Source organism: Bos mutus, chromosome 1 (genome assembly GCF_027580195.1).
Source record: "Bos mutus isolate GX-2022 chromosome 1, NWIPB_WYAK_1.1, whole genome shotgun sequence".
NCBI classification, from domain to species: Eukaryota; Metazoa; Chordata; class Mammalia; order Artiodactyla; family Bovidae; genus Bos; species Bos mutus.
This window is the reverse complement of record NC_091617.1, coordinates 1,422,620-1,480,889: the sequence shown is the minus strand read 5'-3', so window position 1 is coordinate 1,480,889 and position 58,270 is coordinate 1,422,620. Positions and strand designations below refer to the sequence as shown.

The 58,270-nt window shown below is 43.3% G+C and overlaps 1 protein-coding gene across 1 annotated transcript; it reads left to right on the top strand.

Annotated features, from left to right (window-relative positions):
- The first annotated feature begins 14,367 nt into the window (after positions 1-14,367).
- Positions 14,368-44,851, top strand: IFNAR1 (interferon alpha and beta receptor subunit 1). Its single transcript, XM_005893347.3, has 11 exons — positions 14,368-14,667; positions 20,548-20,668; positions 27,697-27,878; positions 30,166-30,323; positions 30,430-30,571; positions 32,109-32,223; positions 35,010-35,209; positions 35,318-35,475; positions 39,087-39,237; positions 39,733-39,878; positions 41,106-44,851. The coding sequence occupies exons 1-11, from the start codon at positions 14,598-14,600 to the stop codon at positions 41,343-41,345; spliced, it is 1,683 nt and encodes a 560-aa protein (XP_005893409.2). The 5' UTR covers positions 14,368-14,597; the 3' UTR covers positions 41,346-44,851.
- The last annotated feature ends 13,419 nt before the right edge of the window (positions 44,852-58,270 follow it).

Genomic DNA, 58,270 nt, shown 5'->3' with positions numbered 1-58,270 from the left:
ATATAAGGCGGATGACTATGAAATCTATTTTTCCAACTCAGACTTCTATATACAGCCATTACCTGCTCTAACAGGTCTCAACATAAACTCATGTTTTCCACCTTTTTCTTTATTCCTTTTCTATTTTATGTCTTGGTTATGGGCTCAACCATCAAGTCATTCCTCAAGGTGGAAACTTAGGAGTCATCCTTATTGACAGAAATAAACAGTCTATAATTGGAATAGAAAATAGTTCTATTTGAGCCAAACTGAGAACTGGAAATGGAACAACAGACTGGTTCCAAATAGAAAAATGAGTACATCAAGGCTGTATACGATCACCCTGCTTATTTAACTTATATGCAAAGTACATCGTGAGAAACACTGGGCTGTAGGAAGCACAAGCCGGAATCAAGATTTCCAGGAGAAATATCAATAACCTCAGATATGCAGATGACACCACCCTTATGGCAGAAAGTGAAGAAGAACCAAAGAGCCTCTTGATGAAAGTGAAAGAGCAGAGTGAAAAAGTTGGCTTAAAGCTCAACATTCAGAAAACTAAGATCATGGCATCCGGTCCCATCACTTCATGGCAAATAGATGGGGAAACAGTGGAAACAGTGGCTGACTTTATTTTGGGGGGCTCCAAAATCACTGCAGATGGTGATTTCAGCCATGAAATTAAAAGATGCTTACTCCTTGGAAAGAAAGTTATGACCAACCTAGATGGCATATTCAAAAGCAGAGACATTACTTTACCAACAAAGGTCCATCTAGTCAAGGCTATGGTTTTTCCAGTGGTCATGTATGGATGTGAGAGTTGGACTGTGAAGAAAGCTGAGCGCCAAAGAATTGATGCTTTTGAACTGTGGTGTTGGATAAGACTCTTGAGAGTCCCTTGGACTGCAAGGAGATCAAACCAGTCCATCCTAAAGGAAATCAGTCCTGGGTGTTCATTGGAAAGACTGATGTTGAAGCTGAAACTCCAGTACCTTGGCCACCTGATGTGAAGAGCTGACTCATTTGAAGAGACCCTGATGCTATGAAAGATTGCGGGCAGGAGGAGAAGGGGAAAACAGAGGATGAGATGGTTGGATGGCATCACCGACTCAATGGACATGGGTTTGGGTAGACTCCAGGAATTGGTGATGGACAGGGAGACCAGGTGTGCTGCGGTTCATGGGATCACAAAGAGTCGGACACGACTGAGCGACTGAACTGAACTGACTGAGGACTATAGCCTGGAAGATGCAGATTCAAGAAGTACTTGAACTGTGCTCTGCTGGATGACAAGATAGGGGAGGCTTATAGAGGCAAAACCCACAAAATTATATAAGTTTGTCAAGAATTATAATTGGAACTGACAAGAAATATGGGTGCTTGTCAAGCAAGGATTGGTTGGGTCTGAAACAGTTGCCTGGTTACAGAGAAGAAGTTGAGACCAGAAGGCTCCAGCTGGCAGCTGCTGGCAGATAATTGTTTTGAGAATGGTCTGATGGTGTCTTCAAGTTAAGAAAATTCAAGTTCCCAGTAATGCTGGAACATGTCTGAAACCACATCCACAGGGACTAACCAGTTCCATTTTCAATGCTTGAAGTATAGCTACTCCATATTGAGTTTTAAATGCATTCTTTCCTTTAATGGTTAAAGCAGATGTACAATGCATGTTTAATAGGCCACAAAACAAGCTGTTCTGGTTAGCATAAATTTAAATCATGTGTAAGCTAGAATGACTTCCGCATTCCTCAATATGTGAACATTTCTTCCATCATCCTCAACTACAACCTCTTCTACAACTAATTAGCAAAAGAAGATGCTACTCCATGATATTCACTAGCTCCTTCCCTTATCCGTGACTCCAGTTCTGCCTTTAAAGGCCAACCCTTTCATCCAAGCCTTATTGTAACTGTATTTTTTTGAACTCTTTATTTTATATTGGAACAAAGCTGACTCACAATGTTGTGATAGCTACAGGCTCTGGTTTCTCTTCAGATCCTCTAAATCTTTCAGCTTTTTAAACATGTTGTGATAGTTTCAGGTGTACAGCAAAGTGATTCAGTTATACATATACACGTATCCATTCTTTTTCAAATTGTATTCCCGTTTAGGTTGTTACATATGGAGAGCAGTATGGAGGTCCCCTAAGAACCTACAAATAGAGCTACCATATGATCCTGCAATCCCACTCCTGGGCATATATCTGAAGAAGAACGTGATCCAAAAGGATGCATGCAATCATACTTTAAGAAACCTTTCCTTCTCCCACTGTTCTCTCTAACTCATTCTCCACCCTGCTGCCAGAATGTTTCTGCATGGAAAGTTGGAGCAAGTTATTTCTCCTTTTGAAGAACGCCTTTCGGATAATCTCCATAGCCTTCAGTCTAAAAATCAAACCTCTCAACTTAATAAAGGGCTAAAAAGAGAGAGAGAGAGAAGGGCTGCAGTTTCAGGTGTGTGTGAGATTTTGGTGGTGAGAAACTGCAGTCTGATCTGTTGGCTGCTTGAATTTTCGAAGAAGGTAGGAGTTGGGTGGGACATCTGTTGGAAGTGGGAAGCAGGGGGGCAGAGATGTGCAGTGAGGGCAGAAGGTTTAAATTTCAGCCCAGCTGAGGTTAGACAAAGAAGTTTCGATCTCTGGGGCTGTGTGATCCTTCAGAATAGCAGACTTGGGTGCACCCCCTGAGCCAAAAGAGAGGTAGCCAATGCAAGAAAAAACTGACCCTCCTCTGTCCCCTTGAAAAGCAGGAAATAAGTCTCCCATGTGAAAAATAGAAGTAGGACACCTTTATCAGGAGAGATGGGGAATTCAGAAGACAGGGAATCCAACCTTGTTATTTCTTTAATTTACTACCCAAGCCCAAATTCTGTTTAGATTAGTCACTAACTAAGCACCTAAAACCAAGTTTCTTTGTCCTGTTATTCCTCAGAGATTTATTTCTTTATTGAAAAAGTACAGAAGCTGCCTGCTTTGGCCACTTCTTAGAGTACATTTCTATGAGAACTCCGTGTGCATGAATTTATGTTTGTTTCTCTTCTCCTGTTAACCTGTCTGTGTCTATTTCATTAGTAATCCACCTGCAAGAACTCAAGAGGAGGATGTTTCCTCCTCCCTGACAGTTGGTAAGCCAGCCAGGAGACTGGCCAGACTGCCACCCTAAGACTGCTACAGCTGAGAAATCCTGGGACACATAACAAAGACCAGCTTGTGGCTCAGAGGCTAAAGAATCTGCCCGAAAGGCAGGAGACCTGGGTTCAATTCCTGCGTTGGGAAGATATCCTGGGGGAGGAAATGGCAACCCGCTCCAGTATTCTTGCCTGGAGAATTCCATGGACAGAGGAGCCTGGCTACAGTCTATGGGATCACAAAGAGTCAGACATACTGAGCAACTAACACACACGCACCCAGGTCTCTGCCTACAAGGTCTGGTTGAGGGGAAAGTCGTGGGAGTTCCCTTTCTCTCTTCTGTTTAGATTTGCAGGAGGTTTTTGAGCCAGTTCCTTATGACATAGAGCCTCCACCATTTGGTAAATGAGTATTCTTGCTTTATATTGATTCCTTGCTCCCAGATGGTCACTGTTTTCCCTTGTCTCTCTCTGTTGTGTCATTTGTCAGAAGGAAGAAGAAATACCGGCCAGAACATATGCATAGGACCCGTAAGTCTGCTGTTTAAGCAATACTAGAGGTCTTTCCCCCAGAATTACTTGGTCTGAGGTGGAATTATACACTCAGAAGAATGGAAAGCATCCAAAGTGTTTGTTAAATGTTTTATACAAACTTTTCAAGGGCACACAGCACTGAAGCTGAAAGCCTTAGGACACAGGGATCTCCTCATGTCTGCTTTAGTGGGAAATGTTTTCCCTATTATTAAAAGCAAATTAAAAATAGTGTGGTCAGGGACTTCCCTGGTGGTCCTTTGGCTAAGACGCCACCTTCTTCCTGCAGGGGGCCCAGGTTCCATTCCTGGTCAGGGAATGAGAACTCTGCAACTAAGGGTTCACGTGCCACCACTAAAGATCTCACAAGCCTCCAAGGAAGATAGCAGATCCTGCATGCCACAGCCAAACAAATAAATAAATAAAATGTATTAAAAAAAAAAAAAAAAACATGGCACTAAAAAAAGATGGTGTGATTGGTTTGTCTGGGCAACCACTAAGCTAATGGAAGCTGCAGCCAATTCTTTGAAAATAGTCTGCAGGAATAAATGCTGCAGGGGGAAAGAGTTATTAATAAAAGAAACACTTCTTGCTTTGCAACTGGAATCTTCAGAAAAACAAAAGCAAGACCCTAAGAGCAACTCCAAGACTACTCAGAGATCTTCCTATTTGCCTCCAGACAATTGCAGATATTGTAAGAAACCCAGACATTGGAAGAGAAATTGTCCTGCACTTAAGAGGAAGGAAGGTTTAAGACCCCTCTAGGCCCCAGTACTCCCACGTTCATTTTTCTCCTCCTGAGGGACAAAAATTCCCTCAAATGACAGTGTCAGCTGATCCTCAATTCAACCCCGAAAGCCTACCATTAAGCTTAGAATAGAGGCTCCTAATTGGATTTCTTAATTGGCACTGGTGAGACTTTCTCCCATCCACTCAAAAGCCTTCTCTCTACCTGTCACTTCTGAATCTATTCAGCAGCTGGAGTCTGCGGGCATTGCCTCATCGCCCATGTCTCAGCCCACCCTAATATCTTCAGGGCCTCACCAGCAAGCCTTTTGCTACTTTTCTGGCAGCCTCCAGATAGACTGTGGCTACACCTCCAGCTGTTGGCTTACCTCCTTTTGACAGACCTTTTCATCATGCTGCCATGAAAGCAATAGAGTGGCTACAGGCATTACAGGACAGCCTTTTGCCTCTTGGATGAGTCTGTAGCTTATCTCTCATGCCAAAAAGACCCTGTAGCATTAGGTAAGGCCCCACGCTGACCTGCGTGGGCACAGCTGCCACCTGGATTGACAAAGCTAGTACTCTAACCCTGCCAGGCTCCTCTGTCCATGGGAGTCTCCAGGCAAGAATAGTGGAGTGGCTTGCCATGCCCTCCTCCAAGAGATCTTCCCAACCCAGGGAAGATCAGACACAGACACACAGGTTCAATGCGTCTCTTACATCTCTTATGTTGGCAGGCAGGTTCTTTACGACTAGCGCCCCCTGGGAAGCCCCAGTACTCTAAGAAGAGGCTCCCAAATGCAGGTTTCTGTTGCCCACTCTGTGTCCTCTACCTTACAGATCATAGTGCGCAGCATCTCCCTACAGAGGGAACAAACCACCCATGAGCAGGCTGTTTTAACTCCCCCTTCCTTCATCTTCCATCTTCATAATACTCTAAATTCAGCTATTTCATGCCCCTCCCTGGTGACGGAGAGCCCAGTTCATTCCACATGATTGCCTTGCAGCCACTAAACAGTCTCAAAGCCACAAGAAGACCTCTCAGACATCCCTCCAGACAACCCAGACTTCTCTTTTGTGATGCCTCGTACAAGTGAAATTTTCACAGAAACATAATAGCTAGTTATGCCATAGTCTCTCCACAAGAAACACATGAAGCCACTGTAAAGCCAGTCCAGGCTGCTGAACTCATAGCCTTTACTAGAGTGTGTGCATTAGCGAAAGGGAAAACCGTCACTTTCATCAGAGTCTGCCCTGCTGTTGGCTCAACTTGGAAATCCCCCGGATTCTTAATCTGTGCAGGCACTCCTACTGCTAAAGGGCATGTAATTGCTGCCCTATGACAAACCACCCACTTCCCTTCTAAAACTGCTACCAGTCACTGTTCAGCCCATACTAAGAAAACAGATTCTACATCTTTAGGGAACAGTTGAAGAAGGAAATGACAATCCACTCCAGTGTTCTTGCCTGGAGAATCCCAGGGATGGGGGAGCCTGGTGGGCTGCTGTCTATGGGGTCGCACAGAGTCGGACACGACTGAAGCGACTTAGCAGCAGCAGCAGCAGAGTCCACCTGCAATGCGGGAGACCACCTGCAATGCAGGAGACCTGGGTTTGATCCCTGGGTCGGGATGGTCCCCTGAAGAAATATGGCAACCCACTCCAGTATTCTTGCCTGGGAAATTCCATGGACAGAGGAGCCTCATGGGCTACAGTCCACGGGGTCTCAAGACTCAGACATGACTTAGCGACTAAACTAGCACAGAGTTGACAGAGTAAAATGGACTTCCTTATCCTTTATCCACCCAATTTTTAAGCCTACCTTTATCCTTGACTGATATTATTATCAGTCAAATGTTCCACAGTCTGGAAAAAAAAAAAAAAGAAACAAAATGGTGCTAAATGGTTATCTGCTGGATTAGACACTAGGCCAAACAGACTTCCTTAGCTCATTTCCTTTTGACTTTGTGATTTGCATTTCTGTAATTAAAACCAAAGTTTCAGTGCCCTGATCTTGGTTTCTAAATACTATAACCCACTAAAAGAAGCCTGGGTCCCTTGGAGAGATGGCTAATTTCAGGGCTGGGGCAGGAAAAGTATAAGATGAGCCTAGAACATCTTATCCCTGAAAGTAAAGAAATGATAAAAAAAAAAAGAGGTAGAAAAAAGGTAGATTGTATCAAAAGAAACAGGAGCCAGCTTGAAATGGCTCTCACTGGTCAAAACTGGGACAATCTGAGCACTAATCATGAAGAGGGTGAAGGGATTTCCCTGGTGGTCCGGTGGTTAACCGTCTGTCTTCCAATGCAGGGTATGTGGGTTCGATCCCTGGTCAAGGGAACTAGATGCCACATGCTGCAACAGAAGAGCCCATGTGCCACAACTAAGACCCGATGCAGCCAAAAAAAAGAAAAACAAAAAGTTTTCTTCATGTAAAAAATAAATAAATAAATAGGGTGAATAGCTGGAGTACAGGGGATTTTTGGAGCAGTAAAACTATTCTGTATATTACTGCAGTAGTGGATAAATGACATTAACCATTTGGCAAAGCCCATACAACTATACAATACAGAGAGAGAATCCAAATATAAATGATGCACTTTATTATTTTTTTTTAATTTTATTTTTAAACTTTACAATATTGTATTGGTTCTGCCATATATCGAAATGAATCCGCCACAGGCATACATGTGTTCCCCATCCTGAACTCTCCTTCCTCCTCCCTCCCCATACCATCCCCCTGGGTCGTCCCAGTGCACCAGCCCCAAGCATCCAGTATCGTGCATCAAACCTGGACTGGCGACTCGTTTCATATATGATATTATACATGTTTCAATGCCATTCTCCCAAATCATCTCACCCTCTCCCTCTCCCACAGAGTCCAAAAGACTGTTCTATACATCTGTGTCTCTTTTGCTGTCTCGTATACAGGGTTATTGTTACCATCTTTCTAAATTCCATATATGTGCGTTAGTATACTGTATTGGTGTTTTTCTTTCTGGCTTACTTCACTCTGTATAATAGGCTCCAGTTTCATCCACCTCATTAGAACTGATTCAAATGTATTCTTTTTAATGGCTGAGTAATACTCCATTGTGTATATGTACCACAGCTTTCTTATCCATTCATCTGCTGATGGACATCTAGGTTGCTTCCATGTCCTGGCTAGTATAAACAGTGCTGTGATGAACATTGGGGTACACGTGTCTCTTTCCCTTCTGGTTTCCTCAGTGTGTATGCCCAGCAGTGGGATTGCTGGATCATAAGGCAGTTCTATTTCCAGTTTTTTAAGGAATCTCCACACTGTTCTCCATAGTGGCTGTATTAGTTTGCATTCCCACCAACAGTGTAGGAGGGTTCCCTTTTCTCCACATCCTCTCCAGCATTTATTACTTGTAGACTTTGGATCGCAGCCATTCTGACTGGTGTGAAATGGTACCTCATAGTGGTTTTGATTTGCATTTCTTTGATAATGAGTGATGTTGAGCATCTTTTCATGTGTTTGTTAGCCATCTGTATGTCTTCTTTGGAGAAATGTCTGTTTAGTTCTTTGGCCCATTTTTTGATTGGGTCATTTATTTTTCTGGAATTGAGCTGTAGGAGTTGCTTGTATATTTTTGAGATTAGTTGTTTGTCAGTTGCTTCATTTGCTATTATGTTCTCCCATTCTGAAGGCTGTCTTTTCACCTTGCTTATAGTTTCCTTTGTTGTGCAGAAGCTTTTAAGTTTAATTAGGTCCCAGTTGTTTATTTTTGCTTTTATTTCCAATATTCTGGGAGGTGGGTCATAGAGGATCCTGCTGTGATGTATGTCAGAGAGTGTTTTGCCTATGTTCTCCTCTAGGAGTTTTATAGTTTCCGGTCTTACGTTTAGATCTTTAATCCATTTTGAGTTTATTTTTGTGTATGGTGTTAGAAAGTGGTCTAGTTTCATTCTTTTACAAGTGGTTGACCAGTTTTCAAATGATGCACTATAGTTAATAATAATGTGTCAATGGCTTCCCACGTGGCTCAGATGGTAAAGAATCTCCCTGCAATGCTGGAGACCTGGGTTTGATCCCTGGGTCAGGAAGATGCCCTGGAGTAGGGAATGGCAACCCACTCCAGTATTCTTGCTTGGAGAATCCCATGGATAGAGAAGCCTGGTGGGCTACAGTCCATGGGGTTGCAAAGAGTCAGACACGACTGAGCAACTAACAGTTTACTTTATCTTGTAGAATCATTATTTGTAACAAGTGTACCATACAAGATATTAGCAACAAGGGAAACTGAGTTGGGACGGAAGGGGATGGAAGGGAACTGCCAGTACTTTCTGCTCAATTTTTCCAAAAATCTAAAACTGCTCCAAAAAGTGAAGTCTAATTAATTTTTAAAGTTTTTAAATAAATAAGGATAGTAATAAACTATAAACATTAAATAAAATAAGAATCTATAAATCCATGTTGTTGCTGTTGTTGTTGTTCAAGTCATGTCCGACTCTTCACTACCCCATGGATGGCAGCACACCAAGCCTCCCTGTCCACTATCTCCCAGAGTCAGCTCAAGTTCATGTCCATTGAGTCAATGATGCTATCTAACCATATTGTCCTCTGCCACTCTCTTCTTTTGCCTTCAGTCCTCCCCAGCATCAGAATCTTTTCCATAAGTCAGCTCTTTGCACCAGGTGGCCAAATTATTGGAGCTTCAGCATCGGTCCTTCCAATGAATATTCAGGGTTGATTTCCTTTAGGGTTGCCTGGTATGATCTTCCTGCAGTCCAAGGGACTCTCAAGAGTATTCTCCAGCACCACAGTTTGAAAGCATCAATTCTTTGGCACTTAGCCTTCTTTAAGGGCCAACTCTCCCATCCATACATGACTACTGGAAAAACCATAGCTTTGACTATCCAGACCTTTGTTGGGAAAGTGATATCTTTGTTTTTTATGCACTATCTAGGCTTGTCATAGCTTTCCTCCCAAGAAGCAAGTGTTTTCTAATTTCATGGCTGCAGTCACCATCCACAGTGATTTTGGAGCCCAAGAAAAGACAAGCTGTCACTGCTTCTACTTTTCCCCGATCTATTTGCCATGAAGTGATAGGACCAGACACCATGATGTTAGTTTTCTGAATGTTGAGTTTTAACCAGCTTTGCCACTCTACTCTTTCACCTTCATCAAGAGACTCTTTAGTTCCTTTTCACTTTCTACTGTTAGAAAGTGAAGTATTATCTACTTGAATGAGATGGTTGGATGACATCACCAGCTCAATGGACATGAGTTTGAGCAAACTCTGGGAGATGGTTAAGGACAGGGAAGCCTGGTGTGCTGTAGTCCATGGGGTCGAAAAGAGTCAGACATGACTTAGCAACTGAACAACAACAATCAGTATATCTGAGGTTGTTGATATTTCTCCAGGCAATCTTGATTCCAGCTTGTGAGTCATCCAGCCTGGCATTTCTCATGATATACTCTGCATATAAGTTAAATAGGGTGACAATGTACAACCTTGCTGTACTCTTTTCCCAGTGGATCCATACTGATAATAAATGGAAAGAAGAGAAATCTCTCTCCGACAATGTGTCAACCAGTACTTGCATTTGGAGAGACAGTTGAAAACGACCATTTCCCAGCCATCAGAGTAGACTGGCTCAGGCAGAGATCATCAAAGGATGTTCTTTCTAGATGTAAAAATTTGCTAAGAGCTGAGTATTTGCAGGATCTCAGGGCATCTCTCCACAGATTATTGTGAGGAGGCAATAGGACATTGGATAGCACCTTGACCATCTGCTCAAAATTAGCATCACCAAACAGGCACTAAGGAACACAGTATGGCTTCAGGTGGAATATCAGATGACACAACACAATTTACGCAGTATTCCATTCAGGAATGCGTTGTTATTACTGTTTAGTTGCTAAGTCATATCCGACTCATAACCCACCAGGCTCCTCTGGAGTGGGTTGCCATATACTTCTCCAGGAGACCTTCCCAAACTAGTGACTAAACAATAGATAAAATAATCAGTTGTATTTAAAAAAGTAAAGTAGGCGTTGTGAAAGACCAAGACCAGGTAACTGCTCCAGATTAAAGAAAGCTAAAGAAGTTCAAGGAAAAAGAAGTTTGTATGCATACTTGTGTGTGTAGCCAGAGATTACAAATACGGCAAAATATCAATTTGGTGAATCTGAGTAAAGGATGTACAGGAGTTCTTTTATTATTTTTGCAACTTTTCTCCAAGCTTGAAATTATTTCAAAAGTTAAAAAGACCATGCATGCATGCTAAGTCACTTCAATTGTGTCCAACTCTTTGCAACTCTATGGACTGTAACCCACCAGGCTCCTCTGTCCATGGGATTCTCCAGCCAAGAATACTGAAGTGGGTTGCCATGCCCTTCTCCAGAGGATCTTCCCAACTCAGGGATTGAACTGGAGTCTCTTAAGTCTCCTGCATTGGCAGACACATTCTTTACCATTAGAGCCACCTGGGAAGCTCCAAAATACTACGCTTTATAGAAAAACTGCAAGTGTCACTGATGCCAAATCTCAGCCTCTGTATACACTGGCACTGGATTACATTCTGGAGACAGAGTTTGCAATGAAATAGAAAGAAAGGGCTTTATTGCTTTGCAGGGCAAAGGGGGCCACAAAGACCTAAAGCCCTCAGACTCTGTGCCCCTCCCTGGTGGAGGGAGATGGTGAGGAGTCTTATGGTGTTCTAGGAGTAGGGTGTGATTGTGGACAATCTTCTGACTGGTTGGTGGTGAGGAAATCGGGGGTCAGCATCATCAACATTCAGTTCCAAAAGGTCTGTAATCTGTGTGCTTGTGGGCAGTTTACGGTTAACTTCTTCCACCCAGTGGGGCTTTCAGTATCTGCAAAACAGCTCCAAGGACATGGCTCAGAATATTATCTATAGTCTCTGAGGAAGAACTAAAGGTCTTTGACTTTAACGGCTAAAGTATTAATACTACTATTTTGTTTTGCTTGACTGTTTTCCTTTCTTTCTGCATTTTCTCACTTCTCTGGCCAATTTTATTCTTTGACCAAAGTTCTTCTACAGACAAAGGGGAAGGTGGAGAATACAGACGTGGGGGCTCTATTCTGGGAAGGCCTCACAGGGTCCTGCTCAGTTATCTAACCTCAGATGGATTGTTTTGACTTGAATAAAAGGGGTAAGAGAGGTTCTAGGCTAAGGTTACAGAGCTAGCACCACACAGGAAATTAGTTAATGCTTCACCCAGAGACAAACTTTTACAGCAAGTAAGGAGAAAATGAAGTGCACAAAGTAATACAGGGTGTCATGCCTGTGGTCATGTTTTTTAATTCAATTTTATTAAAATACAATTCAAACTTTACAGTTATTGTATTAAGATGGGAAAGACCATGAAAGTCTTCTGTGCCATGCAAGTACTTCAACTTAAAGGTGAATTGTAGTTTTATAAAATATGATTGACCTTTCTTTAACAAGTGGAAAACATTAGCATGTCATGTGGCAATACTGAAAAACAAAGCATTAAATCCCCTAAAATTGTTTTTATTGTATAAAAATGAAAATCAAAAGAAACTCTATAGGTATTCACTAAATATAATTCTTGCATTTAAAAATGTATTTGGAAATATTTCCATTTGAATGTGATTCTCATTGCCAAATGTTATGTGCATCTAAAAAACCTCTATCAGTTCAGTCACTCAGTTTTGTCCAACTTTGCGACCCCATGGACTGCAGCACACCAGCCTTCCCTGTCCATCAGCAACTCCTGAAGCTCGCTCAAACTCATGTCCATAGAGTCGGTGATGCCATCCAACCATCTCATCCTCTGTGGTCCCCTTCTCCTCCCACCTTCAGTCTTTCCCAGCAACAGGCTCTCTTCCAAGGAGTCAGTTCTTCACATCAGGTGGCCAAAGTGTCGGAGTTTCAGCTTCAGCATCAGTCCTTCCAATGAATATTCAGGACTGATCTCCTTGCAGTCCAAGGGACTCTCAAGAGTCTTCCCCAATATCACAGTTCAAAAGCATCAATTCTTCAGTGCTTAGCTTTCTTTATAGCTTTATAAAAACCTCTAGCTGCCCACAAAAGTGGAGGGAAGTTTTTCAACATATTTTAAAAGACTTCAAATGAAATATTTCCGTTCATGAGATGTTTTGGGCCCACTGTTCTATTCCAACTAGTTTGTAAAAACAACTTTTGAACAGCAGGAAATAAAACTTTTAATGTAAACTGTAAGTCAAAGAGTCATTGTCATAGATTTCAATGAGAGTATGATTAATAAATGCAACCAAGAACTTCCTTCTTCCTTTTAGATCCACATGTTCTCACCGGGTATTTTTCCATCTACGACCTCACTGAAGCAAACACTGGCATACTTGGAATCAAACCTAAAAATTTATGAATCACAGAGTACTAATACGAAGTTTTTAAAAAATAGGCCTAACAACTAGACAGATTCACTAAAAATCACTGTGCACTTGGAATGAGTGAATTTCATGGTATTTAAATTATGTGTTAGGACTTCCCAGGCAAGCACACTGGAGTGGCAGCCCCCACGGCTTGAACCCAGGTCTCCTGCATTGCTGGTGGTCTCCTAACTCTGAGTCACTAGGGAAGCCCCTCTAAATTATACCTGTTGTTTACAAGGCCACACTCAAGAGCAAAGTTCTTTACAAAAACTCATTTTACCTTACAGTTGATAATTAAATTGATTGTTAGAATTAACAGCTACATCTTTGACTGCTTATTTCATCACTCATCCTTTATATTTTCCCTTTTATTTTTATAATGTGCATAATCTATTATTAAGGTACTTAATCGTGGATTAAAAGTTTGGTGCTGCAGTCCATGGGATCGCAACAAGCGGGACACGACTTATGGACTGAACTACGAGGGCAGACGACCAAAAGAGCTTACAGACCTCTGTTACAGACAGCATCCCAAGGCCATCCTCTGGATCCTCGCCAGTAGGTAACCACGTTCGCACCCAGGTCGTCCCCCCAAAAATGAGCTCTTTACATCAGTTCAGTCGCTCAGTCGTGTCCGACTCTGTGACCCCATGGACTGCAGCACGCCAGGCCTCCCTGTCCATCACCAAATCCCAGAGTTTACTCAAACTCATGTCCATCCAGTCGGTGATGCCATCCAACCATCTCATCCTCTGTCATCCCCTTCTCCTCCCGCCTTCAATCTTTCCCAGCATCAGGGTCTTTGCAAATGAGTCAGCTCTCTACGTGCTTAGTCTTAATTCTGGACACACCTACCCAGATGGCAAACGACTCCAGTAATTCTTGCTTGGGAAATCCCATGGACATAGGAAGAAGCCTGGTGGGCTACAGACCATGGGGTCGCTGAAGAGTTGGACACGACTTAGCAACTAAATATCAACAAGCCTTGGCTCACAGAAAGAGAAAGTGAAGTCGCTCAGTCGTGTCCGACTCTTTGGACTGTACCATTCTACCAGGCTCCTCCATCCACGGAATTTTCCAAAGCAAGAGCACGGGAGTGGGAAGCCGTTCCCTTTTCCAGAGGATCTTCCCGACCTGGAGATCGAACCCCGGTCTCCCGCATTGGAGGCAGACGCTTTCCCGTCTGCGCCACCAAGCAAGCTCTGCACAAAGGAAATGGCTTGACCCGCTCGGAGAGTCTTCATTCCTTCCCCACTTAGCCTCCCCGACACCGTTCCTCCAGGCTCCCCAGTCCGCGACGTGGCCTCCCAGCCCCCCGGCCCGCCCCCAGGGCCAAGAGCGCCCAGAGTGCCCTCCCACTGCCACTAACAGGAAGGGCGGACAGCGGGCCTCGAGGTTTGCGCAGGCGCCCTGGCGACCTCCGCGTTCCCGCCCGGGGTCAAGGCCTCCAGTGAGGCGCGGTCTTCCCGGAACCCGGTGTTGCAAGGCTTAGTAAGCAGTCAATGCCGAGAACCAGGGGGCGGGCGGCGGAGGCGGGGCCGCCCCTCCCCCCTCGACACCACCACCCCTTCCCCCGACACCACCCGCCTCCGACACCACCCCCTCCCACACCGCTGTCCCGCGCGCGTGCGCGGACCGGGACACACGAGGTGAAGGCACGGCGCGTGCGCAGGTCGGAGGGCTGAGGGAAGGGCCGACGCGGAGTGGGCGGGGCCGGAGCGGCTGGAGGGGACACGGCGAACTAGGGGCGCTGGCCTTGGCGGGACGGCCTGGGTGCCTCAGTCTCCGTCGCGCCGCCGCGCGGTGCCTGCCGCGGTAGTGGGTGGCCGAAAGATGTGACTGGAGGGCTACCGGCGGCCCGCGGACGATGCTCGCTCTCCTGGGCGCGACGACCCTGATGCTGGTCGCTGGGAGATGGGTGCTGCCCGGCGCCTCAGGTGAGAGAGAGAGGGATCCCGGCGCTGCCGCGTCAGCTGGACTGCGGTGGCGGCGCGGGAAACGTCGGCCCCGGGGACGGGGGTGGAGGGACAGACGCCCTCATTGGGAGACCTCTGGTTGTCCGCGGTCGCAGTGCCTCATTGAAACGGACTCAAATCAAACTTCAGTTTCAGTCGCTCATTCGTGTCCGACTCTCTGCGACCCCATGGACCGCAGCACACCAGGCCTCCCTGTCCATCACCAACTCCCGGAGCTTACTCAAACTCTTGTCCATCGAGTCGGTGATGCCATCCAACCATCTGTCGTCCCCTTCTCCTCCAGCCCTCAATCTTTCCCAGCATCAGGGTCTTTTCCAAGGAGTCAGGTGGCCAAAGGATTGGAGTTTCAGCGTCGGTCCTTCCAAAGATGAAACAACAGAAAGTGATGTTCGAGATTCTTCCCCAGCCGCTTGCTCGGGGGCGCCCTCGCCTGTGCCTGCTGCCTGCCCTCACCTTCCACCCCCGCAGGGCTGGGTGTGCACTGCTTTGGTGACCAGTTTGTTTCCTTCCTAAAAGTCAGGCAGCTCCACTGCACAGTTAAATAATAAACAAGGCTTAGAGCTGTGCTGCTGGTTTCCTCTATTCAGTAGAGAGTTCTTGATCCCACGGGTAAATGCCCAGTAAGGTGTGCAAGGATTTCTGTGCCCTCAGGATTCAATCAGTCTAATAATAATAGTAAGACCAAGTGAAGTCTCTCAGTCGTGTCCGACTCTTTGCGACCCCATGGACTGTAGCCCACCACGCTCCTCCATCCATGGGATTTTCCAGGCAAGAATACTGGAGTGGATTGTCATTTCCTTTTCCAGGGGACCTTCCCGACCCAGGGATCGAACCCAGGTCTTCTGCATTGTAGGCAGACGCTTTACCGTCTGAGCCACAAGGGAAGTCCTAACAACAAAATCCCCCAACCAGAGATGGAACCCTCCTCCCCTGCATTGCAAGGCAGACTCTTAACCACCGGACCACCAGGCAGGGCCAAATAGGAAGGCTGGGAGCCACCAAGCTAATTTGCCACCTTTCTTAATTTAGGGGGGATACATGGGGGAAATAGCTATTGGAAGATTGACGTGGTAGTAAGAAGATATACCAAAGACAAACAGGGCCTCGCAACAGAGCAGAAATCCGGGAGTTGGTGAGGCCACCTGCATGCTTGCTAAGTCACTTCAGTCCTGTTTGACTCTTTGCAACCCCATGGACTGTAGCCCACCAGGCTCCTCTGTCTCTGGGTTTCTCCAGGCAAGAATACTGGAATGGGTTGCCATGCCCTCCTCCAGGGGATCTTCCCAACTCAGTACCTTTACCTACATTGGCAGGTAGGTTCTTTACCACTAGTGACACCTGGTAAGCCTAGTGGCTTAAATGCTTATTTGCTTTGAAAATCATACTCTGATTTTCTGGGGTACATGATATCCTATCTATCTTGTCCTAAAAATATGTTGTTTTTACCAACAAAATGGGTTTATTCCAGAATAGCAGAGGAATTGCAATTTAGGGCAACCAAGCTTATAGCAAGGGCTTCCCAGATAGCTCACTGGTAAAGAATCCACTTGCCAGTACAGGAGACATGAGTTTGATCCCTGGGTGGAGAAGATTCCCTGGAGAAGGAAATGGCAACCCTCTCCAGTGTTCTTGCCTGGGAAATGCCATGGACAGACGAGCCTGGTGGGCTACAGTCCATCTAATCGCCAAGAGTCAGACACAACTTAGTGACTACAACAACAAGCTACAGCAAAAACCATAGCCAAGTCCAACAAGGAAAGGAGAACATTACTTTATAGAGCAAAAGAAGGAAGTTGGTGGGGTTTTAAAAGAAATTCCGTTGATTGAAGGTGAGAGTTCGGGGTGGTGCTACTCTTCGCATTGTCTGTGTTGGTTGCTGGGAGAGGAGAATTTTTCCTTTTGGGGTCTGGAATTGCTGGTGAGTGAACATACATGAGGGCTCCGGCTTCTGGCCTCCTGACTTCATTTTAAATGAGGTTTCCTTTATTATGTTTCACACCTATTTTTCAGACTGTCCCACAAATATTGTATATAATATATGGGTACTAGGGTCCTGTTGTAACCCCTAATAATTTCTTTGGAGTCTTTTGTTCATGAAAATTTTGCATTAACTTATGTTTGCTTTCATATCAAAAGAATTTCCCCAGAATTTTCATGTAAAATTAACATTCCAGGAAGCTGTTCATTAAGATCATAATTGTAATCTGTATTAGAGGAGAGCTAAAATAAACTTCATACACAACTGGCATTTTTTGCTCTCTTAACTACGTACCAGACACTACTCTGAGTGTTTTAAAGGTACAAACTCATTTAGCTTTCAAAATAAAGCTGAGCACCGTTATCCTCATTTTATAGAGAAGCAGGCTGAGGCCATATAGCTAGCCTGTGCTTTAGGGAGAAATCAGACCCTGAAAATCTGGCCCCAAAGCCCTGGGGCTTACAGGCTAGCTGTTTTCTGAAGACCACACAATTTAGTTCTTGATTATCCACCTATATGTTAAGGACTTAGTTCTCTTTCAATTAACTAATCTAGTTTTTTTCACAAAGGAAGAGTAATGTTCAAAACTAAATGTAATGTTAACTCTGACCTGAGATCATAATAAACTCTGTGTTTCAAAGTAATCAAAATGTTTGTACTTTCAAACCTAGTAAATGCAGCTCTGAGATCCTAGTCTAAGAAAACTGTCCAAAATATAGTAGGAAATTTATATTTGTATAGATGTTATGTGTTTGGGTTTACGTCAGACTTGAAAATACAGTAAACTGTTTCTAGTCATCATTATGAATCTGAAGGGCTGGAAACAACCAATTGTATAAAAAGTATTGGATTACATACCCATTTAGGGCTTCCCTGGTAGCTCAGTACATAAAGAATCTGCCTGCAGTTCGGGAAACTCAGACTTGAGTTCGGTTCCTGGGTCAGAAAGATCCTCTGGAGCAGGGCATGGCAACCCCCTCCAGTATTCTTGCCTGGGAAATTCCATGGACAGAGGAGCCTAGCAGGCTGCATGGGGTCACAAAGAGTCAAACACAACTGAAGCAACTGAGCACGCACGCATGCAGCTACCCATTAATATATTTTACATGCTAAAGGTTGAGGTAAATTATTATTAAAGGGCTATTGCTAATACTTTACTGTCTGAGCCACCAGGGAAGTCCAACAGAACAAAATCTATGAACTCTAAAAGCTTATTTAATAACTATTTCCAAGTCCCTGTCCACGCCTGATAGCTCAACTGGTAAAGAATCTGCCTGTAGTACAGGAGACCCCAGGTCGATTCCTGGGTTGGGAAGATCCTCTGGAGAAGGGAATGGCTACCCGCTCCAGTATTCTTCACTGGAGAATCCCATGGACATTTGTTGGTCTCATAAAAGCCAAGATGCCTGTAATTCCAGGGTCTCCTTCCATTAGAACAGAAGGATTTCATCCCAAAGGAAATGCCTGGCTGTACCCTGGGTATCAGATTTCCTTATCCTCTCTCAAGGCTGTAGACTAAAAATGCCATCAAACCTTTTATTAATGCCATAAACCCAGTCGCTCTCTTTTGGCTGCATAGAATCTAAAATTCCAACAGCTTGGCATGGGAATTAAGTTTAGAGTGGGATAAAGGGAAGTAATTCTATTTGGTAATGAAGTCTCAGAGAATACAAGTGTAAAATAGGTAATTGAGGGTGGGGAGACTCAATAAATACCTCCCCAAATTAAAAAAAATTCAGAAAATATTTTCTCAGGCATCTCCCTCTTTGACTCCGTACCATAATATCTCTAAATGGAAACCAGAGGCAGCAATCCATTTTTTTAAAGTTCTTTTTTTCAGTTCAGTTCAGTCGCTCAATCACATCCAACTCTTGGCAACCCCATGGACTGCAGCGCACCGGGCCTCCCTGTCTATCACCAACTCCCAGAGTTTACTCAAACTCAAGTCCATTGAGTCGGTGATGCCATCCAACCATCTCATCCTCTATCATCCCCTTCTCCTCCTGCCCTCAATCTTTCCCAGCATCTGGGTCTTTTCCAATGAGTCAGTTCTTCACATCAGGTGGCCAAAGTATTGGAGTTTCAGCTTCAATATCAGTCCTTCCAATGAACATTCAGGACTGATCTCCTTTAGGATGAACTGGTTGGATCTCCTTGCCGTCCAAGGGACTCTCAAGAGTCTTCTCCAACACCACAGTTCAAAAACATCAATTCTTCGGCGCTCAGCTTTCTTTATAGTCCAACTCTCACATCCATACATGACTGGAACAATGTATTTCTGTATGTATATATTTATTTTCATGTTTAACACCAGAAACATTTTATATTAGGGTGTAGCCGATTAACAATGTTGTGATACTTTCAGGTGAACAGCGAAGGCATTCAGCCGTACATATTCCCGTTCTTCCCTGAACGCGCCCCCCCCGCCCCACATCCAGGCCACCACGTAACATTGAGCAGTGTTCCGTGTGCTATACAATAGATCTTTGTTGGTTATCCACCCCTATAGTAGAAAGTCTGTAAGGAGATAGCATCCTTGTCCTATGGCAGAACTACCGTAGGAAAAAAGAATAAACTTAAAAACTGGTCTTTTAAAAATTGCAATTTATCGTAGTGAAAGATCAGTCTTCTCTGATGAGGAAAAAGTTCTTCTGAACTCAGCATTAGTCTGAGGATGCTGAGAAATGCTGATTAAGTTTAAAGCTGTACAGACCCTGCCTTAAGGAACTTGTGTTCTGGTTGGAGGTTGTGTTTAACATAAGCAATTTTTAAAAAGATGTCTTCACCTTCACACATCAAGTTTTTAAGCCTACTAGATGTCAGTACTGTGCTGAGTACATCTGCTTCAGTGTAAAATTGAGTGGTGCAGATTCATGGTGCAGAGTGTGAAAAGAGAGCAAGGTTGCATTTGCTGCAATATTTGAGAAAGGTTTTCTCTTGGAGGGCAAGCTTGAGCTGGGTCTTGGAAGGTTTGAGTGGTCAGGAAGAGAAACGCTTTTTGGGTGGGGGGCCAAAAAGGAAGAATCAGAAGAGACAGAGAGAGCATCCAGCTGGTGGAAGATTTGTACTAGAAGTATAAATATAAATATGTACATATCACCAAATCACTTTGCTGTACACCTGAAACTAACACAATATGGTAAATCAACTATACTTCACATTTTTTAACAGTATAGGAAATGAAATAGGTCTCTAGATGGAAGTCTGTAAAATAAACAGAAGGGCTCAGACTTCATATGTTAAGCAGTCAAGACCTTTTCAGGGTGCTAAAGGACCTGGCTGACATGATGAACTTTCATATCTCTTATCAATTTTGTATGTGAATGTTTGGCTTCTATAAATAGTTGTCAGTTCTGAAACCACATCTGTTCAGTTCTGTGTCAGAGTATATCCCTGTCTGAACACAGTATATGAGAAAAACCAAGTTGAGGGTGTTAAACAGCCGAGCCCATGTCCTTTATGTCAGTATCACTTCTAAGACAAAAGAAAAATACTATTTTTATACACAGACTTTTCTTCCCAGTTAAAAGACAAGTACCTTTTTACAGTTCATTTTTTCCACCTTTATGGAGCTATAATTGACATATAATATTTGCTTTTTATAGATTTTAAAAACCTCAACCATTTTCCAGTTCTCTTGAATGCAGAGATAGAGGTAATTAGCAGTCTTCCCATGCTGAGAACAAGCACTAGGTTTTTTTTTAGATTTTTTTATTTACTTAATTTTGTTATATTTAAATGTATTCACTGTCCAGTCAGTGATGTCAAGGAAAGAATGATTTTTAAAAATATCTATAGCATGTATATACATATAACTGTATGGTATGTCTGTCTAACTGTCTTCTGTCTTATTATCTTGACAGGGGAAGCAAATCTGAAGCCTGAAAATGTCGAGATCCACATCATTGATGACAATTTTTTCCTGAAGTGGAACAGCAGCAGTGAGTCTGTCAAGAATGTGACTTTTTCAGCAGATTATCAAATGTACGTTACTCTATACTCAGGGATCTGCTGAATAATTTTTATCACTTTAACACCATAAATTTTCAAATTTGGGAAACATTTGGTGTTTCCTCTTTTTTTAAAGAAAATATATGGCAGTTTTGCATACTAAGTATAACTTCTTTGCTACAGTTAGAAACTTAGTCTAAGAGTGAGAGTTCAGATTTCATCTTTGGGTTTTGAAGCAAAAGATTCGGGGGATTGTGCTAGCCATACGCTCTCTGTTCTGGACGCTCCAGCTTCTTAAAGCAGAAATTAGGGTCTGACCTAGAGCATACCCTGAGAATATGGGAGACTGTCCCTAAAAGCCTAGCCACTGTCTTGGAATCAGCCACCAGGTCTTCTGTGGTCAGGTTTTCCTCTTTCCTCCATCACGCACAGTCTTAGTTCTGGACACCCTGGCTGAGTATCAGTGTGCTGGGCCCTGAACTTCCTCAGTGTTTCTGGAGGTTCTGCCTCCTCCCTAGGGCTAACTTTCCACCTACTGATTGCCAAGAGGGTAGGCAGACTGGGAGTTGACAGCGGAAAGGATTTCCGAAGCAAAGAGGAAGTATAGCACTTTGTTTTGGGTCCTAAGACCCTGTCTGCTCACTGTGACCCCTGTCCCAAGCGTAGGCAGGAAGTCAGGCATGAAGAAACAGGGTGTGGGGTCTCTAGAACCAGGGTTCCGCCATTTCAACCACAGCCCTGCTGTTCTCTGCATGTGTGCGTGCCCAGTCCTATCCGACTCTTTGCAACTCCATGGCCTGTAACCTGCCAGGCTCCTCTCTCCATGGGATTTTTGTAGGCAAGAAGACTGGAGTGGGTTGCCATTTCCTTCTCCAGAGGATCTCCTTGACCCAGGAATTGAGCCCGCACCTCCTGTCTCCTGCATGGGCAGACAGATTCTTTACTGCTGAGCCACCTGGGAAGCCCCAGCTGTTCTCTAGTTGATTGTGAATAAGCTGTTAGTGTGTGTGTGGGTGTACAGCTGACCCTTGAGCAATGGCGGGAACAGGGGTGCCTAACCCGCTGCTCCTACCCGCTGCCGCTGCTGGCTGCAGTCAGAAATCTGAGTATAACTTCACAGTAGACCCTTCATATCTGCATCCGTGGATTCACCCACCCCCAGATCTTATAATACTGTAAAGTGTGTATTTACTGAAAGAAAGCTGCGTGTAAGTGGGCTCACATAGTTCAGACCCATGTTGTCAAGGGTATATATGTATACACACACTATATATTGTTTTCCTCACAATGGATCGTGTAAAATTTTTCATCTTTTTCTTTAAATTGAACTTTGAGTTTTGTTACCAATTTTGTTCTTTGCCTTAGTTCTTATTAAACAACTATTTTTTAGGCATAATAGAGATTATTTCATATTCCTTTATTTTAAATGACCGTTGTATTAAAAGAGCAGAGTCATAGACCGTGGTCTCGTGTTCATGTTCCTTCACACATTCTGTTGCTTTTACTAACTTCTCCAGTTCATGACAATCTCTTACTCTTTGTTCTAACTTTGGTCCAGGGCACTGTTTCAGTGTGTTCTTAGTCTGTCCTTTCTCTATTCTGTTCTGCTAGCTTTATAAGCACTTGCCTTGTAAGAATATGCCAGGTTACAAGTTTGGAGAGCCAGTTCAGCAGTTAGTATGGGATAGTATAGTATGGGCTTGAGCCAGGCTTGTTGTTGAGTCGCTCAGTCAAGTCCAACTTTTTGCAACCCCATGGACTGCAGCACACCAGGCTTCCCGGTCCTTCACTATCTCCCACAGTTTGCTTAAACTCATGTCCATTGAGTCAGTGATGCCATCCAACCATCTCATCCTCTGTCACCCACTTCTCCTCCTGCCCCAGTCTTTCCCAGAATCAGGGTCTTTTCCGATGAGTCGGTTCTGCTTGGGTTTTAGTCCATCCTCTGCTACTTACTCTATCAGTTTCCTTATCTGTGAAGTAAAGATAAAAAACTAATATGACCACATGTAATTTATCTTTCAAACCAAGATACTTCTGAGAGTGAACAGAAGCACTTGATTTTAGATAAGCTGCAACAACAAATTTAAAGCAGGACAGTGCCAGGCAGACTGGTCTGGGACACCCCAGTGATGAAGCATCTAAGACAGAAGCCTGTTGCAAGTGTTGCTAATTGTGTATAAAGTGCACAGAACAATGGTACAGAGTATGTGATCAACTAAAATGAGGTTAATAGCAGCAGCAGACACATTTTTCAGTACAGTATTTCTCAGAACATAAGACACATCACTGGTGATGAATGATGCACAGACACATGAATAAGCTACTGGGATGCAAGTGCCTGTAGAATATACACCACCTAAGCTGGATCATGGAAAAAGCAAGAGAGTTCCAGAAAAACATCTATTTCTGCTTTATTGACTATGCCAAAGCCTTTGACTGTGTGGATAACAATAAACTGTGGGAAATTCTGAAAGAGATGGGAATACCAGACCACCTGACCTGCCTCTTGAGAAACCTGTATGCAGGTCAGGAAGGAACAGTTAGAATTGGACATGGAACAACAGACTGGTTCCAGATAGGAAAAGGAGTACGTCAAAGCTGTATATTGTCACCCTGCTTATTTAACTTCTATGCAGAGTACACCATGAGAAACGCTGGGCTGGAAGAAGCACAAGCTGGAATCAAGATTGCCGGGAGAAATATCAATAACCTCAGATATACAGACGACACCACCCTTATGGCAGAAGATGAAGAGGAACTAAAAAGCCTCTTAATGAAAGTGAAAGAGGAAAGTGAAAAGGTTGGCTTAAAGCTCAACATTCAGAAAACGAAGATCATGGCATTCAGTCCCATCACTTCATGGGAAATAGATGGGGAAACAGTGTCAGACTTTATTTTTTTGGGCTCCAAAATCACTGCAGATGGTGATTGCAGCCATGAAGTTAAAAGACGCTTACTCCTTGGAAGGAAAGTTATGACCAACCTAGGTAGCATATTCAAAAGCAGAGACATTACTTTGCCAACAAAGGTCCGTCCAGTCAAGGCTATGGTTTTTCCTGTGGTCATGTATGGATGTGAGAGTTGGACTGTGAAGAAAGCTAAGTGCCAAAGAATTGATGCTTTTGAGCTGTGGTGTTGGAGAAGACTCTTGAGAGTCCCTTGAACTGCAAAGAGATCCAACCAGTCCATTCTAAAGGAGATCAGCCCTGGGTGTTCATTGGAAGGACTGATATTGAAGCTGAAACTCCAATACTTTGGCCACTTGACGTGAAGAACTGATTCATTGGAAAAGACCCTGATGCTGGGAAAGATTGAAGGCGGGAGGAGAAGGGGATGACAGAGGGTGAGATGGCTGGATGGCATCACTGACTCGATAGACATGAGTTTGAGTGAATTCCAGGAGTTGGTGATGGACAGGGAGGCCTGGCGTGCTGCGATTCATGGGGTCGCAAAGAGTCGGACACGACTGAGCGACTGAACTGAATTGAACTGAAGACATCAGTGTTTGCTGTTGTTATTTAGTTGCTCCGTCATGTCTGACTCTTTGTGACCACCTGGACTGTAGCCTGCCAGGCTCCTCTGTCCATGGGATTCTCCAGGCAAGAATACTGGAATGGGTTGCCATGCCCTCCTCCAGGGGGTCTTCCAACCCAAGGTTCAAATCCACGTCTCCCGCATTGTGGGGGGCAGATACTTTACTGTTGAGCTCCTGGAAGCCCTCAGTGTTTGTGACTGACATCTAAAATGTATAATGGCGGGGCTTCCCTGGCGGTCCAGTGGTTAAGAGTCCACCTGCAGTGCAGGGGACACTGGTTGATCCCTGGTCTGGGAAGATTCCACATGCTGTGAAGCAGCTGGGTCCATGCACCACAACTACTGAGCCCACACTCTAGAGCCCGAGAGCCACACCTACTAAAGCCCACGGGCCAGAGCCTGTGTTCCACAACAAGAGAAGCCCGTGCCCCGCAGCTGGAGGGCAGCCCCTGCTCTCCACAGCCAGACAGAGCCCACATGCAGCAGCAAAGAGCTGGCACAGCCAAAACTTGTAAAACGCTTTTTTAATTATAAAATGTGTTATAGGTAGCGTGGAGTTTTCATTCAACAAATACCGATTGCCTTTTATGCCGAATACTTTCCTCAGTACTTGGGATTACGTTAGTGAATAGGAGAGACAAAGATGGCATGAAGTTTTATTATGACACTGGTTTCATGAAATGAATTTTCTATTGATTGCATATTTATTTTCAAATTATATTTCTGCTCTGATCTAAGTACTGTATATGATAAAGTTTTTTTAAAAGAAAATGTAAAAGAAGCTGCAGTAGCCCCCTTACGTGCAAAAGCAATTATAATAGAGCAAGTAGCTGTGTCTCCCAAGCAGAAAGGACGGACGTGGAGTGAGGGTGGGTTGAAACCATATCAAGGCTTAGTTACAAACTTTTTATAACGTTTTCTGCTTATAATAAGAGCTCTCCAGGTAACAGGAGAAGAGATGCGTTACTGGCTTTTTGCCTGGAGCTCATTTTATTTGGACCCTCTGTGCCCCTGATTGAAAGAAGTCTGTGTACCCTTCCCACTTCCCAGACGTCCTTATATCTCCTGATTTCTCTAGAACTGTATTTTCTAATAAATGACATGAGGGGAGGACTGAATTTTGGTTTAGATGTTTAAAATCTGAATTTTAAAAAATAGATTCTGATGTGGAGGAGTTTCTCAGGAAGATTTGCATGTGAATTAAGGTGTTAATACTGCTTGTGAAAGGGAAGCCACAGCTGCTTGACGCAGGTCATTCTGTTTGGGAGCACTTCTCACCGCTGTGGTTTTTCTGACTAAATCCAGACTTGTCCACATGTTACGTATACAGTCTCAGGAAACAGACGTTTCTGGGCAAAGGATGTCCTGAGTGAGGGAATATCATGTATGCCACATATGCAAACAACTGGCAATCAGGGTGCCAGTCATGATTTCCAGAAGCTTCGTGAAGGATTTCTCTCCAGACGAGTTATCTTTCTGAACAGAATTGTAGAAATGCCACAGCACTTTTGTGTACTCCACTGTTGTGCTGTTATTTGTTATTTCTGATAATTTAATAAAAGGTTGTGAACATTAATAAGTAAATAAACAAAGGTGTTACTAATGCCAAGTCTACTCTCAGGGTTCAAGCAGGTAAAGTTAGAAGAGCAGACTGGCCAGGAATGAAGTGTGCCCATAGGGTAGTTTTTATTATTGGCACCTTTTTTAAAATGCTTCTTTTTTTGAAAAATAAGGTAGACTTGAGTTGGAGTCAGCACAAAAATTATTTAGATATCACTCCTAGTTTCTATTGCTTTTAGTAAAGAATATCCTTAGCTTTTTAAACAGTTTTTATTTATTTTTGGCTGCACTGGGTCTTTGTTGCTGCACACGGGTTTCTCTAGTCGCGGCCAGTTGGAGCTATTGTTTTTCCAGAGCACAGGCTCTAGGTGCGAGGTCTTTAGTCGTTGTGGTGCATAGGCCCAATTGCCTTGGAAACTTCCCAGACTAGGGATCGAACCCATGTCCCCTCCACTGGCAGACAGACTCCTAATCACTGGACCACCAGGGAAGTCCATCCTTTAGCTCTTTATTAAAGACACTTTGCTGCTGCTGCTGCTAAGTTGCTTCAGTCATGTCCGACTCTGTTCGACCCCACAGACGGCAGCCCACCACGCTCCGCCGTCCCTGGGATTCTCCAGGCAAGAACACTGGAGTGGGTTGCCATTTCCTTCTCCGATGCATGAAAGTGAAAAGTGAAAGTGAAGTCGTTCAGTCTTGTCCGACTCTTAGCGACCCCATGGACTGCAGCCCACCAGGCTCCTCCGTCCATGGGATTTTCCAGGCAAGAGTACTGGAGTGGGATGCCATTGCCTTCTCCAAAAGACACTTTAGCATCTTTAAAATGAGGTCTATAATATATAAACATGAGCTTATGCTAGAACTGTGCATTAGGCTTAACAAAAATGTCTTCTCAGAGGTTAGTTTCCCTGTTTGATATGAGGCAGACAGGGCTTTCCAGAGGCAAACATTTTGAAATCTAGTATTTGTTTTCTGTTGCTCACCTTCACTTCAGCCTCTCCTCTTTGTGGCAGCATGGCCTTTTTGTTTTAGGCACCCAGTGTCAACTTGATTTCTTCATGTGCTTTTAAAAAAAAGTCTAGTATCAGTCACTTAAGCTTGCTTCATGATGGACTGAGTCCACATGGAGAAGTTTGTTAGCTTATGTTAACATGTTAAGTTCTTTGTTTCTGGTGGTGTAATAGAAGGAATTACAGAGATCAGTATGCAGAAGGGATGGTTTGGTTTTAAGGAGAGCAGAGGAAGTTCTCAAACCATACTGATTCTGAGGTCTTGCTTAGGGCTAGTAAATCTCTTCCTAGGAGAAGATCAGAAGGGAATCAAATCCACTTTACAGATTTTCAGGAGGGAAGAGAGGATCCAGAATAGAAAGCAGTTGGCCAAAAGTGACACAACTGTTTTTAACAAAGCCAACACTAAGTCCTCGTTCGTCTTAGGGGTTCTTTCTCTGCTTCTTTGAAATCCTAATGCAACCACCCACAGAATTACAGAACTTTATTAAGTTGACTGTATGTTAGAATGATTCCACTGTATAAATAATAACTTGGCTGTGTATGCAATGAAAAAGAGTAGTAGAATGTTACACACAAAAATATTATCAAAACAGTAACTGAAGTAGAGTTACTAGAAGAAATAACTACTTGCCTTAGCTTAGAGGCTTCCCTAGTGGCTCCAATGGTAAAGAACCCGCCTGCCAGTGCAGGAGACACAGTAGACGTAGGTTCCATCCCTGGGTCAGGAAGATCTCCTGGAGGAGGAAATGGCAACCCACTCCCTTATTCCTGCCTGGAGAATCCCACAGACAGAGGAGCCTGGTGGGCTACCGTCCATGGGATTGAAAGAGTCAGACACGACTGAGAGACTCACACACACACTGGCTTTATAATGTTAATGTCAATAGAAAACATGTTTGTCACTCTTGTATTTATAATGTTCATTCATTCCTTTGCTTTTTTATCTTGAAGACTAGGAACGGATAACTGGAAGAAATTGTCTGGGTGTCAACATATTACTAGTACCAAATGCAACTTTTCTTCAGTCGAGCTTGAAAATGTTTTTGAAAAAATTGAATTGCGCATAAGAGCAGAAGAAGGAAACAACACTTCCACATGGTATGAGGTTGAGCCATTTGTACCATTTCTAGAAGGTAAGAAAAAGTTGCCAGCTGAATTATATTGAATTCTTTATTAAATATTACCAGCACAGCTCACTTCTCAAGCCCATTCATTTGCATAATATAAAATCTCCCATCTTTAAAAAAATCAAAAAGAACAAAGATTCCCTTAAACTGGTATCTCCTTCCTGCTATGACTTCATTTTCCTGCTTTCCTTCTAGTGGTGGTTCTTAGAGTGTGGTCTCCAAGAGATCTATCAAGTCAAAACCATTTTCCTAATGGAAACTTACTTAATAAAACTTACTTGCCTTTTTCATCTTCATTCTGTCGTGGGTGTACCCTAGAGGCTGTTTGATGTGAGATGGCGACTGACTGGTGATGCAGAAGTAGGTGTGAGACACAGCTGTCTTCCTTATTAGGCCAGACATTAAAGAGATTTGAACAAAATGTTCAAACTGCTCTTCTAAGTTTTTTGGCTTGTTTGTTTTGGAAAATACAGACATTGTTTTATCATACAATAGGTTTCATCATTACTGTTTTTTAATGAATTGATAGATATTTTACATTTTTATCAATTTTGACATCTGATATGCTGAACATTGAAAGACACAGCCCATGTAAACAAGAACTCTTTAGGACCCTCGATTTCTCTTAAGAGTGTAACGGATCCCAAGACCAGAAAGTTCAAGAACCACCACCCTATTCCATAACTCACACAAGGATGATCCGTATCCCTTCTCTGTACATGTACACTTTCCCTCCCACTCCCTCTCCAGCCCTCCGCGTTGGAGCTTTGTTCCCCATCACTACACTAAAACCACTTGCCAAGGTCACCGTGACCTCGACAGTGCCGGGTGGATTCCCAGGGAGTGAGTGTCACTCCCTTCTGAAACCCTTCCCTCTCAGTTCTCGAGGGCACTGTGCTTTCCAGGCTCTCCTCCTGCTCCTTGGTTGCTCCTTTGCCAATTTCTTCTTGTCTCCCAGACCTTAAAATGTTGGACGGCAGCGGGCCTCAGTCTGCAGGGCTCCGCCATTGAACCTCCTCTCTCAGTGCAGCCTCCACCAGGAATCGTAAGGCTTTCAACACCCTCTGTGCTCTCAACTCCTCAGTTTACATCCCAGCGCCATCCTTCTCCTACCTCAGCGAGCTGCGTCACCAGCTCTCCAGTCAGCATCTCCTCTTAGAGGTCCGAAAGTCATCTCAAAAACTCTTTTTAAATTTTATTTATTTATAGCTGGCCATGCTGGATCTTCGTTGCCTCTCATGGGCAGGTGGGGGTACTCTTCAGTCGCAGTGCTCGGGCTCCTCATTGCAGTGGCTTCTCTCGTTGCAGAGCACAGGCTCTAGATGCTCAGGCTTCAGTAGTTGCCGCACACGCGCTTATTTGCTCCAAGGCGTCTAGAATTGTCCCGGACCAGGGATCAAACCCATGTCCCCTGCTTTGGAAGGCGGATTCTCAACCACCAGCCCCAGGGAAGTCCTCGTCTCAAATTTAAAATGGCCAGAGTTCTAGCTTTCCCCCCTCCAGACCCACTCTTCTTGCAGTTTTTTCCATCTCTGTTAATGACGTCACCTATTATTTGCTCAGGCAGGAGCCCTGACATCACCTTTGATACCTCTCTCTCATCTTCCATCCAGTCCATCAACAGATTCCGAGCGATCAGACCGCTTCTCACTTCCAGCCCGGCTGTCAGCCCTCCCTGCTGCTCTCACCTGCCCAGGAGCTTTCCTGCTTCCTGACATGCTACCTGGGGTTGTCTTTCCCAAATGTAAATCAGGTTCTGGCGACCTTACAGTCCCAGACTACAAGTTCTGCCTGTTAGCCAGAGTCTAGCTGCATCTCGCATCTTATTTTCTACCACCCAGGCACTCGAGCGCCCCCTAGTGTCTCTTGAAAACGGTGAGCACGTTCCGGAGCCCATGGGGTGCTCTCAGCCTGCCTTGCTTGACCTCACCGTATTCAGACCTCACCTCGATCAGGCCTCAGCTCAAACATCTCAGGGAGCCTTCTCCTCACTGACTCACCTAAAACAGTCGTTGCCACCCTTCTCTGTCCCTTTATATCGCTTCATTTCTTCTTACAGCATGCATGACATTATAACATTATATATATATATATATATATATATATATATATATATATATATATATATATTTGGGGATTTTTGGCCACATTTCTCAGTAAAGTGTAAGCTCCATGAGGGATTTTCTCCTTTTTTAGATGCCAGGCACATATTTAAGTGCTTAGAATTATTTATTGTATGAATGTTTTGACTTGTATTAGTGAACTTACATAGTAAATGTTTTGATTTTCACAGCTCAGATTGGTCCCCCAGATGTGCATTTAGAAGCTGAAGATAAGGCAATAATACTGAGTATCTCTCCCCCTGGAACAAAAGATAGTATCATGTGGGCTATGGATCGTTCAAGCTTTAGGTATAGTGTCGTTATCTGGAAAAACTCTTCAAGTCTAGAAGTAAGCATTATTTTTATCTTTGTTTGATGTGAGAGAAGAATGACATGAATTAATTGTAAAATTTGACTTTTTTTAAAGAACAGACTTCTCTTTTTTAAAATTATAGGAAAGAACGGAAACTGTTTATCCCGAAGATAAAATTTATAAACTGTCACCAGAGATTACTTATTGTTTAAAAGTTAAAGCAGAACTGCGTTTACAAAGTAGAGTTGGTTGCTATAGTCCAGTGTATTGTATAAATACCACAGGTAAGAAGGAAGTTTTGCTTTCAATTCAGTAACTATATATATAAGTTGTTTGTTGTTGTTCAGTTACTAAGTTGTGTCTGACTCTTTGCAACCACATGGACTGTAGCCCACCAAGCTCCTCTGTCCTCCACTACCTCCCTAAGTTTGCTCAAATTCATGTCCATTGAGTTGGTGACTCTATCCAACCATCTCATCCTCTGCTGCCCTCTTCACCTTTTGCCTTCAATCTTTCCCAGCATCAGGGTCTTTTCCAGTGAGTCAGCTCTTTGCATCAGGTGGCCAAAGTGTTGGAGCTTCAGCTTCAGCAACAGTCCTTCCAATGAATATTCAAGGCTGATTTCCTTTAGGATTGACTGGTTTGATCTCCTTGTACTCTATTAATTAATTGGCAACCTTTTAATTTTGGCATTTTTCCCATAGTTGCTGAATTTTTTGTGTTGGTTTAGTAGACATCAAAACAAAAACATTCTCATGTTGATGTAGGCAGAATCCAAAGCAATATTGTAAAGCTATTATCCTCCAATTAAAAAGAAATACCTTTTAAAAAAAAAAGCACACATTTTAACAGCATTTACACAAGCAAGAATGTTATTTGGGATTTTTGTCTCAAGTAAACAGTAATGAAAATTCTGTGTAAAAGTCCAAGTATTTTCTAATGACAGAAATTGTTTTTACTTGTTCAGAATCCATGAGAAGGGGAGATAGTCACTAGAAAAGCAGTTAGTATTCCAAAAAGCATACGTTTATAGGTGAAAAGTTAAATTATGAAAGCATCCTGATACATTTTATCTGTGGCATCTTGCCAGCAATTAAGGTTTAAGGGTAGGAACTTGAATTTATTGTTTTAATTATAAATTTAGTATGCTTTGTTCTTAAAATCAAGCAGTGTAGAAGGGAGTTAAAGGAAAGATCTCCTCTCCTGCTTCCTGACCCCACTCTGTTCACCAGAGACAAGCATCCCCAGCAGTGTGCACACAGTGTTCCCTGTGTTTCCTCAAGGCTTATATTAGCATATACTCAGACTTACAGTTTCGGGTTGTTTTATCTTTTAAATTAAGGAATAAAGTTCTGTGTACACTCTTCTGTATTTAAAATGGATAACCAACAAGGACCTACTGTATAGCACATGGAACTCTGCTCAGTGTTACGTGGCAGCCTTGATGGGAGGAGAGTTTGGGGGAGAATAAATACATGTGCATGTATCTCTAAGTCCCTTTGCTGTTCACTTGAAACTATCATGGCATTATTAATCTGCTATACCCCAAACAAAATAAAAAGTTTTAAAAAATAAATAAAGTCATGTCAGATATATTTTAAACTTGCTTGCTTAACCCAATATATTGAGGTTCTCTTTTTATGTCAATACATATAGATCTATCACATTCTTTTAAATGGCTGTATAGTATTACCTTGTGTGAATACACACCATTATTTAGCTATCCTTTTCTCTTCTTGCCCATGCTGTTAAGAATTCTTGCCATCTGTTCTCTTACTAGAGTAAATGTGTGTGCTTTCTTGTGTGTTCCTTGTCTTCTAGAGAGACATAAAGTACCTTCACCAGAAAATATACAAATCAATGCTGACAACCAGATCTATGTTCTTAAGTGGGATTACCCATATGAAAACGCAACTTTTCAAGCTCAGTGGCTCCGGTAAGTTCTTTCCCATAAATGTCCTTTTGCAGTTTATTTTTGCCCAGTGTGTTAGGTTTCTTTTCACTCTGCTTCAGCCACCTGTTGTTCTTTGCACACATTCGGCCTGATGGAAAGGTGGTTATGATGCATTGGAACTGGGGTGTTTAATTCTAGTCCCAGCTCTGCCAATAACCGTCTGGAGTGTCAATGAGACCCAGTCACTTCTTTTGGCCTCAGTTTCTTCACTTCTGAAATGGGTGTATTATAATATCTAGTGTTCTTAGTAATGTTAGTTGTTCAGTCACGCCCGATTCTTTGTGACCCCATAGACTGTAGCCCGCCAGCCTCCTCTGTCCATGGAATTCTCCAGGCAAGGATACTGGAGTGGGTGGCCATTCCCTTCTTCCGGGGATCTTCCCGACCCAGGAAATGAGCCCACGTCTCCTGCATTGCAGGCAGCTTCTTTACTGTCTGAGCCACCAGGGACTTACTGGCTTTTTTTTTAAGGTGTAATTCTAATTACATGTGTATTTCCTCAGTCTGGAATATTTGACAGATGACCAAGATATTTTCTTCAAAACCCACTCCTTCCATGAGTCTTTGAAATTATCTCAGTCCAGTCACTCGGTCTAGTTCAGTTCAAGTCAGTCCTCCTACTGTCTTGATTGTTGTGGTGGCTTTGGCAGGTTCCTTAGTGATTAGTGGGAAACTGAGGAAGTTGGAGAGAACTGTGCTCTCTGTGCTTGAGTAGAGACCAGCCAGACAGGAGCAAAGCTCAGCACGACAGGAGTGGAAGAGGACCGGGTGTAGTTTATATTGATTGGAAAACTGGAGAGGATAAACGGAGAGGGAGAAGAGAAGAGGGTCATCAAGCGGAAGGTGAAGTGAACTCTGGGGGAAAAGGGGGCCACAAAGACAGTTACCGAGGGCAGAGGAACTGCGGGACCAAAGGCGAGTGTAGGTCAGGTAGGGAAGAAAGAGACTAGAAAGACAGAGAAAAGGTGAGGGAGAAGGGAAGTCGATACTGCTGCAATTGATTCCTCTCCACTCTTTGGTGTTAGTTTTGAAGCAACAACAGTCTGGATAATAAATGCATTCGTGTGTGGAGTACAGACAATAAAGGTTGCAGAGGTCAGAAATGTAGAGGTGAGCACAGGACTGGAGAGTCCGCAGAAGCCATTTGGAAGGAGAGGTTTCGTGAAGGAGGTTTTTCAATGACGAGAGATGGCATTCCAGGCTGGGGCTACACACACATGGGAAAGCTTGGATATGAAGAGACAAAATCAGATCAGGGTAACGAGGAGGTATCCATTTCCCTTTGCTCTGTAGTAAACTAGCACAAACTCGGCAGCTTAAAAAACACGCCTTATTATCTCTCAGTGACTTCAGGTCAGGAATTCAGGTGTGGCTTAGTGGGGTCCTCTGCTTGAGGTCTCACAAGGCTGCGGTCAGGGTGTCAGCCGGGTCTGCTGTCTCATCCAGACTGTCTCGTGGTGTCTCCTAAGCTCACGTGGTGGTTGGTAGAATCCATTTCTGGCAGCTGTAGAATGCATGGTGGCCTGCTGCCTCAGAGGCCGTCAACAGAGATAATCTCTGCCCCATAGACCTTCCTTTAAAGGCTCATCTGATCAGGTCAGGCCCAACCAGGATAGGGTCTCATGTGATTAACTCAAAGTCCACTGGCTTGGGACTTTGATTTCATTTGTAAAATCCCTTCACCTTTCAAGTAATGTAACCTAATCAAGAGTTCATGGATTCTGCCTGCCTGCAGTCAGGGGGAGGGGATGATGTCCGGCTCATGCACCAGAGGGTAGGAATCTTGGGGGCCAGTTTGGAATTTTGCCTACAAGAGGGGAAGACCTGCTTCGAGAATAGCAGAACACTGGGTCTGGGAGAGCAGCGAGAGGGAGCCTTGAGTTAACAGGATGGAGTAAAGTCAGGCTTCGCCTTAGACTCTGCTACAGGCATTCAAGAGCCACTGGGAGTCTGGTGTTGAGCGATGGGTAACATGAGGCCTGTGTTCGAGGAGCGTGACGATGGCCATATGGTGTGTGGTGTGGGGGACTGAAGACAAGGGAGCCCGCTTGCAGGCTGCCGTGGTTCCGGGCTTGAACTGACAGGCTTGGAGCTGTTGGTCTCAGAGCAGTCCATTAACCTATCCAGACCCGCTCTGACTGTTCAGACTCACTCTCAGAACCCTGGTGTGTGTCTTAGCACTGACCCATGGGTATGCTGGTCCACGTCTAGCAGCTGGCCTTCCAGAAGGGAAAAGTTTTACTTTAGTGTTTGCCGGCTTTGAGGCTCCCAGCAGCGTATCTGTCCACTGGACATGGAGTCGGGAAGAGGCACAGTAAGCCCTCCACCATATTCCACTGTTCAGACACGATAGATGTAAATAGCATTGAGCATAGATAAAATGTAGGGAAAACAATTAGGAGAAGATGAGTTTTGTATTTTTATCACTTTAGTTTTTAATACAACATATTTATTTATAAGTTTACGTAACTTTTAACAGTGGCTGCATTTAACAGCTAGCTGGTTGCATTCCTGAAAATTTAGCAGTTGTTTTTGTGCACTGGCATGAGCCAACCCTTCACACTACTTCCTTATTGCACGCTTGAGCACGGTCTTTGGTTTTCTTTTGTGAACACATCTCTTCCAGTGTCCTGTGAGTTTCCCAAGGCTGAGGAGAGTTTACCTCTGTGACTTCGGCCTCTAACAGAATGTCTGACCTATTACAGGTGCTCAGTAGATGTTTACTGAACTAATGTGTTTAGAATGAAAAATATCTTTTTGTCTTAAAGTGCCTTTTTTAAAAAGATTCCTGGGAATCATTCAGACAAATGGAAACAAATACCGAACTGTGAAAATGTCACAAGTACCCACTGTGTCTTTCCTCGAGAGGTTTCCTCAAGGGGAATTTACTATGTCCGTGTACGAGCATCTAATGGAAATGGTACCTCTTTTTGGTCTGAAGAGAAGGAATTTAATATTGAAATGAAAAGTAAGCCAGTAGTTTTTATTTTACTTTGTGATTCTCCAATTATGAATTCTTACAATTGTTTTGTAGTCTGATTTGAACTTTGTGTCTTTACACATTTTTTTCCCCTAGCTATCATATTTCCTCCAGTCATCAGCGTGAAATCCGTTACTGATGATTCACTGCATGTCAGTGTTGGTGCTTCAGAAGAGTCTGAAAACATGTCTGTGAATCAGCTCTACCCGCTAATTTATGAAGTAATTTTTTGGGAAAACACTTCAAATGCTGAGGTAAAAAGACTGTGTAGTATAGGTTTATAACTTAGAGTTATGACTATGATTTGGGTAAGCAAAGCTTGAAGTTAAAATTGCAGGGAAATTTTTAAACTTTTAGGCTATATGATTAACTCAGATATTTTCCGTAGGAAGAAATTGGCATTTCATGTTTTACTTGGTAAGAGTTACGGTCATCTGCATCTGGGTCCCAGTTAGTTGCTGTTGGTTTGGGGGAGTTTCTTGGCCTCGCCAAGTGGCATGCAGAACCTTAGTTCCCTGATCAGGGAAGGGAACTCGCCTGCCCTGCCGTGGAAATGAAGTCCTAACCGCTGGACCACCAGGAAAGTGCCCCCAGCTAGTTTCTAAACCTCAGATCCTGAGTTCATCTGTACTCAGTCAGAACCTCTGAGGGTACAGCTCAGGAGTTTTTATCATGACCCTCAGGGATTCATGAACCAGAGTTTCTCAACACTGCTGACATTTGGGTTTTCGGTCAGTTGCAGGAGCTGCCTTGTGCATTATAGGAGGGCTAGTAATGCCCTCCCCACTCCTCACTAGGTGCTGGTAGCCCTCCCTCCCAGGTGTGACAACCCAGACCCCCTCCCTGCAGTGCCAGACACTGGGCACCTCCACGAGGACAAAGACTGGCTTTTAGGGGACAAAAGACTCTTAGCTGTTATCATGCTTTGTCAGACCCTAAAATTCGGAAACCACTGACAGGCTAATGCACATCAGATAATCCACATTATTCCTAGATCACTTTTCCCTGTGGAATTACCATCAGGGAATCAGCCTTTAAAAATCTGGTACAGTTGGTGAATTTTGTAACTTCATTTTCTGTTGAAAATCTAAGAAAAGTCCAGTGATTTGGATACTTTGATTTTAACTATCTGAAGACTCTGCACAGTTTAGCCTTGTTGAGTATTGTGGTTAGTTCTAAGTCCTCCCTAGATCTGGAAAACCTAAATTTGTGTCTCAGACTACCAAATGGTGTAAGCTTAGGCAAGCTGCTTATCCACTGAAACTCATTTCCTCTTCTCTAAAGTGGCAGGGGTCATAGCAACTTAATTTTTTTTTAAACAGATGTTTTTAAGGTTTAAAATGAGGTAGTATTTATGGAAATACCTACCGCATTGCTTGACAAATAGAGATTCAATAACCTTTGTTTGCCATCCTGTCTTATGCTGGGTAAGACATCAATAATTACAGTCATAATAACAGCTCATATTTATTGGATACTCATTATGTATGGGGTGCCAGGGCTAAGTATTTTACATGAATTGTCTCAATCGGTCTTCCAAACAACCCTGCCAGACAGTTGGATCGATTAAATTACTCTTCAGCAAATACTTAGGATGGAGTATCCATTACTGCTTCGCTGATGCTGGGCCGTAGGCAGTGAAACATGAGTGGATGTGGTATGACTGAGGCCCTAAGTGCGCCTGTGGGGTTTGGCTTGGCTCTTGCACTTCTCACATTTGCCAAGAGGAAAGCAAGCTCCAAAGAATGCTCAAACTACTGCACAATTGCATTCATCTCACAAACTAGTAAAGTAATGCTCAAAATTCTCCAAGCCAGGCTTCAGCAATACGTGAACCATGAACTTCCAGATGTTCAAACTGGTTTTAGAAAAGGCAGAGGAACCAGAGATCAAATTGCCAACATCCACTGGATCATGGAAAAAGCAAGAGAGTTCCAGAAAAACATCTATTTCTGCTTTATTGACTATGCCAAAGCCTTTGTCTGTGTGGATCACAATAAACTGTGGGAAATTCTGAAAGAGATGGGAATACCAGACCACCTGACCTGCCTCTTGAGAAACCTATATGCAAGTCAAGAAGCAACAATTAGAACTGGACATGGAACAACAGACTGGTTCCAAATAGGAAAAGGAGTACGTCAAGGCTATATGTTGTCACCCTGCTTATTTAACTTATATGCAGAGTACATCATGAGAAACGCTGGACTGGAAGAAGCACAAGCTGGAATCAAGATTGCTGGGAGAAATATCAATAACCTCTGATATGCAGATGACACCACCCTTATGGCAGAAAGTAAAGAGGAACTAAAAAGCCTCTTAATGAAAGTTAAAGAGGAGAGTGAAAAAGTTGGCTTAAAGCTCAACATTCAGAAAACGAAGATCATGGCATCTGGTCCCATCACTTCATGGGAAATAGCTGGGGAAACAATGTCAGACTTTATTTTTTTGGGCTCCAAAATCACTGCAGATGGTGACTGCAGCCATGAAATTAAAAGACGCTTACTCCTTGGAAGGAAAGTTATGACCAACCTAGACAGCATATTGAAAAGCAGACATTACTTTGCCAACAAAGGTCCGTCTAGTCAAGGCAATGGTTTTTCCTGTGGTCATGTATGGATGTGAGAGTTGGACTGTGAAGAAGGCTGACAGCTGAAGAATTGATGCTTTTGAATTGTGGTGTTGGAGAAGACTCTTGAAAGTCCCTTGGACTGCAAGGAGATCCAACCAGTCCATTCTGAAGGAGATCAGCCCTGGGTGTTCTTTGGAAGGAATGATGCTAAAGCTGAAACTCCAGTACTTTGGCCACCTCATGCGAAGAGCTGACTCACTGGAAAAGACCCTGATGCTGGGAGGGACTGGGGGCAGGCAGAGAAGGGGACAACAGAGGATGAGATGGCTGGATGGCATCACCGATTCGATGGACGTGAGTTTGAGTGAATTCCGGGAGTTGGTGATGGACAGGGAGGCCTGGCGAGCTGGGATTCATGGGGTTGCAAAGAGTCGGACACGACTGAGCGACTGAACTGAACTGAACTGAACTGAAGCAAGCTCCACATGGTCTGTGGGCCAAGGCGGATGAGAGGCTGTAGAGCACACCTGAACGTGGTCCACGGCCTCAGAGAGAGCTCCCCAGGCCGATCCTCGCATGATCTGCTCATGAGTAACAAAAACAAATACGTCTGTATACATGTATATGCATGGCTGAGTCCCCTTTGCTGTCCACCTGAAACTCTCACAGCACTGTTAATTGGCTATACCCCAATACAAAATAAAAAGTTTAAATCTTTTTAAAAAAGAAAAATATGTTTTGAGCCACAGCTGTTTTGTTACACAGAGTTGCACAGTGTTATTTTGCTGTACTTGCTGTGTTTTGTTACACCACAGTAACAAAACAATAGCAATAGCTAGCTGATTAATACAAATAGGAGTAGTAATTGTCCTCACTTTATAGATCTGGGAATAGGGCCCAGGAAATTAAATAACTTGCCTAAGGCTACATAGCTATAAGTAACATCTTGATACAGGCAGTTTGAGACCAGAACCTCCCCACCCCGCGCCCGCACTTAATTGTTCTGCCTCTAACCAGAGGTAACACAATGGTAATTCAGCCAAGTCGATATGTACTGATAAAATAACTTCGAGTTGTCTTAGGACTATATGGTATTCTTTTGGCAGGAGCATGTTTCACTTTTGAGTTTGGAAATGGTGTGTTGTCCAAAATAAATTTATATTTCTTAAAATATACCAACCGTTTGGAAGAGGTTAATCTTAGAATGAATATTTAAGGAATTCAGAAAACAGATATTCCCTCTATGATTTCTTGGGGTTCTAAATTTTATCAATGATTTACTTATTTTTTTTATAGAGAAAAGTTCTAGAGAAAAGAACCAATTTTATCTTTCCTGACTTGAAACCGCTGACTGTGTATTGTGTCAAAGCCAGAGCACTCATTGAAAATGACAGGCGGAATAAAGGGAGCAGTTTTAGTGATACTGTGTGTGAGAAAACAAAACCAGGTCAGGATCTTTTATTATACTTTTTCTTTTTTAATGTCGCTAGATTTAATAAAAAAAATAACCAATTCATTGAAAACTGTAAAATGTTTGTGTTTTGCTGCGAAAATATAGAGAATATTTTCTTAATGGACTATGTAAGTCAAAATCAGACCTTCACACTGACCTTCACAAAACTTCACACTGAGTTTTAGAAAATATTTTTAATACTCAACTTAGTTCAGTGGTTTCTGCATGCTTTATATTTCATGCATAGCCACATAATTAATTTCTTGCATTACTCTTAGAATTTAATGAGACTGCTATTTTTATATAACCTTTGATATAATTATCATGTGGAAATCCCTTAGTTGTGAATTTTTTATGTTATTGGTATTATTTAACAATGTAAATTTCCTTTCACATGGCTGTATTTCTTTCACACAAACTGTCAGCAGTCTTAATGTATTTGTGTGTCAAAACCTATATTGATGCTAAACACCATTTATTTCTTTTCAGGAAATACTTCCAAAACCTGGCTTATAGTTGGAACTTGCACTGCATTGTTTTCTATTCCTGTGGTCATTTATGTTGTGAGCGTCTTCTTGAGATGTGTCAAGTATGTGTTCTTCCCATCAAGTAAACCTCCTTCCTCTGTTGACGAGGTAGGTTACTTTTCTTGGTCAACAGCTAGCTGGATTTTTCTGAAAATGAAAGGGAAATATATTTGATTGCAACAGAATATAAATGTGTTCCTGATATTCAAAAAATAATACAGACGGACCTGGGTTTTTTTCTTCAGAGTTTTAGAAAATTGACTTCAGAAGCAGCTATGTAACAGAGTAACGTGGAATAGAAGGATGTGTCCTTAATCCCGTGTTTTTCTGGCAGTTTGGCTGCTGGGGCACTTGTTTTACCATCTATATTCCCAAAAAGGTTAAAACATTGTCGCCAGCACAAAAACTTTATTCTGTGGATGAAATCACCGAAAATGAGACAGAGGAACGCGCGTTTCCTCTCGCAGCACCTCGGTGTTTTGGCTGGCACGTCTGTGTGGTTGGCACAGTTCGTGGAAGCACGAAGCAATGACTGTCAGCATGGACGCTGCCCAGGGTGGCGTCTGCACCTGGAGTGGCTCCCACGCTGCCTGCCTTGCTGCAGGTTCTGAGGCCGTGGAGCTGGAGGCCAGAAGGTGGCTCACTGACGGGCTGTAGTGTATTTGCACTGACTGGCTCTGAACTTGTGCAGCTCAGTCATGAGCACTTGCACAAGTGCCCATAGCTGTACAGCAGCGCCAGCAGTGCCATCCCGTAGAACTGTGAGGAGCGAGGGCGGGGGACCAGAAAGACCCGCCGCTGCGCCAGCACTCTGTCCACGTGAGCTGTCTCACCCTCTTATCCCTGAGTTTTCTAGTGTCATTTCTATGTGCTCTTCTATTCAGAGCTGTTACTTAAAGAACTTTAAGACTAGCAAGTTACTCTTAGCGGAACTGGGAAAAAGTTAACTCTCCCTTGTGCCTCTTCTGGATGTTTTCGGATTGGATACCAGCATTTTATTATTTCACAACAAAATGTCCCCCATCCCAGTGCCCTCCCGTTCCTTCCTTACCCACCGCGCTCTTCCACCCTGACCCCTCGTAGCACAGTGGACTTTCTTAGAGACTGTTTGGATAATTTCCCCAAAACAGTACTGAGATGTGCGTGACCTCACTGGTGGTGCCTTTATTCTAAACACGATAGTGCGGTGGATATGCTCTTAGCTCGCTTTTAATACGCGTGTCAAAAGATAGGATTTCTAGATAAAGGATTTAAGAAACTGAAGCTTATTGGAACTCGAAAACCACTTTTTGTTCTTTTAAATAATCTGTTTCTGTTCTTTCCCTTTTGAATTAGTATTTCTCCGATCAGCCACTAAGGAATCTACTCCTTTCCACTTCTGAGGAGCAAACGGAAAGATGTTTTATAATTGAAAATGCAAGCGTTATTACTGAAATAGAAGAGACTGATGAAATTGATGAAGTTCACAAAAAGTACAGTTCCCAAACTAGTCAAGATTCAGGAAACTATTCAAACGAAGATGAAAACAGTGGAAGCAAAATAAGCGAAGAGTTTCCGCAACAGGACAGTGTGTGACCAGGAATGACCCTGAAACATTAGGGAGTCTTGCAAGAGTCAGAGTGGGAGCCTGGGCTTTTTGCTCTTCTCAGTAACTGTCAAAAGAAGATTGTCCGTGTCGGGGAAGAAAAAGCGTCTTCAGATCGCAGGTCGAAAAAATACAGGCAAGCACTTCACTATTTAAAATGAATTTCAAGAAGTTTTCTGCGTCCTTTGCCACGTGTCAAGTCTTGAAAGGCCTGTCATTGGACCTGCCTTGGATGAGAGGCGTTAAGTCCAGAAGATACGCTCTGTCTCCCTCACGCTACTGTAAGCAGCCCTGTGCTGGCGTGGGGTTTGGGGGTGCTTGTGTTCCCATCAGCTGGTGCTGTCGCTGTGTGACGCTGCGCTGCTCCCTCTCCCCCACAGCATTATAGTTCACTATTTTTCAGGAGGTATTCAGAACATTTGGTCTTCTTCAAAGAAGAACCTGAATACCACCATCACTTGATTTTCTGAAAAAGTAGCTTACTCTGGAAAACAGCTGCAGATGCCAGAAACGAGGTTCTTATAGATTTTTCAGGGGGATTCTCTCTGTTTATACCAATCACATTTATACCAGTTGCAAGAAATGTGGGTTCAGTCCTTGGGTCGGGAAGATCCTCTAGAGGAGGGCATGGCAACTCACTCCAGTATTCATGCCTGGAAAATCCCATAGGCGGAGGAGCCTGGCGGGCTACAGTCCACGAGGTCACAGAGAGTCGGACACTGAAGCGACTGAACGTGCATACACGCGTACCAATTACATTGGCCTCTGCATCACAGTTACCCATCCCTTCTACAGTTTAGAATTAAAACCATGTCATCTTTTACTATATGTACATTAAGGCTTCCTGTTTCAGAACATTAGGACACTAGCTTCTGATTAGAAGGCATAATCCCTAAAATTACAGAGAAATGGGGAACAGGCTGAGTAGAGAAGTTACTGTTATCTCTTAGGATATGGGAGTGTGGAACGTCAGTGGCAGTGTATGTAAAGTCTTGGGATCAGAAAATGCTACTGAGAAACAGTAAGTAGTGTGAGTCAGTGGGAAAGAAGCAGGTGGCTTTAGTGAAAAATAAGAATAATGTGCATCGTCAGCTTCTGATTACTAACATCCTGAGGGGTGGCATTTGTTTTCACGGCTCATCTGTGTCACTTCTTAACATAAGCAGGCCGGCTTCTGTCCACTCTGGGGCAATATTCACAGGCATGCAGGTATCGCTTCCGCTCAGCCTGCATGCACTCAAGGAAATGCAAGTTATTTATCATCAGAGTGTGGGAGGAAATGAACTAGGAAGGAAACCTGAGTTTTTAAAATTATGTAAAACCTCTCAAAGGCATCTATAACTTATGTTTAAATGATTTTGCTGTTTGGGCTTATCCATGGAGTTCCTGCAGAGAAAGGAAGTGTAGGAATTCTGGCTACCTCTGAGGCCAAGTTCTCAGCTTCAGTCGTTGCAGCAGGACTGAGGAAAGAGAGATGGCACCACCCAGCACATCAAGTCTGGCTGGGCTCATTTAGAGTGGTCCGCAGGGTCTTCTGGGTGGAAGAAGAGGTTGAAAGCAGCTGCGCTGAGAAGGGCTGTGGCGCCCCGCCTGTCCTCTCCAGAGCACCTTGGGCTCCGCTGGGCCTCCATCCAGCTCCTCAGGGAGCGCATGGTCAGGAGGCCCCAACCAGGGCGTTTCTCTGCTGCAGAATCCTTCCAGAGTCCCAAACACACCTCAGATCCTCTGACCAGAGGCATTTGGTTTAAAGCAGATCAGGACTCGCCCTTCGCTGGGAAAGGCCCCGTCCGTCCTTGGGAACTTGTCACTGTCGAGAGGACCCTGCCCCCGCCGGCTTCCGCGCTGGGTCAAGGCGGCCGGCCTGCCCTGCAGTCGGGCCTGGGATTTTCCACAGGAAAAACACTGCTTCGGACTGGGAACAGTGCCTTTGTGGGACGTGGCAGAGGGAAAACTAGGGCATTATAAGGCAGAGATGCTGCTAAAGTCGCTAGGTCCCTGGATGTAGGAGTATGTGTGTCTGGGGTTTAAGATCCCCTGTGGTTTTCAATAAACAAGCATCTGAGCGGCCTCGAACAAAAACCCCTCCGTTTTGCCGCATCTTGCAGACCTGAAAATGCAATTCCATCCCATTCTTCATTGTGGTCCACATGTAGCTTAATCAAGATGTGCTTACTTGTAAGATGGTAAGTATTTTTTCTGAAAAAATAGTTTGCTTGCAAACACTATATACTTGAGAGCAGCAATAAACTTCCTCAAATCTGTGATACTGATAACTCTTGGAGAGGCTGGATATAATGTAAGCATTTATGTAGAAGATTTGTGTCATTGCAGCCAGAAATCAGGTATTCATATGTAATGTAGATTAATATATACATAGTGACACGGGTCTGTAAACATACGTGTTCACACATGATGCTGGCTACTGTGCCACTGCTGCTGCTCCTGCTAAGTCGCTTCAGTCGTGTCCAACTCTGCGACCCCATAGACGGCAGCCCACCAGGCTCCCCCATCCCTGGGATTCTCCAGGCAAGAACACTGGAGTGGGTTGCCATTTCCTTCTCCAATGCAGGAAAGTGAAAAGTGAAAGTGAAGTCGCTCAGTCGTGTCCAACTCTTAGCGACCCCATGGACTGCAGCCCACCAGGCTCCTCCGTCCATGGGATTTTCCAGGCAGGAGTACTGGAGTGGGTGCCATCGCCTTCGACTGTGCCACTAGTACATCCATAAACACTTAGCATAGGTTCTAGTTAGAAAAGGGTAAATGCTGCTCTAGAACTATGAGCTTCTAAATCTTGACCAGAAATTTGCAACATATAAAGTTATTTCTATATATTTAGGGACTTCTTGGTGGTCCAGTGGCTAAGACTCTGAGCTCCCAATGCAGGGGCCCTGGGTTTGATCCCTGTTCAGGGAAACTAGATTCTACATGCCACGACTAAGACTCGGCACTGTCCAATAAATTTTTTAAGTGTATATGTGTATATATATATAGTTTGTATAACATCTTTTCCCCAAACCTACCTTCAAAGCAGCCTCAGATTGCTTCTAAGAATTTGGAAGTGTCCAGCTTTTCCTACCTCCTCCCCATCCCTGTAACCCTTGGACTACCTGACACATTTGTGTTTGTTTCAGCTGGTGTCTGTCTGCCCCTCCCAGGGGACCAGAAGCTCTGTGAGCTCAGGAATATACACTTAGCACTGTATCCCCAGTACCTACCAGGGTGCGGTGCTCACGCGGAAGAATTGCATAGGAAATAATTGTCAAGTGAAGGAAACCTAGAATTTGAACCAAGTGGGTGTTTCCGTTTGTCTGTCTTATTGAGGCAGAGGACACGGCCATATTTCCAGTGTTTCTATGAAAACACAGCGAGTGTTGCCAGTGTTTGTGTCTTATTTCGTGGGTACTTTGTCTTAATGCCCACTGCCATTGTTTTTTAAACATTTGTAACAGTTTCTGTAATAAACACTGAGGCCAAAAGTCTTGGGTTCCATGGTGGTTTTGACTGAACGTAAGCATCATGGGTGCGGTGGCTGCTGCTTTCGTGAGGTGTTCATAACAGAGGGGGCTGGTCCCATGCCGGGTGGGCCGCGCCCAGCGTTGGTGTCCTGAAGGGGCCACCCCGGCGGGGAGCTCTCGCAGTCTTTGCTTTATTTTCACAACCTTGTGTTTAGACTTGGCCGGACACAGCCTTGAGCCAGTGGGTCTGCAGTTGTAATGCAGACCCTGCCCCCTCAAAGCATGCTGTTTCCTTTGACCAACGTTTCTTCTCCAGATACGCTCTTGAAGGAGACTCCACAGTCCCACATGTAAATTGATCTGAAGTTAAACACCATTGACATTCAGGCTGAGAACCCTCATGTGTTTTTAGTAAGCGTCCTCAAATACTTTCCCAAAATGTACAGGGGAGTGAATGTTAATTTCATCTCTGATGCACAAGAGACGCCCTGTTACTTAACACTAGTGACAGATACTGGTAACATCCAGTTTTTTTTTCTTCTGCATGGTAGCTCATGTCAACAGCTCATGGTAGTTGACCAACCATGAAAAGAAAGAGTGGGCAGAGTCGATATTCTGGCTTAGAAAAAGGTCTTAGGAAGAGGGAGAAAATGGAAAATTAGGTCTCTCAGTGGCTTAGAAAAAGGTCTTGGGAAGAGGGAGAAAATGGAAAAATTAGGTCTCTCAGTAGCACTTTTAAATTAAACATTTCTTGGTCTTCCCTGGTGGTCCAGTGGTTAAGACTCCAAGCTCCCTGTGCAGGGGGCAGGGGTTCAATCCCTGGTTGGAAAAGATCCTGCGTGGCATAGCCCCAAAAAAGTTACTCAATAAACATTTCTCCTCACAGAGACTTGCCAATCCCTCCAAGGTCCTACTTCCCCAAATTTCCTGGATCCATCAGAAGGAGCAGAGGAAAAAGTGAATGACTGAATAAGAAGAAAACATTTTCCTATCTCTCCACTAGAAAGATGGACCATTTTTCCAAAAGACTGGATTTAGGCCTTAAATGTATGATAAAATAGCGAAGTGTCTTTTTGTGTACCACTGTCTGATCCAGATTTTATAATGCTTTAATCCTCTGGAATTTAACTTTTAAAAAGACATGGAGAATTTCCTGGTGGTCCAGTGGTTAGGACTCTGAACTTTCCACAGCTGTGGGCCCAGGTTCAGTCCCTGGTCAGGGAACTAAGATCCCTCATGCTGTGGTGGAGCAGCCAAAAAAAAAAAAAGATGATTCTGAGTGTTTCAGAATAAAGGGGCACCATCCAGTCTGAAGTCTTCCTGGAAGACCTCCACGATGTGCATACATGGAAGTCACTTTTGTGCCCACCTGCCCCTTCATGTCTGTCAGAGACACTGCCTTAGGAGAGATTTTATAGCATCCCCCAGAATACATCCCCTTCTCTAGGCGGTGAGCTCCATAAACGCAAGGACCTTTTTTTTTTTTTTTTTTTTTTTTCCACACTTTTGCAGCTGACAGTAAGTGTTTAGTTAAAGTGATTAAGTGCGACCTTGAATTACCACTTGACTGGATTCACCACTAGGGGACGACAAGTCACCCTCTTTAGGTTCACAACTAGCTGGTATTTTCAAAACAGGTTCCTAAATGGTTGTATCATGAGGAAACGTGAAGAAAGTGGTATGTATCTGAAGACTGTATACTGTTTAGGGTTGCTACATTTAACAAAAACACAGGACACCCAGTGAAACTGAGTTTTCATTTCAGTGAATAATGAATAATTCATAAACAGTGAATAATTGTTTAGTATAAGTGTGTTTCAAATAGTGCGTGGGACATTACTAAAAATGTTTTGTTGCTACACAATGCTTTGAATACTCTGGCATTTTACCTATGGAAAGAGATGATTATGAAATTTTATAAAAAAAACTTTTGAGGGACTTCCCTGGCAGTCCAGCAGTTAAGACTGCACTTCCATGCTTGGGGGTATGAGTTTGATCCATGGGTGGGGAACTATGGTCCCAAATGCCACATAACATGGCAAAAAAAGAATACCTAGGTCACTATGTCACTCACAATGGCTCTGCTTCTCTGATTGAATCCTGATACATGCCGCAAACCAAGGGCTCCATTTTATGTCAAAATGGGCATGTGATCATGGGATCCAGTGATCCTGCTGTGTAGAACATCACCTGGAAGTTACCAGTTTGATTAAACATTGTGATGGCCTGAAATGGCACAACGAAGGCACCCGTTGGTAGGTGAATCCTGAGGGATGGGGGTGCTGGATTCCAATTGGTAGAATCCCCAAAGTTCTGGGAACCAAGGGATGGATGTCTAGTGGCATCTCTCATCACCACTCCCAGGGTCTCCCTGAGGAATCTGCACTTCAGGTTTGGCTGGACTAGAAGTCTCAATCTCCTGATGGGGGATAAGGAGGTGTTCTGCAAAAGGATATAGAACTCCACTGTGTGGCTAAAACCTGGTTATTCTGAGCTCCTCATGCCAATAGGGGCTTCCCTGGTGGCTCAGCAATAAAGTCCACCTGTGATGCAGGAGACTTGGGTTCAATCCCTGAGTTGGGAAGATCCCCTGGAGAAGGAAATGGCAACACACTCCAGTATTCTCGCCTGGGGAATCCCATGGACAGAGGAGCCTGGTGGGCTACAGTCCGTGGGGTTTCAAAAGAGTCGGATACAGCTTGGCAACTAAGCAACGTGCCAATAAACCAGAAGACAGAAAAGGGAAGTGCTGTAGGCCAGAGTAATTCATCTCCAATTATTCTGAGGAGATACAGTCACGTCTACATAATGAGGTAAGAAGGAGTGTTTGCAGAACACAGGGAATTCCCTGGGGCGTGTCTTCATGCTTTCATGTCAAGTCATGACTGGGAGTGGATAATTACCATGACAGCCTGGTAAGGCCCCAGTTATGGGGGTACAGTCTGGGTCACCCCCCCAGGTGAGCAGTTCAGACCAGAAGTGCTAGATGAGGGCTGCCCTGGTGGTCCAGTTAAAATAACTCTGGAGGCTACAATTCCTGTCCTTCTATTGCAGGGGGAACAGATTCCATCCCCAGTCATGGAAGTTCCGCAGGTCACATGTTGTGGCCAAAAAGAAAAAAATTGCTCACCAAGAGTGAGGAGAATCTCAAATGGGTGGAAGAGGAGGGAGAAGATGAATGTCTAATATGGCCTTAAGACCATCTTAAGAAACAGGAAATATAGCTGTCCCCCTAATCTCTCTATCATGATGATTTTTTAAATTCTTTTTCAATCGTGAGCAGCCATCACCTGGAAGAACCAGTACAGCATGAAGTGAGTTAATGTAGGACAGAAATGGTTCTGAGTGCTGTGTGTGTGCTCAGTCATATCTGACTCTTCACAACCCCATGGACTGTACCCTGCCAGGCTCCTCTGTCCATGGAGTTTTTCAGGCAAAAATACTGGAGTGGATTGCCACTTCCTTCTCCAGGGGACCTTCCCGATCGAGGGATCGAACCCTTGTTTTTCGTGTCTCCTGCTCTGCCAAGCAGATCCTTTACTGCTGGTGCTACCTGGGCAGCCCATCCGAGTGCTATAGGGGTTAACTGTAGCAGATGCTGCTGGTGCCTCCCCACACCTCCTTGGCATATAATGCTTCCAAGCCTGAGGGAAATTCCAAATCTCTAGTTTCCAAAGCCCATTTTACCCAAGAGTTGATGAGAATTGGCATCAAGCAAGTAGAAACCAGTTGCTGTTCAGTCGCTCAGTCATGCCTGATGCTTTATGACCCCGTGGACTGCAGCACGCTAGGCCTCCCTGTCCATCACTCCTTCCCTGAGTCTACTCAGACTCATGTCCATTGAGTCGGTGATGCCATCCAACCATCTCATTCTCTGTCACCCCGCTTCTTCTCTTGCCTTTAGTCGTTCCCAACATCAGGGTCTTTTCCAATAAGTCAGCTCTTCGCATCAGGTAGCCAAAGGATCAGAGCTTCAGCTTCCGCTTCAGTCCTTCCAGTGAATGTTCAGGGTTGACTTCCTTTAGGGTGGACTGGTTTGATCTCCTAGCTGTCCAACAGACTCTCAAGAGTACAGGTCAAAGGACTCCAAGGTAGAGGCTAGAGATGCTGCTAACTATCCTACAAAGCACAGGACGACAAAGAATAAATTTTAGGAGCAGCTTTTCAATTTCTACAAAAGAACCAGCTAGATTTGACAGAAACTGAACTGAATCTCTAGACCAAGTTAGGGGAATAGTGCCATATTGACAATATTAAGTCTTCCAATCCATGAATACGGGTAGCCTTCTGTTTAGTTTTCTTTTAATTTCTTTCAATCTCTTTTAGTTTTCAGTATGATAGCCTTGTACTTCTTTAGTTACATTTATTCCTAATTGTTTTATTCTTTTTGATGCTTTGAAGTAAATGGAATTATTTTCTTAATTTAAATATCAAATTATTCATTGCTAGTATGAAACAAAATTAGTTTTACATTTATCTTGTATCCTCTGTGTGTGTGTGCATGCTCAGTCACTCAGTCATGTCTGACTCTTTGCGACCCCATGGCCGCTCCTCTGTCCATGAAATTTTCCAGGCAAGAATATTGGAAAGGGTTGCCATTTCCTACTGTAGGGGATCTTCCCAACCCAGGGATCAAACCCATGTCTCTTGCATCTGCTGCATTGGCAAGCGAGTTCTTTACCACTGCGTGACCTGGGAATGCCCTGTATCCTGCAATATCACTGAATTTATTATCTCATACAGGTGTTTTGTTTTCATGGTGAATTCCTTAGAAGGAATCTATATACAAGATTATGTCATCTGTAAATAGAGACAGTTTTACTTCTTCCTTTCTAATCCAGATGCCTTTTATTTGTTTTTCTTGCCTCATTGCCTCAACTAGAACCTCTAATACAATGTTGAATAGAAACGAAAGAGTGTGCTGTTCGTGAGCTTGGTGAGAAAGCTTTCGGTCTTGCACCATTAACTAAGATGTTAGCTGGGGTGTGGGTTGTAGATGTCCTTTATTAGATTGAGGAAGTTCCCTTCTATTCCTCGTTTCTTTTCTGTTTTTATCTTGAACAAGTGTTAGACTTTTGTCACAGGCTTTTTCTGTGTCTACTGAGATCATTTCTCCCCCTTATACTATTAAGATGGCACATCACATTGGTTGGTTTTTGTACGTTAAACCTACCTGCAGTTCTGGAGTAACTCTCCCTTGATCATGGTGTATAATCCTTTCTACATATTGCTGAATTCAGTTGCTAGTATTCCACTGAGGATTTTTGCATTTATACTCATAAAGGATATTGATTTGTAGCTTTCTTCTGATGCCATTGTCCAGTTTTGGTATCAGGTTTTGGTCTCATGGAATAAGCTACGAAAGATTTCCCTCTCTTCTACTTTTTGGAACAGCTTATGAAGAATTATGTCAATTTTTTAAAATGTTTTGTAAAATTCAGCAGTGAAACCACATTGATTTGAGCTTTTCTTTGTGGAAAGCTGGATGATAACTGGATTCTTCGGCATCTCCCAAAATTGACAATTTTGAAATTATAACATTCCTTAAATATGTGTGAATTTAAAACCAAATGTAGGGTCTTCCCTGGCAGGTCCAATGGTTAAGACTCTGCACTTCCCCTGCAAGGGGTACTGGTTGGGGAACTAAGATCCCTCACGCCATGCAGTCAAAAAGTAAAAAAACTAATGCATAAAATAAAAAATAAAACCAAATATAATCTTCAATTTGTAGCTCTCATACAACCACAAAACTAAATCAAATTTATAAATGACTTCTAATCAAAACTCCAGAGGGCTTCCCAGGTGGCACAGTGGTAAAGAACCCGCCAGCTAATGCAGTAGACATAAGAGATGTAGGTTCGATCCCTGGGTTGTCAAGATCCTCTGGAGGAGGAAATAGTAACCCACTCCTGTATTCTTGCCTGAAAAATCACATGGACAGAGGAGCCTGGAGGGCTACAGTCCATGGGGTCACACAGAGTCAGACATGACTGAAGCAACTTAGCGCAGGCACAATCAAAACTACAAGATGATAATATTGAAGCAAAAGCATTAATTCAATATTTAGAATAATGTTACTTTGATGAAATTAAATTGCCACTGACAGAATGAATCTGATCAGGATGAAGGTTCTTCTGACTTCAGCATGGTTTGTCTCCCCTGTATTATTAGTTGTAACTAACCAATTTAGCACTTACTTTTTTATGATCAAACTATGATGACTCTCTGTTTATGCAATACATGGTTAATACAATTTGACTACACTTGGCTGGGGATTCCCTGGTAGCTCAGCTGGTAAAGAGTCCACCTGCAATGCAGGAGACCTGGATTCAATCCCTGAGTTAGGAAGATCCCCTGGAGAAGGGAAAGGCTCCCCACATCAGTATTCTGGCCTAGAGAATTCCATGGACTGTATAGATCAGGAGGTCTCAAAGAGACACGGACATGACTGAGCAACTTTCATTTTCACATTTGGCTGGAATAGAATATATTAAGTCTGTCTCTCTTTAGGTCCCATTATCTGGAAATTATCAGAATTGTGCTGGTATATCTAATGGACTGTAGCCTGCCAGGTTCCTCCACCCATGGAATTCTCTAGGTAGGGATACTGGAGTGGGTAACCATTCCCATCTCCAGGGGATTGTCCCAGACCGGGATGGAGCCCTGGTCTCCTGCATTGCAGGCCGATTCTTTACCATCTGAGCCACCAGGGAAGCCCAGTACATCTTAAGGAGACCCTAAACACAAACACATTCTGATGTTCATTCTGATGATTTCAGAATATGCTTGTATTAGTTTTTTTTAAAGATTACCACCAAAGTGCAAACAAATTCTTAAATTTCTGGAGAGAGTTAGTATATCCTACCTGCTGAAAAACACTGGCTTAAAACTTTTCTTAAATGGTATGCCTCAATCCTTTCTAGCCCTTAGAGGTAGCTCAGTGGTAAAGAATCTGCCTGCTAATGCAGGAAACTCGGGTTTGAACCCTGGGTCAGGAAGATCCCTGCAGAAAGAAATGCAATCCACTCCAATATTCTTGCCTGGGAAATCCCATGGACAGAGGAAACTGGTGGGCTAGAGTCCATGAAGTCACAAAGAGTGGGACATGACTTAGCGACTGAACATGCATAATCCTTTCCAAAGGGCTCCATGGGAATCCTTAGGTGTTGTTACCCTCAGAGGATAGTCAGTCAAAGTGTGGTTATGCAGGGAGCTTCTTGAAGTTCTTCTATTTGTAAATATCTCCTCTTAAACAATGAGGGAAGGAAAGAAAAAGTAAGAATCTTGTGTTGGTCACCATGACCTGATCCAGAAATGGTTTGGTTATTGGTTCTGCTAAACAAGATAAAGCAAATGAGTAGAGATCCATAGCCACCACCTCCTCTACTACAACCACCTTTGTCTTTTAACAACTAGGACTTTGCAGTAAATGAATCATTCAGAAGGAAACCCCACATCTGTAGAAATACCCTTGGGGAGGATGGGAAGAAGTAGACCCTGCTTCAGAGCTGAGTTGGACTTGAAAGGAGACGCCTTGGCCCCTCCTGCACCCTTCCTGGCTGAGTTACCTCTGACTCATCTCTTTCACCTTTTGAACAAGCTACTGAGGATGGAGTGGTACAGAACTATCAGAGCCATTACCCAAGACAGATAACCAACACGGTAGCTTCTCCCGCCCTATCCCCCACCTCCAGGGAGAGGCCAGACCACAGTGGTACCAGTTTGAGTTTGAGCATAGAGTACAACGTGCAGACAGAGTCTGGTATCACTCCTTCCTTCTTTGTAAACTGAACTCACTAAAAATTTTGATGGTACATATCCTCCAATACTTGGGCCACCTGATTCAAAGAACCGACTCATTGGAAAAGACCCTGATGCTGGGAAAGATTGAAGGCAGGAGGAGAAGAGGACAACAAGGATGAAATGGTTGAATGGCATCACCGACTCAGGAGTTGGTGATGGACAGGAAGGCCTGGCATGCTGCAGTCCATGGGGTTGCAAACAGTCAGACATAACTGAGCAACTGAACTGAACTAAACTGGTCCTCCAATAAACTTTGAGAAGGGTACCAAGACCACCAATGGGGAAACGACAGCCTTTTGAAAAAAAAATATATATATATTGGGAAAACTTTATATCCACAAGCAAAAAAATGAAGTTGGACACTTACCTTATACCATCTATTAACTCAAAATATATAAAAGGCCTAATCGTAAGACCTAACTGTAAAACTCCAAGAAGAAAACATAAGAGAAGAGCTTTATGACACTGATTTTGTCAGTGTTATTTTTTGGATATGACACCAAAAGCACAAGCAACCAAAAGAAAAATAGACAACGCAGGTGACATACAACTCAAAAATGGCTGCATATCAAAGGAGAAAAAAATCAACGGAGTGGAAGGCAACCCACGGAAAGAAAATATTTGCAAATCACGTATCTGTTAAGGGGTGAGTGTCCAGAACATGTAAGAACCCCTACAACTCAAAAACAACAACAACAAAATACTTAGCAATGGACAAAGGATGAGATACTTCTCAAACAAAGATGTAGGAATGACCGTAAGCACATGAAAGATGCACAGCGTCACCAGCCCTCAGGGAAATGCAAGTCAGAACCACAACGTGATATCACCTCACAGCCATTAGGATGACCATCATCAAAACAAAACAGAAAAACATTGGTGAGAATGTGGAGAAACTGGAACTCTGTGCACTATTGCTGGGAATGTGAATGGTGCAGTTGCTATGGGAATCATGCAGATGTTCCTCAAAAAATTAAAACTAGACCTAACATATGATCCAATAATCCCACTTCTGTGTATATATCCAAAAGAACTGAAGGCATGATCTTGGAGCGAGAATAACACATCCATGTTCATCACAGCATTATTTACAACAGCTAAGACATGGAAGCAACCCAAACGTCCAATGATGAGTGGATGGATAAAGAAAACATATTAACATAGGGTGCGCCTCCTGACAGGGTAGTCTACCCCAAAAAAGAAATCCTGACCTGATCAAGCCTTGGAGCCAATTACCAACTTACAGGAAGTACGGGGGACAAAGAAAAGTCCTCCATACCGATGCAGTTAGTGAGCTCCAGACTCTGAGCAAGTCTCTGAGACAAATGGTCTAGTTTCATTAAAAATCAAGTTCATCAGAAAAGAGAGAGTTCATCTAGTCTCAATTTTGATTTAAACAAGCAAACTTGAGAGAAATAGGGGGAGAGGAGGAGGGAGTCATGACATTTATGAGACAATTTAAAAACTGGGGGCTTCCCTGGGATTCTGGTGGTTAAGAATCCGCCATGCAATGCAAGGGACACCGGTTCAATCCCTGGTCTGGGAAGACCCCACATGCCACAACTAAGCCTGTGAGCCATGATGACTGACCCTGCATGCTGGAACTACCGAAGCCTGCTGGCCCTAGAGCCAGGACTCTGCAACAAGAGAAGCCACTACAATGAGAAGCCCCCACACCACAGCTAGAGAGCAGGTTTTTAAAAACATTTTTTAAAATAATGACGATAATCGTGGTTTTTAAAAATTAGCACTAACTGCATTCTTATAATATGAATTATTAATGTATTTTGGATGAGATCATGAGATCATGGTTTCTAGTATTTCAAAGACATGCTGAAATGTTTGTAGATGAAATAAGACTGAAATGTTTACTGATGAAGTCATGTAGTATACCACTCCAGTATCCTTCCTGCAAAAACCCCATGAACAGTAGGAAAAAGCAAAAAGATATGACACCAGAAGACAAGCCCCAGGGTCAGAAGGTGTACAATATGCTACTGGGGAAGAGCAGAGGGTGATTACTAACAACTCCAGAAAGAATGAAGCGGAAATGACACCTGACTGTGGATGTGTCTGGTGATGTAAGTCAAGTCTGATGCTGTAAAGAACAGTATTGCACAGGAACCAGGAATGTTAGGTCCATGAATCAAGATAAATTGGACATGGTCAAGCAGGAAATGGCAAGAGTGAACATCAACATTTTAAGAATCAGTAAGCTAAAATGGCCTGGTATGGGTGAATTTAATTAAGAAGACCATTGCATCTACTACTGTGGGCAAGAATCTCTTAGAAGAAATGGAGTAGCCCTCATAGTCAACAAAAAATGCAGTACTTGGGTGAGATCTCAGAAATGACAGAATGAGCTTGGTTCATTTCCAAGGCAAATCATTCAATATCACAGTGATCCAAGTCTATGCCCCAACAACTAATGCCAAAGAAGCTGAAGTTGAATGATTCTATGATGACCTACAAGACCTTCTGGAACTAACACCAAAAGAAGATGTCATTTTCACCACAGGGGACTGGAATGCAAAAGTAGGAAGTCAAGAGATACCTGGAGTAACAGGCAAGTTTGACCTTGGAGTATAAAATGAAACAGGGCAAAGGCTAACAGAGTTTTATCAAGAGAACACATTGGCCATAGCAAACACCCTCTTCCAACAACACAAGAGACAACTCTACACATGGACATCACCAGATGGTCAATACCAGACTCAGACTGATTATATTCTTTGCAGCTGAAGACAGAGAAACTATATAGTCAGCAAAAATAAGACCAGGAGCTGACTGTGGCTGAGATCATCAGCTCCTTATTGCAAAATTTAGACTTAAATTGAGGAAAGTAGGAGAAACCACTAGACCATTCAGGTATGATCTAAATCAAATCCCTTATGATTATACAGTGGAAGTGATGAATAGATTCAAGGGATTAGATCTGATAGACAGAGTGCCTGAAGAACTATGGATGGAGGTTCATAACATTATACAGGAGGTGGTGATCAAAACCATCTCCAAGGAAAAGAAATGCAAGAAGGCAAAGCAGTTGTCTGAGGAAGCCTTACAAATAGCTGAGAAAGAACAAAATCAAAAAGCAAGGGAGAAAGGGAAAGATATACCCAACTGAATGCAGACTTTCAGAGAATAGCAAGAAGAGATAAGAAGGCCTTCTTCAATGAACAATGCAAAAAAGCAATAGAAGGGGAAAAATTTTCTCTTCTAGAAAATTGGAAATATCAAGGGAAAATTTCATGCAAAGATGGGCAAAATAAAGGAGAGAAATGGTGTGGACCTAATAGAAGCAGAAGAAATTAAAAAGAGGTGGCAAGAATATACAGAAGAACTGTACAAAAAAGGTCTTAATGACCTGGATAACCACGATGGTGTGGTCACTCACCTAAGCTAAACATCCTGGAGTGTGAAGTCAAGTGAGCCTTAGGAAGCATCACTACAAACAAAGCTACTGGAGGTGATGGAATTCATCTGAGCTATTTCAAATTTTGAAAGATGATGGGGTTAAAGTGCTGCACTCAATATGATAGCAAATTTGGAAAACTCAGCAGTGGCCACAGGACTGGAAAATATAAGTTTTCATTCCAATCCCAAAAAAGGGCAGCGTCAAAGAATGTTCAGACTACCAGATATTGCACTCATTTCACATGCTAGTAAGGTTATGCTCAAAATCCTTCAAGTTAGTCTTCAACAGTATGTGAACTGAGAACTTCCAGATGTACATGTTATGTTTAGAAAAGGCAGAGGAACCAGAGATCAAATTACCAACATTCGTTGTATCATTGAAAAAGCAAGAGAATTCCAGAAAAGCATCTACTTCTGCTTCACTGACTATGGGAAAGCCGTTGACTGTGTGAATCAGAAAAAATTGTGGAAAATTCTTCAAGAGATGGGAATACCAGACCACCTGAGCTGTCTCCTGAGAAACCTGTATGCAGGTCAAGAAGCAACAGTTAAAATCTTATATGGAACAACAGACTGGTTCCAAACTGGGAAAGGAGTATGACAAGGTTGTATATTGTCTCCTTGTGTATTTAACGTATATGCAGTGTTGTTGTTGGTATTCAGTCGTAAACTCAGGTCCAACTCTTTGCGACCCCATGGACTGCAGCACACCAGGCTTTCCTGTCCTCCACAGAGTACATCATGCAAAATGCCGGGCTGGATGAATCATAATCTGGAGTCAAGATTGCCAGGAGAAATATCAACAATTTCAGATATGCAAACGATACCACCCTTATGGCAGAAAATGAAGAAGAACTAAAGAGCCTCTTGGTGAAGGTGAAAGAGGAGAGTGAAAAAACTGGCTTAAAACTCAACATTCAAAAAACAAAGATCATCACATCCAGTCCTCTTCAGTCAGTTCAGTTCAGTCACTCAGTCGTGTCTGACTCTCTGCGACCCCATGGACTGCAGCACACCAGGCCTCCCTGTCCATCACCAACTCCCGGAGTTTACTCAAACTCCTGTCCATTGAGTCAGTGATGCCATCCAACCATCTCATCCTCTGTTGTTCCCTACTTCTCCAGCCTTTAATCTTTCCCAGCATCAGGGTCTTTTCCAATGAGTCAGCTCTTCGCATCAGGTGGCCAAAGTGTTGGAAGTTTCAGCTTTAGCACCAGTCCTTCCAATGAATATTCAGGACTGATTTCCTTCAGAATGGACTGGTTGGATCTCCTTGCAATCCAAGGGACTCTCAAGAGTCTTCTCCAACACCACAGTTCAAAAGCATCAATTCTTCGGTGCTCAGCTTTCTTTATAGTCCAACTCTCACATCCGCACATGACCACTGGAAAAACCATAGCCTTGACTAGATGGAACTTTGTTGGCAAAGTAATGTCTCTGCTTTTCAATATGCTATCTAGGTTGGTCATAACTTTCCTTCCAAGGAATAAGCGTCTTTTAATTTCATGTCTGCAGTCACCATCTGCAGTGATTTTGGAGCCCCCCAAAATAAAGTCAGCCACTATTTCCACTGTTTCCCCATCTATTTGCCATGAAGTGATGGGACTGGATGCCATGATCTTAGTTTTCTGAATGTTGAGCTTTTTAAGCCAACTTCTTCACTCTCCTCTTTCACTTTCATCAAGAGGCTCTTTAGTTCTTCTTCATTTTCTACCATAAGGGTGGTATCATCTGAATAGCTGAGGTTATTGATATTTCTCCCACCAATCTTGATTCCAGCTTGTGCGTTTCTCATGATGTACTCTGCATATAAGTTAATTACCAGTCCCATTACTTCTTGGCAAATAGAAGGGGAAAAGGTAGAAGTAGTGACAGATTTTGTTTTCTTGGGCTCCAAAATCTCTGTGGATGGTGATTACAGCCATGAAATTAAAACATGCTTGCCCCTTGGAAGGAAAGCTCCTAGACAGCATATTAAAAAGCAAAGACATCTCTTTGCCAACAAAGGTCCGTATAGTCAAAGCTATGGTTTTTCCTGTAGTCATGTACAGTTGTGAATTGAACCATAAAGAAGGCTGAGAGCCAAAGAATTGATGCTTTTAATTTGTGGTACTGGAGAAGTTCTTGAGAGTCCCTCAGACAGCAAGGAAATCAAACCAGTCAATCCTAAAGGAAATCAACCCTGAATATTCACTGGAAGGACTGAAGCTGAAGCTTACCCAATACCACCTGATGCGAAGAGC

Coding starts and splice junctions, on each gene's coding strand:
- IFNAR1 (XM_005893347.3), top strand. CDS start 14,598: ATGCTCGCTCTCCTGGGCGCGACGACCCTGATGCTGGTCGCTGGGAGA. Junction 14,668..20,547: donor GGTGCTGCCCGGCGCCTCAG/GTGAGAGAGAGA, acceptor TTATCTTGACAG/GGGAAGCAAATCTGAAGCCT. Junction 20,669..27,696: donor TTTTCAGCAGATTATCAAAT/GTACGTTACTCT, acceptor TTTATCTTGAAG/ACTAGGAACGGATAACTGGA.